The following is a 72,089-nucleotide window of genomic DNA, read 5'->3' on the forward strand; positions in this document are numbered from 1 at the left end:
AATTGGGTCTACCGTTCTCGAGGGAGAGCGATTTAAGAAACCCCTCACCTGCTCTTCACTAACAGCTCTCTGTGTCAATTCTGATATTCCAAAACGGAACCGTTGGCTAGGATACTCGCAGACGCTGCAGGGCCAAAATCATGAGGAGACACTCCTCCGACACCGTTTAAGCTAGAAATGCCGTTCCAATATCAACAAATTCGCAACGGTCTCGATCAAGTTGTTTGTATAGAATTTTTGATATCTGTTATACTGTTTTTCAGTTTCTTGTCCTCTTTATGTCCTCCTTCCGCTTTCATTGGATCTCTCAAGAAACTCAAGTGCCCCATTGTGACATCATCACTTCCAAGTGACATTCTTTGTAAGTGAAATCAAGCAATTTTTGACACAAATCAGCTAATAAATCCACTTTGCAACCACTTAGACAAGACATGTCAAGTGTTCCAGCTTCGTCTACTTCTCTGCTACTCAAATCTGGAGTTTGGAGGCAAAAATGATATTCGCATCAAAAGTTACAGGAGTTTAAGTATCAGCACCATCATCAGTTTCTGTAACATTTTGGCAAGCAGTGTCTGTTTTGACCAATACTGCAACAAGTTAGACAAGAAGTTAGTGAATGGGATATTCGTCTACTTCTCTGCTATTCATAGCTGTGTGCAGAATCAAAATATTCCATACGGAACTTACGGTACAGCTGTTTTTGTAACTGCATTACCACGTGTTTTTCAACCTTCCCAAACAACGGTCGTTTTGACCACTTTAGGAGCATTTTTGAGGAAAAAAGTTCCACAAGCTAAAATCTTCCCCTGCTTCTCTGCTCTTCATAGAAAAGGGCGGATTTCAAATCGGGGCTACCAATCTGTAACTCTAGCCGTTTTCGTAACCCATCGCCTCACTTTCAAGTGTCTGTAAATTATGCCAGCAGCAAGGCAATTTATTACTTTCCCAAACAACTATTGTTTTGACCACTAAACAAAGAGTTACACAAACATAGTTTGGCATAAAATCTTCCTCTACTTCTCTGCTTCTCAAGGGCGGAAACGCTTTTAAAATTGGGTCTACCGTTCTCGAGGGAGAGCGATTTAAGAAACCCCTCACCTGCTCTTCACTAACAGCTCTCTGTGTCAATTCTGATATTCCAAAACGGAACCGTTGGCTAGGATACTCGCAGACGCTGCAGGGCCAAAATCATGAGGAGACACTCCTCCGACACCGTTTAAGCTAGAAATGCCGTTCCAATATCAACAAATTCGCAACGGTCTCGGATCAAGTTGTTTGTATAGAATTTTTGATATCTGTTATACTGTTTTTCAGTTTCTTGTCCTCTTTATGTCCTCCTTCCGCTTTCATTGGATCTCTCAAGAAACTCAAGTGCCCCATTGTGACATCATCACTTCCAAGTGACATTCTTTGTAAGTGAAATCAAGCAATTTTTGACACAAATCAGCTAATAAATCCACTTTGCAACCACTTAGACAAGACATGTCAAGTGTTCCAGCTTCGTCTACTTCTCTGCTACTCAAATCTGGAGTTTGGAGGCAAAAATGATATTCGCATCAAAAGTTACAGGAGTTTAAGTATCAGCACCATCATCAGTTTCTGTAACATTTTGGCAAGCAGTGTCTGTTTTGACCAATACTGCAACAAGTTAGACAAGAAGTTAGAGTGAATGGGATATTCGTCTACTTCTCTGCTATTCATAGCTGTGTGCAGAATCAAAATATTCCATACGGAACTTACGGTACAGCTGTTTTTGTAACTGCATTACCACGTGTTTTTCAACCTTCCCAAACAACGGTCGTTTTGACCACTTTAGGAGCATTTTTGAGGAAAAAAGTTCCACAAGCTAAAATCTTCCCCTGCTTCTCTGCTCTTCATAGAAAAGGGCGGATTTCAAATCGGGGCTACCAATCTGTAACTCTAGCCGTTTTCGTAACCCATCACCTCACTTTCAAGTGTCTGTAAATTATGCCAGCAGCAAGGCAATTTATTACTTTCCCAAACAACTATTGTTTTGACCACTAAACAAAGAGTTACACAAACATAGTTTGGCATAAAATCTTCCTCTACTTCTCTGCTTCTCAAGGGCGGAAACGCTTTTAAAATTGGGTCTACCGTTCTCGAGGGAGAGCGATTTAAGAAACCCCTCACCTGCTCTTCACTAACAGCTCTCTGTGTCAATTCTGATATTCCAAAACGGAACCGTTGGCTAGGATACTCGCAGACGCTGCAGGGCCAAAATCATGAGGAGACACTCCTCCGACACCGTTTAAGCTAGAAATGCCGTTCCAATATCAACAAATTCGCAACGGTCTCGATCAAGTTGTTTGTATAGAATTTTTGATATCTGTTATACTGTTTTTCAGTTTCTTGTCCTCTTTATGTCCTCCTTCCGCTTTCATTGGATCTCTCAAGAAACTCAAGTGCCCCATTGTGACATCATCACTTCCAAGTGACATTCTTTGTAAGTGAAATCAAGCAATTTTTGACACAAATCAGCTAATAAATCCACTTTGCAACCACTTAGACAAGACATGTCAAGTGTTCCAGCTTCGTCTACTTCTCTGCTACTCAAATCTGGAGTTTGGAGGCAAAAATGATATTCGCATCAAAAGTTACAGGAGTTTAAGTATCAGCACCATCATCAGTTTCTGTAACATTTTGGCAAGCAGTGTCTGTTTTGACCAATACTGCAACAAGTTAGACAAGAAGTTAGAGTGAATGGGATATTCGTCTACTTCTCTGCTATTCATAGCTGTGTGCAGAATCAAAATATTCCATACGGAACTTACGGTACAGCTGTTTTTGTAACTGCATTACCACGTGTTTTTCAACCTTCCCAAACAACGGTCGTTTTGACCACTTTAGGAGCATTTTTGAGGAAAAAAGTTCCACAAGCTAAAATCTTCCCCTGCTTCTCTGCTCTTCATAGAAAAGGGCGGATTTCAAATCGGGGCTACCAATCTGTAACTCTAGCCGTTTTCGTAACCCATCGCCTCACTTTCAAGTGTCTGTAAATTATGCCAGCAGCAAGGCAATTTATTACTTTCCCAAACAACTATTGTTTTGACCACTAAACAAAGAGTTACACAAACATAGTTTGGCATAAAATCTTCCTCTACTTCTCTGCTTCTCAAGGGCGGAAACGCTTTTAAAATTGGGTCTACCGTTCTCGAGGGAGAGCGATTTAACCTGTTAGAGCTCTAGGGGCGCTATTTCATTTTTGGATAAAAAACGTTCCCGTTTTAAGCGCGATATTTTGTCACGAAAAGATGCTCGACTATGCATATTCTTGACAGTTTTGGAAAGAAAACACTCTGAAGTTTCAGAATCTGCAAAGATTTTGTCTGTAAGTGCCCCAGAACTCATTCTACAGGCGAAACCAAGATGATGCATCACCCAGGAATTAGCAGAATTTCTGAAGCTCTGTTTTCCATTCTCTCCTTATATGGCTGTGATTGCGCAACGAATGAGCCTACACTTTCTGTCGTTCGCCCAAGGTCTTAGCAGCATTGTGACGTATTTGTAGGCATATCATTGGAAGATTGACCATAAGAGACTACATTTTCCAAGTGTCCGCCTGGTGTCCTGCGTCGAATTCGGTGCGCAATTGCCAGCTGCTTGTACTTTACCATTTGATTCAGGGGAGAAAGCATGTGTCCAAGAACGATGTATCAATGAAGAGATATGTGAAAAACACCTTGATGATTGATTCTAAACAACGTTTGCCATGTTTTCAGTCGATATTATGGAGTTAATTTGGAAAAAAGTTTGCGTTTTGAGGACTGAATTTATGGATTTTTTTTGGTAGCCAAATGTGATGTATAAAACGGAGCTATTTCTAATACAAAAGGAATCTTTTTGGAAAAACTGAGCATCTGCTATCTAACTGAGAGTATCCTCATTGAAAACATCAGAAGTTCTTCAAAGGTAAATGATTTTATTTGAAGGCTTTTATGTTTTTGTTAATGTTGCGTGCTGGATGCTAACGCTAATGCTAACGCTAAATGCTAACGCGAAATGCTAACTCTAGCTAGCTACTTTTACACAAATTATTGTTTTCCTATGGTTGAGAAGCATATTTTGAAAATCTGAGATGACAGTGTTGTTTACAAAAGGCTAAGCTTGAGAGATGGCATATTTATTTCATTTCATTTGCGATTTTCATAAATAGTTAACGTTGTGTTATGCTAATGAGCTTGCTGATAGATTTACACAATCCTGGATACAAGGGTTTTTTCATAGCTAAACGTGACGCAGAAAACGGAGCGATTTGTCCTAAACAAATAATCTTTCAGGAAAAACTGAACATTTGCTATCTGAGAGTCTCCTCATTGAAAACATCTGAAGTTCTTCAAAGGTAAATTATTTTTTTGAATGCTTTTCTGTTTTTTTGTGTAAATGTTGCCAGCTGAATGCTAATGCTAAATGCTACGTTAGCCATCAATACTGTTACACAAATGCTTGTTTTGCAATGGTTGAGAAGCATATTTTGAAAATCTGAGATGACAGTGTTGTTAACAAAAGGCTAGGCTTGAGAGCTAGCATATTTATTTCATTTCATTTGCGATTTTCATGAATAGTTAACGTTGCGTTATGGTAATGAGCTTGAGTCTGTATTCACGAACCCGGATCCGGGATGGGGAGATCAGAAAGGTTAAGAAACCCCTCACCTGCTCTTCACTAACAGCTCTCTGTGTCAATTCTGATATTCCAAAACGGAACCGTTGGCTAGGATACTCGCAGACGCTGCAGGGCCAAAATCATGAGGAGACACTCCTCCGACACCGTTTAAGCTAGAAATGCCGTTCCAATATCAACAAATTCGCAACGGTCTCGATCAAGTTGTTTGTATAGAATTTTTGATATCTGTTATACTGTTTTTCAGTTTCTTGTCCTCTTTATGTCCTCCTTCCGCTTTCATTGGATCTCTCAAAAAACTCAAGTGCCCCATTGTGACATCATCACTTCCAAGTGACATTCTTTGTAAGTGAAATCAAGCAATTTTTGACACAAATCAGCTAATAAATCCACTTTGCAACCACTTAGACAAGACATGTCAAGTGTTCCAGCTTCGTCTACTTCTCTGCTACTCAAATCTGGAGTTTGGAGGCATAAATGATATTCGCATCAAAAGTTACAGGAGTTTAAGTATCAGCACCATCATCAGTTTCTGTAACATTTTGGCAAGCAGTGTCTGTTTTGACCAATACTGCAACAAGTTAGACAAGAAGTTAGAGTGAATGGGATATTCGTCTACTTCTCTGCTATTCATAGCTGTGTGCAGAATCAAAATATTCCATACGGAACTTACGGTACAGCTGTTTTTGTAACTGCATTACCACGTGTTTTTCAACCTTCCCAAACAACGGTCGTTTTGACCACTTTAGGAGCATTTTTGAGGAAAAAAGTTCCACAAGCTAAAATCTTCCCCTGCTTCTCTGCTCTTCATAGAAAAGGGCGGATTTCAAATCGGGGCTACCAATCTGTAACTCTAGCCGTTTTCGTAACCCATCGCCTCACTTTCAAGTGTCTGTAAATTATGCCAGCAGCAAGGCAATTTATTACTTTCCCAAACAACTATTGTTTTGACCACTAAACAAAGAGTTACACAAACATAGTTCGGCATAAAATCTTCCTCTACTTCTCTGCTTCTCAAGGGCGGAAACGCTTTTAAAATTGGGTCTACCGTTCTCGAGGGAGAGCGATTTAAGAAACCCCTCACCTGCTCTTCACTAACAGCTCTCTGTGTCAATTCTGATATTCCAAAACGGAACCGTTGGCTAGGATACTCGCAGACGCTGCAGGGCCAAAATCATGAGGAGACACTCCTCCGACACCGTTTAAGCTAGAAATGCTGTTCCAATATCAACAAATTCGCAACGGTCTCGATCAAGTTGTTTGTATAGAATTTTTGATATCTGTTATACTGTTTTTCAGTTTCTTGTCCTCTTTATGTCCTCCTTCCGCTTTCATTGGATCTCTCAAGAAACTCAAGTGCCCCATTGTGACATCATCACTTCCAAGTGACATTCTTTGTAAGTGAAATCAAGCAATTTTTGACACAAATCAGCTAATAAATCCACTTTGCAACCACTTAGACAAGACATGTCAAGTGTTCCAGCTTCGTCTACTTCTCTGCTACTCAAATCTGGAGTTTGGAGGCAAAAATGATATTCGCATCAAAAGTTACAGGAGTTTAAGTATCAGCACCATCATCAGTTTCTGTAACATTTTGGCAAGCAGTGTCTGTTTTGACCAATACTGCAACAAGTTAGACAAGAAGTTAGAGTGAATGGGATATTCGTCTACTTCTCTGCTATTCATAGCTGTGTGCAGAATCAAAATATTCCATACGGAACTTACGGTACAGCTGTTTTTGTAACTGCATTACCACGTGTTTTTCAACCTTCCCAAACAACGGTCGTTTTGACCACTTTAGGAGCATTTTTGAGGAAAAAAGTTCCACAAGCTAAAATCTTCCCCTGCTTCTCTGCTCTTCATAGAAAAGGGCGGATTTCAAATCGGGGCTACCAATCTGTAACTCTAGCCGTTTTCGTAACCCATCGCCTCACTTTCAAGTGTCTGTAAATTATGCCAGCAGCAAGGCAATTTATTACTTTCCCAAACAACTATTGTTTTGACCACTAAACAAAGAGTTACACAAACATAGTTTGGCATAAAATCTTCCTCTACTTCTCTGCTTCTCAAGGGCGGAAACGCTTTTAAAATTGGGTCTACCGTTCTCGAGGGAGAGCGATTTAAGAAACCCCTCACCTGCTCTTCACTAACAGCTCTCTGTGTCAATTCTGATATTCCAAAACGGAACCGTTGGCTAGGATACTCGCAGACGCTGCAGGGCCAAAATCATGAGGAGACACTCCTCCGACACCGTTTAAGCTAGAAATGCCGTTCCAATATCAACAAATTCGCAACGGTCTCGATCAAGTTGTTTGTATAGAATTTTTGATATCTGTTATACTGTTTTTCAGTTTCTTGTCCTCTTTATGTCCTCCTTCCGCTTTCATTGGATCTCTCAAGAAACTCAAGTGCCCCATTGTGACATCATCACTTCCAAGTGACATTCTTTGTAAGTGAAATCAAGCAATTTTTGACACAAATCAGCTAATAAATCCACTTTGCAACCACTTAGACAAGACATGTCAAGTGTTCCAGCTTCGTCTACTTCTCTGCTACTCAAATCTGGAGTTTGGAGGCAAAAATGATATTCGCATCAAAAGTTACAGGAGTTTAAGTATCAGCACCATCATCAGTTTCTGTAACATTTTGGCAAGCAGTGTCTGTTTTGACCAATACTGCAACAAGTTAGACAAGAAGTTAGAGTGAATGGGATATTCGTCTACTTCTCTGCTATTCATAGCTGTGTGCAGAATCAAAATATTCCATACGGAACTTACGGTACAGCTGTTTTTGTAACTGCATTACCACGTGTTTTTCAACCTTCCCAAACAACGGTCGTTTTGACCACTTTAGGAGCATTTTTGAGGAAAAAAGTTCCACAAGCTAAAATCTTCCCCTGCTTCTCTGCTCTTCATAGAAAAGGGCGGATTTCAAATCGGGGCTACCAATCTGTAACTCTAGCCGTTTTCGTAACCCATCGCCTCACTTTCAAGTGTCTGTAAATTATGCCAGCAGCAAGGCAATTTATTACTTTCCCAAACAACTATTGTTTTGACCACTAAACAAAGAGTTACACAAACATAGTTTGGCATAAAATCTTCCTCTACTTCTCTGCTTCTCAAGGGCGGAAACGCTTTTAAAATTGGGTCTACCGTTCTCGAGGGAGAGCGATTTAAGAAACCCCTCACCTGCTCTTCACTAACAGCTCTCTGTGTCAATTCTGATATTCCAAAACGGAACCGTTGGCTAGGATACTCGCAGACGCTGCAGGGCCAAAATCACGAGGAGACACTCCTCCGACACCGTTTAAGCTAGAAATGCCGTTCCAATATCAACAAATTCGCAACGGTCTCGATCAAGTTGTTTGTATAGAATTTTTGATATCTGTTATACTGTTTTTCAGTTTCTTGTCCTCTTTATGTCCTCCTTCCGCTTTCATTGGATCTCTCAAGAAACTCAAGTGCCCCATTGTGACATCATCACTTCCAAGTGACATTCTTTGTAAGTGAAATCAAGCAATTTTTGACACAAATCAGCTAATAAATCCACTTTGCAACCACTTAGACAAGACATGTCAAGTGTTCCAGCTTCGTCTACTTCTCTGCTACTCAAATCTGGAGTTTGGAGGCAAAAATGATATTCGCATCAAAAGTTACAGGAGTTTAAGTATCAGCACCATCATCAGTTTCTGTAACATTTTGGCAAGCAGTGTCTGTTTTGACCAATACTGCAACAAGTTAGACAAGAAGTTAGAGTGAATGGGATATTCGTCTACTTCTCTGCTATTCATAGCTGTGTGCAGAATCAAAATATTCCATACGGAACTTACGGTACAGCTGTTTTTGTAACTGCATTACCACGTGTTTTTCAACCTTCCCAAACAACGGTCGTTTTGACCACTTTAGGAGCATTTTTGAGGAAAAAAGTTCCACAAGCTAAAATCTTCCCCTGCTTCTCTGCTCTTCATAGAAAAGGGCGGATTTCAAATCGGGGCTACCAATCTGTAACTCTAGCCGTTTTCGTAACCCATCGCCTCACTTTCAAGTGTCTGTAAATTATGCCAGCAGCAAGGCAATTTATTACTTTCCCAAACAACTATTGTTTTGACCACTAAACAAAGAGTTACACAAACATAGTTTGGCATAAAATCTTCCTCTACTTCTCTGCTTCTCAAGGGCGGAAACGCTTTTAAAATTGGGTCTACCGTTCTCGAGGGAGAGCGATTTAAGAAACCCCTCACCTGCTCTTCACTAACAGCTCTCTGTGTCAATTCTGATATTCCAAAACGGAACCGTTGGCTAGGATACTCGCAGACGCTGCAGGGCCAAAATCATGAGGAGACACTCCTCCGACACCGTTTAAGCTAGAAATGCCGTTCCAATATCAACAAATTCGCAACGGTCTCGATCAAGTTGTTTGTATAGAATTTTTGATATCTGTTATACTGTTTTTCAGTTTCTTGTCCTCTTTATGTCCTCCTTCCGCTTTCATTGGATCTCTCAAGAAACTCAAGTGCCCCATTGTGACATCATCACTTCCAAGTGACATTCTTTGTAAGTGAAATCAAGCAATTTTTGACACAAATCAGCTAATAAATCCACTTTGCAACCACTTAGACAAGACATGTCAAGTGTTCCAGCTTCGTCTACTTCTCTGCTACTCAAATCTGGAGTTTGGAGGCAAAAATGATATTCGCATCAAAAGTTACAGGAGTTTAAGTATCAGCACCATCATCAGTTTCTGTAACATTTTGGCAAGCAGTGTCTGTTTTGACCAATACTGCAACAAGTTAGACAAGAAGTTAGAGTGAATGGGATATTCGTCTACTTCTCTGCTATTCATAGCTGTGTGCAGAATCAAAATATTCCATACGGAACTTACGGTACAGCTGTTTTTGTAACTGCATTACCACGTGTTTTTCAACCTTCCCAAACAACGGTCGTTTTGACCACTTTAGGAGCATTTTTGAGGAAAAAAGTTCCACAAGCTAAAATCTTCCCCTGCTTCTCTGCTCTTCATAGAAAAGGGCGGATTTCAAATCGGGGCTACCAATCTGTAACTCTAGCCGTTTTCGTAACCCATCGCCTCACTTTCAAGTGTCTGTAAATTATGCCAGCAGCAAGGCAATTTATTACTTTCCCAAACAACTATTGTTTTGACCACTAAACAAAGAGTTACACAAACATAGTTTGGCATAAAATCTTCCTCTACTTCTCTGCTTCTCAAGGGCGGAAACGCTTTTAAAATTGGGTCTACCGTTCTCGAGGGAGAGCGATTTAAGAAACCCCTCACCTGCTCTTCACTAACAGCTCTCTGTGTCAATTCTGATATTCCAAAACGGAACCGTTGGCTAGGATACTCGCAGACGCTGCAGGGCCAAAATCACGAGGAGACACTCCTCCGACACCGTTTAAGCTAGAAATGCCGTTCCAATATCAACAAATTCGCAACGGTCTCGATCAAGTTGTTTGTATAGAATTTTTGATATCTGTTATACTGTTTTTCAGTTTCTTGTCCTCTTTATGTCCTCCTTCCGCTTTCATTGGATCTCTCAAGAAACTCAAGTGCCCCATTGTGACATCATCACTTCCAAGTGACATTCTTTGTAAGTGAAATCAAGCAATTTTTGACACAAATCAGCTAATAAATCCACTTTGCAACCACTTAGACAAGACATGTCAAGTGTTCCAGCTTCGTCTACTTCTCTGCTACTCAAATCTGGAGTTTGGAGGCAAAAATGATATTCGCATCAAAAGTTACAGGAGTTTAAGTATCAGCACCATCATCAGTTTCTGTAACATTTTGGCAAGCAGTGTCTGTTTTGACCAATACTGCAACAAGTTAGACAAGAAGTTAGAGTGAATGGGATATTCGTCTACTTCTCTGCTATTCATAGCTGTGTGCAGAATCAAAATATTCCATACGGAACTTACGGTACAGCTGTTTTTGTAACTGCATTACCACGTGTTTTTCAACCTTCCCAAACAACGGTCGTTTTGACCACTTTAGGAGCATTTTTGAGGAAAAAAGTTCCACAAGCTAAAATCTTCCCCTGCTTCTCTGCTCTTCATAGAAAAGGGCGGATTTCAAATCGGGGCTACCAATCTGTAACTCTAGCCGTTTTCGTAACCCATCGCCTCACTTTCAAGTGTCTGTAAATTATGCCAGCAGCAAGGCAATTTATTACTTTCCCAAACAACTATTGTTTTGACCACTAAACAAAGAGTTACACAAACATAGTTTGGCATAAAATCTTCCTCTACTTCTCTGCTTCTCAAGGGCGGAAACGCTTTTAAAATTGGGTCTACCGTTCTCGAGGGAGAGCGATTTAAGAAACCCCTCACCTGCTCTTCACTAACAGCTCTCTGTGTCAATTCTGATATTCCAAAACGGAACCGTTGGCTAGGATACTCGCAGACGCTGCAGGGCCAAAATCACGAGGAGACACTCCTCCGACACCGTTTAAGCTAGAAATGCCGTTCCAATATCAACAAATTCGCAACGGTCTCGATCAAGTTGTTTGTATAGAATTTTTGATATCTGTTATACTGTTTTTCAGTTTCTTGTCCTCTTTATGTCCTCCTTCCGCTTTCATTGGATCTCTCAAGAAACTCAAGTGCCCCATTGTGACATCATCACTTCCAAGTGACATTCTTTGTAAGTGAAATCAAGCAATTTTTGACACAAATCAGCTAATAAATCCACTTTGCAACCACTTAGACAAGACATGTCAAGTGTTCCAGCTTCGTCTACTTCTCTGCTACTCAAATCTGGAGTTTGGAGGCAAAAATGATATTCGCATCAAAAGTTACAGGAGTTTAAGTATCAGCACCATCATTAGTTTCTGTAACATTTTGGCAAGCAGTGTCTATTTTGACCAATACTGCAACAAGTTAGACAAGAAGTTAGAGTGAATGGGATATTCGTCTACTTCTCTGCTATTCATAGCTGTGTGCAGAATCAAAATATTCCATACGGAACTTACGGTACAGCTGTTTTTGTAACTGCATTACCACGTGTTTTTCAACCTTCCCAAACAACGGTCGTTTTGACCACTTTAGGAGCATTTTTGAGGAAAAAAGTTCCACAAGCTAAAATCTTCCCCTGCTTCTCTGCTCTTCATAGAAAAGGGCGGATTTCAAATCGGGGCTACCAATCTGTAACTCTAGCCGTTTTCGTAACCCATCGCCTCACTTTCAAGTGTCTGTAAATTATGCCAGCAGCAAGGCAATTTATTACTTTCCCAAACAACTATTGTTTTGACCACTAAACAAAGAGTTACACAAACATAGTTTGGCATAAAATCTTCCTCTACTTCTCTGCTTCTCAAGGGCGGAAACGCTTTTAAAATTGGGTCTACCGTTCTCGAGGGAGAGCGATTTAAGAAACCCCTCACCTGCTCTTCACTAACAGCTCTCTGTGTCAATTCTGATATTCCAAAACGGAACCGTTGGCTAGGATACTCGCAGACGCTGCAGGGCCAAAATCACGAGGAGACACTCCTCCGACACCGTTTAAGCTAGAAATGCCGTTCCAATATCAACAAATTCGCAACGGTCTCGATCAAGTTGTTTGTATAGAATTTTTGATATCTGTTATACTGTTTTTCAGTTTCTTGTCCTCTTTATGTCCTCCTTCCGCTTTCATTGGATCTCTCAAGAAACTCAAGTGCCCCATTGTGACATCATCACTTCCAAGTGACATTCTTTGTAAGTGAAATCAAGCAATTTTTGACACAAATCAGCTAATAAATCCACTTTGCAACCACTTAGACAAGACATGTCAAGTGTTCCAGCTTCGTCTACTTCTCTGCTACTCAAATCTGGAGTTTGGAGGCAAAAATGATATTCGCATCAAAAGTTACAGGAGTTTAAGTATCAGCACCATCATCAGTTTCTGTAACATTTTGGCAAGCAGTGTCTGTTTTGACCAATACTGCAACAAGTTAGACAAGAAGTTAGAGTGAATGGGATATTCGTCTACTTCTCTGCTATTCATAGCTGTGTGCAGAATCAAAATATTCCATACGGAACTTACGGTACAGCTGTTTTTGTAACTGCATTACCACGTGTTTTTCAACCTTCCCAAACAACGGTCGTTTTGACCACTTTAGGAGCATTTTTGAGGAAAAAAGTTCCACAAGCTAAAATCTTCCCCTGCTTCTCTGCTCTTCATAGAAAAGGGCGGATTTCAAATCGGGGCTACCAATCTGTAACTCTAGCCGTTTTCGTAACCCATCGCCTCACTTTCAAGTGTCTGTAAATTATGCCAGCAGCAAGGCAATTTATTACTTTCCCAAACAACTATTGTTTTGACCACTAAACAAAGAGTTACACAAACATAGTTTGGCATAAAATCTTCCTCTACTTCTCTGCTTCTCAAGGGCGGAAACGCTTTTAAAATTGGGTCTACCGTTCTCGAGGGAGAGCGATTTAAGAAACCCCTCACCTGCTCTTCACTAACAGCTCTCTGTGTCAATTCTGATATTCCAAAACGGAACCGTTGGCTAGGATACTCGCAGACGCTGCAGGGCCAAAATCACGAGGAGACACTCCTCCGACACCGTTTAAGCTAGAAATGCCGTTCCAATATCAACAAATTCGCAACGGTCTCGATCAAGTTGTTTGTATAGAATTTTTGATATCTGTTATACTGTTTTTCAGTTTCTTGTCCTCTTTATGTCCTCCTTCCGCTTTCATTGGATCTCTCAAGAAACTCAAGTGCCCCATTGTGACATCATCACTTCCAAGTGACATTCTTTGTAAGTGAAATCAAGCAATTTTTGACACAAATCAGCTAATAAATCCACTTTGCAACCACTTAGACAAGACATGTCAAGTGTTCCAGCTTCGTCTACTTCTCTGCTACTCAAATCTGGAGTTTGGAGGCAAAAATGATATTCGCATCAAAAGTTACAGGAGTTTAAGTATCAGCACCATCATTAGTTTCTGTAACATTTTGGCAAGCAGTGTCTATTTTGACCAATACTGCAACAAGTTAGACAAGAAGTTAGAGTGAATGGGATATTCGTCTACTTCTCTGCTATTCATAGCTGTGTGCAGAATCAAAATATTCCATACGGAACTTACGGTACAGCTGTTTTTGTAACTGCATTACCACGTGTTTTTCAACCTTCCCAAACAACGGTCGTTTTGACCACTTTAGGAGCATTTTTGAGGAAAAAAGTTCCACAAGCTAAAATCTTCCCCTGCTTCTCTGCTCTTCATAGAAAAGGGCGGATTTCAAATCGGGGCTACCAATCTGTAACTCTAGCCGTTTTCGTAACCCATCGCCTCACTTTCAAGTGTCTGTAAATTATGCCAGCAGCAAGGCAATTTATTACTTTCCCAAACAACTATTGTTTTGACCACTAAACAAAGAGTTACACAAACATAGTTTGGCATAAAATCTTCCTCTACTTCTCTGCTTCTCAAGGGCGGAAACGCTTTTAAAATTGGGTCTACCGTTCTCGAGGGAGAGCGATTTAAGAAACCCCTCACCTGCTCTTCACTAACAGCTCTCTGTGTCAATTCTGATATTCCAAAACGGAACCGTTGGCTAGGATACTCGCAGACGCTGCAGGGCCAAAATCATGAGGAGACACTCCTCCGACACCGTTTAAGCTAGAAATGCCGTTCCAATATCAACAAATTCGCAACGGTCTCGATCAAGTTGTTTGTATAGAATTTTTGATATCTGTTATACTGTTTTTCAGTTTCTTGTCCTCTTTATGTCCTCCTTCCGCTTTCATTGGATCTCTCAAGAAACTCAAGTGCCCCATTGTGACATCATCACTTCCAAGTGACATTCTTTGTAAGTGAAATCAAGCAATTTTTGACACAAATCAGCTAATAAATCCACTTTGCAACCACTTAGACAAGACATGTCAAGTGTTCCAGCTTCGTCTACTTCTCTGCTACTCAAATCTGGAGTTTGGAGGCAAAAATGATATTCGCATCAAAAGTTACAGGAGTTTAAGTATCAGCACCATCATCAGTTTCTGTAACATTTTGGCAAGCAGTGTCTGTTTTGACCAATACTGCAACAAGTTAGACAAGAAGTTAGAGTGAATGGGATATTCGTCTACTTCTCTGCTATTCATAGCTGTGTGCAGAATCAAAATATTCCATACGGAACTTACGGTACAGCTGTTTTTGTAACTGCATTACCACGTGTTTTTCAACCTTCCCAAACAACGGTCGTTTTGACCACTTTAGGAGCATTTTTGAGGAAAAAAGTTCCACAAGCTAAAATCTTCCCCTGCTTCTCTGCTCTTCATAGAAAAGGGCGGATTTCAAATCGGGGCTACCAATCTGTAACTCTAGCCGTTTTCGTAACCCATCGCCTCACTTTCAAGTGTCTGTAAATTATGCCAGCAGCAAGGCAATTTATTACTTTCCCAAACAACTATTGTTTTGACCACTAAACAAAGAGTTACACAAACATAGTTTGGCATAAAATCTTCCTCTACTTCTCTGCTTCTCAAGGGCGGAAACGCTTTTAAAATTGGGTCTACCGTTCTCGAGGGAGAGCGATTTAAGAAACCCCTCACCTGCTCTTCACTAACAGCTCTCTGTGTCAATTCTGATATTCCAAAACGGAACCGTTGGCTAGGATACTCGCAGACGCTGCAGGGCCAAAATCATGAGGAGACACTCCTCCGACACTGTTTAAGCTAGAAATGCCGTTCCAATATCAACAAATTCGCAACGGTCTCGATCAAGTTGTTTGTATAGAATTTTTGATATCTGTTATACTGTTTTTCAGTTTCTTGTCCTCTTTATGTCCTCCTTCCGCTTTCATTGGATCTCTCAAGAAACTCAAGTGCCCCATTGTGACATCATCACTTCCAAGTGACATTCTTTGTAAGTGAAATCAAGCAATTTTTGACACAAATCAGCTAATAAATCCACTTTGCAACCACTTAGACAAGACATGTCAAGTGTTCCAGCTTCGTCTACTTCTCTGCTACTCAAATCTGGAGTTTGGAGGCAAAAATGATATTCGCATCAAAAGTTACAGGAGTTTAAGTATCAGCACCATCATCAGTTTCTGTAACATTTTGGCAAGCAGTGTCTGTTTTGACCAATACTGCAACAAGTTAGACAAGAAGTTAGAGTGAATGGGATATTCGTCTACTTCTCTGCTATTCATAGCTGTGTGCAGAATCAAAATATTCCATACGGAACTTACGGTACAGCTGTTTTTGTAACTGCATTACCACGTGTTTTTCAACCTTCCCAAACAACGGTCGTTTTGACCACTTTAGGAGCATTTTTGAGGAAAAAAGTTCCACAAGCTAAAATCTTCCCCTGCTTCTCTGCTCTTCATAGAAAAGGGCGGATTTCAAATCGGGGCTACCAATCTGTAACTCTAGCCGTTTTCGTAACCCATCGCCTCACTTTCAAGTGTCTGTAAATTATGCCAGCAGCAAGGCAATTTATTACTTTCCCAAACAACTATTGTTTTGACCACTAAACAAAGAGTTACACAAACATAGTTTGGCATAAAATCTTCCTCTACTTCTCTGCTTCTCAAGGGCGGAAACGCTTTTAAAATTGGGTCTACCGTTCTCGAGGGAGAGCGATTTAAGAAACCCCTCACCTGCTCTTCACTAACAGCTCTCTGTGTCAATTCTGATATTCCAAAACGGAACCGTTGGCTAGGATACTCGCAGACGCTGCAGGGCCAAAATCATGAGGAGACACTCCTCCGACACTGTTTAAGCTAGAAATGCCGTTCCAATATCAACAAATTCGCAACGGTCTCGATCAAGTTGTTTGTATAGAATTTTTGATATCTGTTATACTGTTTTTCAGTTTCTTGTCCTCTTTATGTCCTCCTTCCGCTTTCATTGGATCTCTCAAGAAACTCAAGTGCCCCATTGTGACATCATCACTTCCAAGTGACATTCTTTGTAAGTGAAATCAAGCAATTTTTGACACAAATCAGCTAATAAATCCACTTTGCAACCACTTAGACAAGACATGTCAAGTGTTCCAGCTTCGTCTACTTCTCTGCTACTCAAATCTGGAGTTTGGAGGCAAAAATGATATTCGCATCAAAAGTTACAGGAGTTTAAGTATCAGCACCATCATCAGTTTCTGTAACATTTTGGCAAGCAGTGTCTGTTTTGACCAATACTGCAACAAGTTAGACAAGAAGTTAGAGTGAATGGGATATTCGTCTACTTCTCTGCTATTCATAGCTGTGTGCAGAATCAAAATATTCCATACGGAACTTACGGTACAGCTGTTTTTGTAACTGCATTACCACGTGTTTTTCAACCTTCCCAAACAACGGTCGTTTTGACCACTTTAGGAGCATTTTTGAGGAAAAAAGTTCCACAAGCTAAAATCTTCCCCTGCTTCTCTGCTCTTCATAGAAAAGGGCGGATTTCAAATCGGGGCTACCAATCTGTAACTCTAGCCGTTTTCGTAACCCATCGCCTCACTTTCAAGTGTCTGTAAATTATGCCAGCAGCAAGGCAATTTATTACTTTCCCAAACAACTATTGTTTTGACCACTAAACAAAGAGTTACACAAACATAGTTTGGCATAAAATCTTCCTCTACTTCTCTGCTTCTCAAGGGCGGAAACGCTTTTAAAATTGGGTCTACCGTTCTCGAGGGAGAGCGATTTAAGAAACCCCTCACCTGCTCTTCACTAACAGCTCTCTGTGTCAATTCTGATATTCCAAAACGGAACCGTTGGCTAGGATACTCGCAGACGCTGCAGGGCCAAAATCATGAGGAGACACTCCTCCGACACTGTTTAAGCTAGAAATGCCGTTCCAATATCAACAAATTCGCAACGGTCTCGATCAAGTTGTTTGTATAGAATTTTTGATATCTGTTATACTGTTTTTCAGTTTCTTGTCCTCTTTATGTCCTCCTTCCGCTTTCATTGGATCTCTCAAGAAACTCAAGTGCCCCATTGTGACATCATCACTTCCAAGTGACATTCTTTGTAAGTGAAATCAAGCAATTTTTGACACAAATCAGCTAATAAATCCACTTTGCAACCACTTAGACAAGACATGTCAAGTGTTCCAGCTTCGTCTACTTCTCTGCTACTCAAATCTGGAGTTTGGAGGCAAAAATGATATTCGCATCAAAAGTTACAGGAGTTTAAGTATCAGCACCATCATCAGTTTCTGTAACATTTTGGCAAGCAGTGTCTGTTTTGACCAATACTGCAACAAGTTAGACAAGAAGTTAGAGTGAATGGGATATTCGTCTACTTCTCTGCTATTCATAGCTGTGTGCAGAATCAAAATATTCCATACGGAACTTACGGTACAGCTGTTTTTGTAACTGCATTACCACGTGTTTTTCAACCTTCCCAAACAACGGTCGTTTTGACCACTTTAGGAGCATTTTTGAGGAAAAAAGTTCCACAAGCTAAAATCTTCCCCTGCTTCTCTGCTCTTCATAGAAAAGGGCGGATTTCAAATCGGGGCTACCAATCTGTAACTCTAGCCGTTTTCGTAACCCATCGCCTCACTTTCAAGTGTCTGTAAATTATGCCAGCAGCAAGGCAATTTATTACTTTCCCAAACAACTATTGTTTTGACCACTAAACAAAGAGTTACACAAACATAGTTTGGCATAAAATCTTCCTCTACTTCTCTGCTTCTCAAGGGCGGAAACGCTTTTAAAATTGGGTCTACCGTTCTCGAGGGAGAGCGATTTAAGAAACCCCTCACCTGCTCTTCACTAACAGCTCTCTGTGTCAATTCTGATATTCCAAAACGGAACCGTTGGCTAGGATACTCGCAGACGCTGCAGGGCCAAAATCATGAGGAGACACTCCTCCGACACTGTTTAAGCTAGAAATGCCGTTCCAATATCAACAAATTCGCAACGGTCTCGATCAAGTTGTTTGTATAGAATTTTTGATATCTGTTATACTGTTTTTCAGTTTCTTGTCCTCTTTATGTCCTCCTTCCGCTTTCATTGGATCTCTCAAGAAACTCAAGTGCCCCATTGTGACATCATCACTTCCAAGTGACATTCTTTGTAAGTGAAATCAAGCAATTTTTGACACAAATCAGCTAATAAATCCACTTTGCAACCACTTAGACAAGACATGTCAAGTGTTCCAGCTTCGTCTACTTCTCTGCTACTCAAATCTGGAGTTTGGAGGCAAAAATGATATTCGCATCAAAAGTTACAGGAGTTTAAGTATCAGCACCATCATCAGTTTCTGTAACATTTTGGCAAGCAGTGTCTGTTTTGACCAATACTGCAACAAGTTAGACAAGAAGTTAGAGTGAATGGGATATTCGTCTACTTCTCTGCTATTCATAGCTGTGTGCAGAATCAAAATATTCCATACGGAACTTACGGTACAGCTGTTTTTGTAACTGCATTACCACGTGTTTTTCAACCTTCCCAAACAACGGTCGTTTTGACCACTTTAGGAGCATTTTTGAGGAAAAAAGTTCCACAAGCTAAAATCTTCCCCTGCTTCTCTGCTCTTCATAGAAAAGGGCGGATTTCAAATCGGGGCTACCAATCTGTAACTCTAGCCGTTTTCGTAACCCATCGCCTCACTTTCAAGTGTCTGTAAATTATGCCAGCAGCAAGGCAATTTATTACTTTCCCAAACAACTATTGTTTTGACCACTAAACAAAGAGTTACACAAACATAGTTTGGCATAAAATCTTCCTCTACTTCTCTGCTTCTCAAGGGCGGAAACGCTTTTAAAATTGGGTCTACCGTTCTCGAGGGAGAGCGATTTAAGAAACCCCTCACCTGCTCTTCACTAACAGCTCTCTGTGTCAATTCTGATATTCCAAAACGGAACCGTTGGCTAGGATACTCGCAGACGCTGCAGGGCCAAAATCATGAGGAGACACTCCTCCGACACTGTTTAAGCTAGAAATGCCGTTCCAATATCAACAAATTCGCAACGGTCTCGATCAAGTTGTTTGTATAGAATTTTTGATATCTGTTATACTGTTTTTCAGTTTCTTGTCCTCTTTATGTCCTCCTTCCGCTTTCATTGGATCTCTCAAGAAACTCAAGTGCCCCATTGTGACATCATCACTTCCAAGTGACATTCTTTGTAAGTGAAATCAAGCAATTTTTGACACAAATCAGCTAATAAATCCACTTTGCAACCACTTAGACAAGACATGTCAAGTGTTCCAGCTTCGTCTACTTCTCTGCTACTCAAATCTGGAGTTTGGAGGCAAAAATTATATTCGCATCAAAAGTTACAGGAGTTTAAGTATCAGCACCATCATCAGTTTCTGTAACATTTTGGCAAGCAGTGTCTGTTTTGACCAATACTGCAACAAGTTAGACAAGAAGTTAGAGTGAATGGGATATTCGTCTACTTCTCTGCTATTCATAGCTGTGTGCAGAATCAAAATATTCCATACGGAACTTACGGTACAGCTGTTTTTGTAACTGCATTACCACGTGTTTTTCAACCTTCCCAAACAACGGTCGTTTTGACCACTTTAGGAGCATTTTTGAGGAAAAAAGTTCCACAAGCTAAAATCTTCCCCTGCTTCTCTGCTCTTCATAGAAAAGGGCGGATTTCAAATCGGGGCTACCAATCTGTAACTCTAGCCGTTTTCGTAACCCATCGCCTCACTTTCAAGTGTCTGTAAATTATGCCAGCAGCAAGGCAATTTATTACTTTCCCAAACAACTATTGTTTTGACCACTAAACAAAGAGTTACACAAACATAGTTTGGCATAAAATCTTCCTCTACTTCTCTGCTTCTCAAGGGCGGAAACGCTTTTAAAATTGGGTCTACCGTTCTCGAGGGAGAGCGATTTAAGAAACCCCTCACCTGCTCTTCACTAACAGCTCTCTGTGTCAATTCTGATATTCCAAAACGGAACCGTTGGCTAGGATACTCGCAGACGCTGCAGGGCCAAAATCATGAGGAGACACTCCTCCGACACTGTTTAAGCTAGAAATGCCGTTCCAATATCAACAAATTCGCAACGGTCTCGATCAAGTTGTTTGTATAGAATTTTTGATATCTGTTATACTGTTTTTCAGTTTCTTGTCCTCTTTATGTCCTCCTTCCGCTTTCATTGGATCTCTCAAGAAACTCAAGTGCCCCATTGTGACATCATCACTTCCAAGTGACATTCTTTGTAAGTGAAATCAAGCAATTTTTGACACAAATCAGCTAATAAATCCACTTTGCAACCACTTAGACAAGACATGTCAAGTGTTCCAGCTTCGTCTACTTCTCTGCTACTCAAATCTGGAGTTTGGAGGCAAAAATGATATTCGCATCAAAAGTTACAGGAGTTTAAGTATCAGCACCATCATCAGTTTCTGTAACATTTTGGCAAGCAGTGTCTGTTTTGACCAATACTGCAACAAGTTAGACAAGAAGTTAGAGTGAATGGGATATTCGTCTACTTCTCTGCTATTCATAGCTGTGTGCAGAATCAAAATATTCCATACGGAACTTACGGTACAGCTGTTTTTGTAACTGCATTACCACGTGTTTTTCAACCTTCCCAAACAACGGTCGTTTTGACCACTTTAGGAGCATTTTTGAGGAAAAAAGTTCCACAAGCTAAAATCTTCCCCTGCTTCTCTGCTCTTCATAGAAAAGGGCGGATTTCAAATCGGGGCTACCAATCTGTAACTCTAGCCGTTTTCGTAACCCATCGCCTCACTTTCAAGTGTCTGTAAATTATGCCAGCAGCAAGGCAATTTATTACTTTCCCAAACAACTATTTTTTTGCCCATTAAACAAAGAGTTACACAAACATAGTTTGGCATAAAATCTTCCTCTACTTCTCTGCTTCTCAAGGGCGGAAACGCTTTTAAAATTGGGTCTACCGTTCTCGAGGGAGAGCGATTTAAGAAACCCCTCACCTGCTCTTCACTAACAGCTCTCTGTGTCAATTCTGATATTCCAAAACGGAACCGTTGGCTAGGATACTCGCAGACGCTGCAGGGCCAAAATCACGAGGAGACACTCCTCCGACACCGTTTAAGCTAGAAATGCCGTTCCAATATCAACAAATTCGCAACGGTCTCGATCAAGTTGTTTGTATAGAATTTTTGATATCTGTTATACTGTTTTTCAGTTTCTTGTCCTCTTTATGTCCTCCTTCCGCTTTCATTGGATCTCTCAAGAAACTCAAGTGCCCCATTGTGACATCATCACTTCCAAGTGACATTCTTTGTAAGTGAAATCAAGCAATTTTTGACACAAATCAGCTAATAAATCCACTTTGCAACCACTTAGACAAGACATGTCAAGTGTTCCAGCTTCGTCTACTTCTCTGCTACTCAAATCTGGAGTTTGGAGGCAAAAATTATATTCGCATCAAAAGTTACAGGAGTTTAAGTATCAGCACCATCATCAGTTTCTGTAACATTTTGGCAAGCAGTGTCTGTTTTGACCAATACTGCAACAAGTTAGACAAGAAGTTAGAGTGAATGGGATATTCGTCTACTTCTCTGCTATTCATAGCTGTGTGCAGAATCAAAATATTCCATACGGAACTTACGGTACAGCTGTTTTTGTAACTGCATTACCACGTGTTTTTCAACCTTCCCAAACAACGGTCGTTTTGACCACTTTAGGAGCATTTTTGAGGAAAAAAGTTCCACAAGCTAAAATCTTCCCCTGCTTCTCTGCTCTTCATAGAAAAGGGCGGATTTCAAATCGGGGCTACCAATCTGTAACTCTAGCCGTTTTCGTAACCCATCGCCTCACTTTCAAGTGTCTGTAAATTATGCCAGCAGCAAGGCAATTTATTACTTTCCCAAACAACTATTGTTTTGACCACTAAACAAAGAGTTACACAAACATAGTTTGGCATAAAATCTTCCTCTACTTCTCTGCTTCTCAAGGGCGGAAACGCTTTTAAAATTGGGTCTACCGTTCTCGAGGGAGAGCGATTTAAGAAACCCCTCACCTGCTCTTCACTAACAGCTCTCTGTGTCAATTCTGATATTCCAAAACGGAACCGTTGGCTAGGATACTCGCAGACGCTGCAGGGCCAAAATCATGAGGAGACACTCCTCCGACACCGTTTAAGCTAGAAATGCCGTTCCAATATCAACAAATTCGCAACGGTCTCGATCAAGTTGTTTGTATAGAATTTTTGATATCTGTTATACTGTTTTTCAGTTTCTTGTCCTCTTTATGTCCTCCTTCCGCTTTCATTGGATCTCTCAAGAAACTCAAGTGCCCCATTGTGACATCATCACTTCCAAGTGACATTCTTTGTAAGTGAAATCAAGCTATTTTTGACACAAATCAGCTAATAAAACCACTTTGCAACCACTTAGACAAGACATGTCAAGTGTTCCAGCTTCGTCTACTTCTCTGCTACTCAAATCTGGAGTTTGGAGGCAAAAATTATATTCGCATCAAAAGTTACAGGAGTTTAAGTATCAGCACCATCATTAGTTTCTGTAACATTTTGGCAAGCAGTGTCTATTTTGACCAATACTGCAACAAGTTAGACAAGAAGTTAGAGTTAATGGGATATTCGTCTACTTCTCTGCTGTTCATAGCCGTGTGCAGAATCAAAATATTCCATACGGAACTTACGGTACAGCTGTTTTTGTAACTGCATTACCACGTGTTTTTCAACCTTCCCAAACAACGGTCGTTTTGACCACTTTAGGAGCATTTTTGAGGAAAAAAGTTCCACAAGCTAAAATCTTCCCCTGCTTCTCTGCTCTTCATAGAAAAGGGCGGATTTCAAATCGGGGCTACCAATCTGTAACTCTAGCCGTTTTCGTAACCCATCGCCTCACTTTCAAGTGTCTGTAAATTATGCCAGCAGCAAGGCAATTTATTACTTTCCCAAACAACTATTGTTTTGACCACTAAACAAAGAGTTACACAAACATAGTTTGGCATAAAATCTTCCTCTACTTCTCTGCTTCTCAAGGGCGGAAACGCTTTTAAAATTGGGTCTACCGTTCTCGAGGGAGAGCGATTTAAGAAACCCCTCACCTGCTCTTCACTAACAGCTCTCTGTGTCAATTCTGATATTCCAAAACGGAACCGTTGGCTAGGATACTCGCAGACGCTGCAGGGCCAAAATCATGAGGAGACACTCCTCCGACACCGTTTAAGCTAGAAATGCCGTTCCAATATCAACAAATTCGCAACGGTCTCGATCAAGTTGTTTGTATAGAATTTTTGATATCTGTTATACTGTTTTTCAGTTTCTTGTCCTCTTTATGTCCTCCTTCCGCTTTCATTGGATCTCTCAAGAAACTCAAGTGCCCCATTGTGACATCATCACTTCCAAGTGACATTCTTTGTAAGTGAAATCAAGCTATTTTTGACACAAATCAGCTAATAAAACCACTTTGCAACCACTTAGACAAGACATGTCAAGTGTTCCAGCTTCGTCTACTTCTCTGCTACTCAAATCTGGAGTTTGGAGGCAAAAATTATATTCGCATCAAAAGTTACAGGAGTTTAAGTATCAGCACCATCATTAGTTTCTGTAACATTTTGGCAAGCAGTGTCTATTTTGACCAATACTGCAACAAGTTAGACAAGAAGTTAGAGTGAATGGGATATTCGTCTACTTCTCTGCTATTCATAGCCGTGTGCAGAATCAAAATATTCCATACGGAACTTACGGTACAGCTGTTTTTGTAACTGCATTACCACGTGTTTTTCAACCTTCCCAAACAACGGTCGTTTTGACCACTTTAGGAGCATTTTTGAGGAAAAAAGTTCCACAAGCTAAAATCTTCCCCTGCTTCTCTGCTCTTCATAGAAAAGGGCGGATTTCAAATCGGGGCTACCAATCTGTAACTCTAGCCGTTTTCGTAACCCATCGCCTCACTTTCAAGTGTCTGTAAATTATGCCAGCAGCAAGGCAATTTATTACTTTCCCAAACAACTATTGTTTTGACCACTAAACAAAGAGTTACACAAACATAGTTTGGCATAAAATCTTCCTCTACTTCTCTGCTTCTCAAGGGCGGAAACGCTTTTAAAATTGGGTCTACCGTTCTCGAGGGAGAGCGATTTAAGAAACCCCTCACCTGCTCTTCACTAACAGCTCTCTGTGTCAATTCTGATATTCCAAAACGGAACCGTTGGCTAGGATACTCGCAGACGCTGCAGGGCCAAAATCATGAGGAGACACTCCTCCGACACCGTTTAAGCTAGAAATGCCGTTCCAATATCAACAAATTCGCAACGGTCTCGATCAAGTTGTTTGTATAGAATTTTTGATATCTGTTATACTGTTTTTCAGTTTCTTGTCCTCTTTATGTCCTCCTTCCGCTTTCATTGGATCTCTCAAGAAACTCAAGTGCCCCATTGTGACATCATCACTTCCAAGTGACATTCTTTGTAAGTGAAATCAAGCAATTTTTGACACAAATCAGCTAATAAATCCACTTTGCAACCACTTAGACAAGACATGTCAAGTGTTCCAGCTTCGTCTACTTCTCTGCTACTCAAATCTGGAGTTTGGAGGCAAAAATGATATTCGCATCAAAAGTTACAGGAGTTTAAGTATCAGCACCATCATCAGTTTCTGTAACATTTTGGCAAGCAGTGTCTGTTTTGACCAATACTGCAACAAGTTAGACAAGAAGTTAGAGTGAATGGGATATTCGTCTACTTCTCTGCTATTCATAGCTGTGTGCAGAATCAAAATATTCCATACGGAACTTACGGTACAGCTGTTTTTGTAACTGCATTACCACGTGTTTTTCAACCTTCCCAAACAACGGTCGTTTTGACCACTTTAGGAGCATTTTTGAGGAAAAAAGTTCCACAAGCTAAAATCTTCCCCTGCTTCTCTGCTCTTCATAGAAAAGGGCGGATTTCAAATCGGGGCTACCAATCTGTAACTCTAGCCGTTTTCGTAACCCATCGCCTCACTTTCAAGTGTCTGTAAATTATGCCAGCAGCAAGGCAATTTATTACTTTCCCAAACAACTATTTTTTTGCCCATTAAACAAAGAGTTACACAAACATAGTTTGGCATAAAATCTTCCTCTACTTCTCTGCTTCTCAAGGGCGGAAACGCTTTTAAAATTGGGTCTACCGTTCTCGAGGGAGAGCGATTTAAGAAACCCCTCACCTGCTCTTCACTAACAGCTCTCTGTGTCAATTCTGATATTCCAAAACGGAACCGTTGGCTAGGATACTCGCAGACGCTGCAGGGCCAAAATCACGAGGAGACACTCCTCCGACACCGTTTAAGCTAGAAATGCCGTTCCAATATCAACAAATTCGCAACGGTCTCGATCAAGTTGTTTGTATAGAATTTTTGATATCTGTTATACTGTTTTTCAGTTTCTTGTCCTCTTTATGTCCTCCTTCCGCTTTCATTGGATCTCTCAAGAAACTCAAGTGCCCCATTGTGACATCATCACTTCCAAGTGACATTCTTTGTAAGTGAAATCAAGCAATTTTTGACACAAATCAGCTAATAAATCCACTTTGCAACCACTTAGACAAGACATGTCAAGTGTTCCAGCTTCGTCTACTTCTCTGCTACTCAAATCTGGAGTTTGGAGGCAAAAATGATATTCGCATCAAAAGTTACAGGAGTTTAAGTATCAGCACCATCATCAGTTTCTGTAACATTTTGGCAAGCAGTGTCTGTTTTGACCAATACTGCAACAAGTTAGACAAGAAGTTAGAGTGAATGGGATATTCGTCTACTTCTCTGCTATTCATAGCTGTGTGCAGAATCAAAATATTCCATACGGAACTTACGGTACAGCTGTTTTTGTAACTGCATTACCACGTGTTTTTCAACCTTCCCAAACAACGGTCGTTTTGACCACTTTAGGAGCATTTTTGAGGAAAAAAGTTCCACAAGCTAAAATCTTCCCCTGCTTCTCTGCTCTTCATAGAAAAGGGCGGATTTCAAATCGGGGCTACCAATCTGTAACTCTAGCCGTTTTCGTAACCCATCGCCTCACTTTCAAGTGTCTGTAAATTATGCCAGCAGCAAGGCAATTTATTACTTTCCCAAACAACTATTTTTTTGCCCATTAAACAAAGAGTTACACAAACATAGTTTGGCATAAAATCTTCCTCTACTTCTCTGCTTCTCAAGGGCGGAAACGCTTTTAAAATTGGGTCTACCGTTCTCGAGGGAGAGCGATTTAAGAAACCCCTCACCTGCTCTTCACTAACAGCTCTCTGTGTCAATTCTGATATTCCAAAACGGAACCGTTGGCTAGGATACTCGCAGACGCTGCAGGGCCAAAATCACGAGGAGACACTCCTCCGACACCGTTTAAGCTAGAAATGCCGTTCCAATATCAACAAATTCGCAACGGTCTCGATCAAGTTGTTTGTATAGAATTTTTGATATCTGTTATACTGTTTTTCAGTTTCTTGTCCTCTTTATGTCCTCCTTCCGCTTTCATTGGATCTCTCAAGAAACTCAAGTGCCCCATTGTGACATCATCACTTCCAAGTGACATTCTTTGTAAGTGAAATCAAGCAATTTTTGACACAAATCAGCTAATAAATCCACTTTGCAACCACTTAGACAAGACATGTCAAGTGTTCCAGCTTCGTCTACTTCTCTGCTACTCAAATCTGGAGTTTGGAGGCAAAAATTATATTCGCATCAAAAGTTACAGGAGTTTAAGTATCAGCACCATCATCAGTTTCTGTAACATTTTGGCAAGCAGTGTCTGTTTTGACCAATACTGCAACAAGTTAGACAAGAAGTTAGAGTGAATGGGATATTCGTCTACTTCTCTGCTATTCATAGCTGTGTGCAGAATCAAAATATTCCATACGGAACTTACGGTACAGCTGTTTTTGTAACTGCATTACCACGTGTTTTTCAACCTTCCCAAACAACGGTCGTTTTGACCACTTTAGGAGCATTTTTGAGGAAAAAAGTTCCACAAGCTAAAATCTTCCCCTGCTTCTCTGCTCTTCATAGAAAAGGGCGGATTTCAAATCGGGGCTACCAATCTGTAACTCTAGCCGTTTTCGTAACCCATCGCCTCACTTTCAAGTGTCTGTAAATTATGCCAGCAGCAAGGCAATTTATTACTTTCCCAAACAACTATTGTTTTGACCACTAAACAAAGAGTTACACAAACATAGTTTGGCATAAAATCTTCCTCTACTTCTCTGCTTCTCAAGGGCGGAAACGCTTTTAAAATTGGGTCTACCGTTCTCGAGGGAGAGCGATTTAAGAAACCCCTCACCTGCTCTTCACTAACAGCTCTCTGTGTCAATTCTGATATTCCAAAACGGAACCGTTGGCTAGGATACTCGCAGACGCTGCAGGGCCAAAATCATGAGGAGACACTCCTCCGACACCGTTTAAGCTAGAAATGCCGTTCCAATATCAACAAATTCGCAACGGTCTCGATCAAGTTGTTTGTATAGAATTTTTGATATCTGTTATACTGTTTTTCAGTTTCTTGTCCTCTTTATGTCCTCCTTCCGCTTTCATTGGATCTCTCAAGAAACTCAAGTGCCCCATTGTGACATCATCACTTCCAAGTGACATTCTTTGTAAGTGAAATCAAGCAATTTTTGACACAAATCAGCTAATAAATCCACTTTGCAACCACTTAGACAAGACATGTCAAGTGTTCCAGCTTCGTCTACTTCTCTGCTACTCAAATCTGGAGTTTGGAGGCAAAAATGATATTCGCATCAAAAGTTACAGGAGTTTAAGTATCAGCACCATCATCAGTTTCTGTAACATTTTGGCAAGCAGTGTCTGTTTTGACCAATACTGCAACAAGTTAGACAAGAAGTTAGAGTGAATGGGATATTCGTCTACTTCTCTGCTATTCATAGCTGTGTGCAGAATCAAAATATTCCATACGGAACTTACGGTACAGCTGTTTTTGTAACTGCATTACCACGTGTTTTTCAACCTTCCCAAACAACGGTCGTTTTGACCACTTTAGGAGCATTTTTGAGGAAAAAAGTTCCACAAGCTAAAATCTTCCCCTGCTTCTCTGCTCTTCATAGAAAAGGGCGGATTTCAAATCGGGGCTACCAATCTGTAACTCTAGCCGTTTTCGTAACCCATCGCCTCACTTTCAAGTGTCTGTAAATTATGCCAGCAGCAAGGCAATTTATTACTTTCCCAAACAACTATTTTTTTGCCCATTAAACAAAGAGTTACACAAACATAGTTTGGCATAAAATCTTCCTCTACTTCTCTGCTTCTCAAGGGCGGAAACGCTTTTAAAATTGGGTCTACCGTTCTCGAGGGAGAGCGATTTAAGAAACCCCTCACCTGCTCTTCACTAACAGCTCTCTGTGTCAATTCTGATATTCCAAAACGGAACCGTTGGCTAGGATACTCGCAGACGCTGCAGGGCCAAAATCACGAGGAGACACTCCTCCGACACCGTTTAAGCTAGAAATGCCGTTCCAATATCAACAAATTCGCAACGGTCTCGATCAAGTTGTTTGTATAGAATTTTTGATATCTGTTATACTGTTTTTCAGTTTCTTGTCCTCTTTATGTCCTCCTTCCGCTTTCATTGGATCTCTCAAGAAACTCAAGTGCCCCATTGTGACATCATCACTTCCAAGTGACATTCTTTGTAAGTGAAATCAAGCAATTTTTGACACAAATCAGCTAATAAATCCACTTTGCAACCACTTAGACAAGACATGTCAAGTGTTCCAGCTTCGTCTACTTCTCTGCTACTCAAATCTGGAGTTTGGAGGCAAAAATTATATTCGCATCAAAAGTTACAGGAGTTTAAGTATCAGCACCATCATCAGTTTCTGTAACATTTTGGCAAGCAGTGTCTGTTTTGACCAATACTGCAACAAGTTAGACAAGAAGTTAGAGTGAATGGGATATTCGTCTACTTCTCTGCTATTCATAGCTGTGTGCAGAATCAAAATATTCCATACGGAACTTACGGTACAGCTGTTTTTGTAACTGCATTACCACGTGTTTTTCAACCTTCCCAAACAACGGTCGTTTTGACCACTTTAGGAGCATTTTTGAGGAAAAAAGTTCCACAAGCTAAAATCTTCCCCTGCTTCTCTGCTCTTCATAGAAAAGGGCGGATTTCAAATCGGGGCTACCAATCTGTAACTCTAGCCGTTTTCGTAACCCATCGCCTCACTTTCAAGTGTCTGTAAATTATGCCAGCAGCAAGGCAATTTATTACTTTCCCAAACAACTATTGTTTTGACCACTAAACAAAGAGTTACACAAACATAGTTTGGCATAAAATCTTCCTCTACTTCTCTGCTTCTCAAGGGCGGAAACGCTTTTAAAATTGGGTCTACCGTTCTCGAGGGAGAGCGATTTAAGAAACCCCTCACCTGCTCTTCACTAACAGCTCTCTGTGTCAATTCTGATATTCCAAAACGGAACCGTTGGCTAGGATACTCGCAGACGCTGCAGGGCCAAAATCATGAGGAGACACTCCTCCGACACCGTTTAAGCTAGAAATGCCGTTCCAATATCAACAAATTCGCAACGGTCTCGATCAAGTTGTTTGTATAGAATTTTTGATATCTGTTATACTGTTTTTCAGTTTCTTGTCCTCTTTATGTCCTCCTTCCGCTTTCATTGGATCTCTCAAGAAACTCAAGTGCCCCATTGTGACATCATCACTTCCAAGTGACATTCTTTGTAAGTGAAATCAAGCTATTTTTGACACAAATCAGCTAATAAAACCACTTTGCAACCACTTAGACAAGACATGTCAAGTGTTCCAGCTTCGTCTACTTCTCTGCTACTCAAATCTGGAGTTTGGAGGCAAAAATTATATTCGCATCAAAAGTTACAGGAGTTTAAGTATCAGCACCATCATTAGTTTCTGTAACATTTTGGCAAGCAGTGTCTATTTTGACCAATACTGCAACAAGTTAGACAAGAAGTTAGAGTTAATGGGATATTCGTCTACTTCTCTGCTGTTCATAGCCGTGTGCAGAATCAAAATATTCCATACGGAACTTACGGTACAGCTGTTTTTGTAACTGCATTACCACGTGTTTTTCAACCTTCCCAAACAACGGTCGTTTTGACCACTTTAGGAGCATTTTTGAGGAAAAAAGTTCCACAAGCTAAAATCTTCCCCTGCTTCTCTGCTCTTCATAGAAAAGGGCGGATTTCAAATCGGGGCTACCAATCTGTAACTCTAGCCGTTTTCGTAACCCATCGCCTCACTTTCAAGTGTCTGTAAATTATGCCAGCAGCAAGGCAATTTATTACTTTCCCAAACAACTATTGTTTTGACCACTAAACAAAGAGTTACACAAACATAGTTTGGCATAAAATCTTCCTCTACTTCTCTGCTTCTCAAGGGCGGAAACGCTTTTAAAATTGGGTCTACCGTTCTCGAGGGAGAGCGATTTAAGAAACCCCTCACCTGCTCTTCACTAACAGCTCTCTGTGTCAATTCTGATATTCCAAAACGGAACCGTTGGCTAGGATACTCGCAGACGCTGCAGGGCCAAAATCATGAGGAGACACTCCTCCGACACCGTTTAAGCTAGAAATGCCGTTCCAATATCAACAAATTCGCAACGGTCTCGATCAAGTTGTTTGTATAGAATTTTTGATATCTGTTATACTGTTTTTCAGTTTCTTGTCCTCTTTATGTCCTCCTTCCGCTTTCATTGGATCTCTCAAGAAACTCAAGTGCCCCATTGTGACATCATCACTTCCAAGTGACATTCTTTGTAAGTGAAATCAAGCTATTTTTGACACAAATCAGCTAATAAAACCACTTTGCAACCACTTAGACAAGACATGTCAAGTGTTCCAGCTTCGTCTACTTCTCTGCTACTCAAATCTGGAGTTTGGAGGCAAAAATTATATTCGCATCAAAAGTTACAGGAGTTTAAGTATCAGCACCATCATTAGTTTCTGTAACATTTTGGCAAGCAGTGTCTATTTTGACCAATACTGCAACAAGTTAGACAAGAAGTTAGAGTGAATGGGATATTCGTCTACTTCTCTGCTATTCATAGCCGTGTGCAGAATCAAAATATTCCATACGGAACTTACGGTACAGCTGTTTTTGTAACTGCATTACCACGTGTTTTTCAACCTTCCCAAACAACGGTCGTTTTGACCACTTTAGGAGCATTTTTGAGGAAAAAAGTTCCACAAGCTAAAATCTTCCCCTGCTTCTCTGCTCTTCATAGAAAAGGGCGGATTTCAAATCGGGGCTACCAATCTGTAACTCTAGCCGTTTTCGTAACCCATCGCCTCACTTTCAAGTGTCTGTAAATTATGCCAGCAGCAAGGCAATTTATTACTTTCCCAAACAACTATTGTTTTGACCACTAAACAAAGAGTTACACAAACATAGTTTGGCATAAAATCTTCCTCTACTTCTCTGCTTCTCAAGGGCGGAAACGCTTTTAAAATTGGGTCTACCGTTCTCGAGGGAGAGCGATTTAAGAAACCCCTCACCTGCTCTTCACTAACAGCTCTCTGTGTCAATTCTGATATTCCAAAACGGAACCGTTGGCTAGGATACTCGCAGACGCTGCAGGGCCAAAATCATGAGGAGACACTCCTCCGACACCGTTTAAGCTAGAAATGCCGTTCCAATATCAACAAATTCGCAACGGTCTCGATCAAGTTGTTTGTATAGAATTTTTGATATCTGTTATACTGTTTTTCAGTTTCTTGTCCTCTTTATGTCCTCCTTCCGCTTTCATTGGATCTCTCAAGAAACTCAAGTGCCCCATTGTGACATCATCACTTCCAAGTGACATTCTTTGTAAGTGAAATCAAGCAATTTTTGACACAAATCAGCTAATAAATCCACTTTGCAACCACTTAGACAAGACATGTCAAGTGTTCCAGCTTCGTCTACTTCTCTGCTACTCAAATCTGGAGTTTGGAGGCAAAAATTATATTCGCATCAAAAGTTACAGGAGTTTAAGTATCAGCACCATCATCAGTTTCTGTAACATTTTGGCAAGCAGTGTCTGTTTTGACCAATACTGCAACAAGTTAGACAAGAAGTTAGAGTGAATGGGATATTCGTCTACTTCTCTGCTATTCATAGCTGTGTGCAGAATCAAAATATTCCATACGGAACTTACGGTACAGCTGTTTTTGTAACTGCATTACCACGTGTTTTTCAACCTTCCCAAACAACGGTCGTTTTGACCACTTTAGGAGCATTTTTGAGGAAAAAAGTTCCACAAGCTAAAATCTTCCCCTGCTTCTCTGCTCTTCATAGAAAAGGGCGGATTTCAAATCGGGGCTACCAATCTGTAACTCTAGCCGTTTTCGTAACCCATCGCCTCACTTTCAAGTGTCCACAAATTATGCCAGCAGCAAGGCAATTTATTACTTTCCCAAACAACTATTGTTTTGACCACTAAACAAAGAGTTACACAAACATAGTTTGGCATAAAATCTTCCTCTACTTCTCTGCTTCTCAAGGGCGGAAACGCTTTTAAAATTGGGTCTACCGTTCTCGAGGGAGAGCGATTTAACCTGTTAGAGCTCTAGGGGCGCTATTTCATTTTTGGATAAAAAACGTTCCCGTTTTAAGCGCGATATTTTGTCACGAAAAGATGCTCGACTATGCATATTCTTGACAGTTTTGGAAAGAAAACACTCTGAAGTTTCAGAATCTGCAAAGATTTTGTCTGTAAGTGCCCCAGAACTCATTCTACAGGCGAAACCAAGATGATGCATCACCCAGGAATTAGCAGAATTTCTGAAGCTCTGTTTTCCATTCTCTCCTTATATGGCTGTGATTGCGCAACGAATGAGCCTACACTTTCTGTCGTTCGCCCAAGGTCTTAGCAGCATTGTGACGTATTTGTAGGCATATCATTGGAAGATTGACCATAAGAGACTACATTTTCCAAGTGTCCGCCTGGTGTCCTGCGTCGAATTCGGTGCGCAATTGCCAGCTGCTTGTACTTTACCATTTGATTCAGGGGAGAAAGCATGTGTCCAAGAACGATGTATCAATGAAGAGATATGTGAAAAACACCTTGATGATTGATTCTAAACAACGTTTGCCATGTTTTCAGTCGATATTATGGAGTTAATTTGGAAAAAAGTTTGCGTTTTGAGGACTGAATTTATGGATTTTTTTTGGTAGCCAAATGTGATGTATAAAACGGAGCTATTTCTAATACACAAGGAATCTTTTTGGAAAAACTGAGCATCTGCTATCTAACTGAGAGTATCCTCATTGAAAACATCAGAAGTTCTTCAAAGGTAAATGATTTTATTTGAAGGCTTTTATGTTTTTGTTAATGTTGCGTGCTGGATGCTAACGCTAATGCTAACGCTAAATGCTAACGCGAAATGCTAACTCTAGCTAGCTACTTTTACACAAATTATTGTTTTCCTATGGTTGAGAAGCATATTTTGAAAATCTGAGATGACAGTGTTGTTTACAAAAGGCTAAGCTTGAGAGATGGCATATTTATTTCATTTCATTTGCGATTTTCATAAATAGTTAACGTTGTGTTATGCTAATGAGCTTGCTGATAGATTTACACAATCCTGGATACAAGGGTTTTTTCATAGCTAAACGTGACGCAGAAAACGGAGCGATTTGTCCTAAACAAATAATCTTTCAGGAAAAACTGAACATTTGCTATCTGAGAGTCTCCTCATTGAAAACATCTGAAGTTCTTCAAAGGTAAATTATTTTTTTGAATGCTTTTCTGTTTTTTTGTGTAAATGTTGCCAGCTGAATGCTAATGCTAAATGCTACGTTAGCCATCAATACTGTTACACAAATGCTTGTTTTGCAATGGTTGAGAAGCATATTTTGAAAATCTGAGATGACAGTGTTGTTAACAAAAGGCTAGGCTTGAGAGCTAGCATATTTATTTCATTTCATTTGCGATTTTCATGAATAGTTAACGTTGCGTTATGGTAATGAGCTTGAGTCTGTATTCACGAACCCGGATCCGGGATGGGGAGATCAGAAAGGTTAAGAAACCCCTCACCTGCTCTTCACTAACAGCTCTCTGTGTCAATTCTGATATTCCAAAACGGAACCGTTGGCTAGGATACTCGCAGACGCTGCAGGGCCAAAATCATGAGGAGACACTCCTCCGACACCGTTTAAGCTAGAAATGCCGTTCCAATATCAACAAATTCGCAACGGTCTCGATCAAGTTGTTTGTATAGAATTTTTGATATCTGTTATACTGTTTTTCAGTTTCTTGTCCTCTTTATGTCCTCCTTCCGCTTTCATTGGATCTCTCAAGAAACTCAAGTGCCCCATTGTGACATCATCACTTCCAAGTGACATTCTTTGTAAGTGAAATCAAGCAATTTTTGACACAAATCAGCTAATAAATCCACTTTGCAACCACTTAGACAAGACATGTCAAGTGTTCCAGCTTCGTCTACTTCTCTGCTACTCAAATCTGGAGTTTGGAGGCAAAAATGATATTCGCATCAAAAGTTACAGGAGTTTAAGTATCAACACCATCATCAGTTTCTGTAACATTTTGGCAAGCAGTGTCTGTTTTGACCAATACTGCAACAAGTTAGACAAGAAGTTAGAGTGAATGGGATATTCGTCTACTTCTCTGCTATTCATAGCTGTGTGCAGAATCAAAATATTCCATACGGAACTTACGGTACAGCTGTTTTTGTAACTGCATTACCACGTGTTTTTCAACCTTCCCAAACAACGGTCGTTTTGACCACTTTAGGAGCATTTTTGAGGAAAAAAGTTCCACAAGCTAAAATCTTCCCCTGCTTCTCTGCTCTTCATAGAAAAGGGCGGATTTCAAATCGGGGCTACCAATCTGTAACTCTAGCCGTTTTCGTAACCCATCGCCTCACTTTCAAGTGTCTGTAAATTATGCCAGCAGCAAGGCAATTTATTACTTTCCCAAACAACTATTGTTTTGACCACTAAACAAAGAGTTACACAAACATAGTTTGGCATAAAATCTTCCTCTACTTCTCTGCTTCTCAAGGGCGGAAACGCTTTTAAAATTGGGTCTACCGTTCTCGAGGGAGAGCGATTTAAGAAACCCCTCACCTGCTCTTCACTAACAGCTCTCTGTGTCAATTCTGATATTCCAAAACGGAACCGTTGGCTAGGATACTCGCAGACGCTGCAGGGCCAAAATCATGAGGAGACACTCCTCCGACACTGTTTAAGCTAGAAATGCCGTTCCAATATCAACAAATTCGCAACGGTCTCGATCAAGTTGTTTGTATAGAATTTTTGATATCTGTTATACTGTTTTTCAGTTTCTTGTCCTCTTTATGTCCTCCTTCCGCTTTCATTGGATCTCTCAAGAAACTCAAGTGCCCCATTGTGACATCATCACTTCCAAGTGACATTCTTTGTAAGTGAAATCAAGCAATTTTTGACACAAATCAGCTAATAAATCCACTTTGCAACCACTTAGACAAGACATGTCAAGTGTTCCAGCTTCGTCTACTTCTCTGCTACTCAAATCTGGAGTTTGGAGGCAAAAATGATATTCGCATCAAAAGTTACAGGAGTTTAAGTATCAACACCATCATCAGTTTCTGTAACATTTTGGCAAGCAGTGTCTGTTTTGACCAATACTGCAACAAGTTAGACAAGAAGTTAGAGTGAATGGGATATTCGTCTACTTCTCTGCTATTCATAGCTGTGTGCAGAATCAAAATATTCCATACGGAACTTACGGTACAGCTGTTTTTGTAACTGCATTACCACGTGTTTTTCAACCTTCCCAAACAACGGTCGTTTTGACCACTTTAGGAGCATTTTTGAGGAAAAAAGTTCCACAAGCTAAAATCTTCCACTGCTTCTCTGCTCTTCATAGAAAAGGGCGGATTTCAAATCGGGGCTACCAATCTGTAACTCTAGCCGTTTTCGTAACCCATCGCCTCACTTTCAAGTGTCTGTAAATTATGCCAGCAGCAAGGCAATTTATTACTTTCCCAAACAACTATTGTTTTGACCACTAAACAAAGAGTTACACAAACATAGTTTGGCATAAAATCTTCCTCTACTTCTCTGCTTCTCAAGGGCGGAAACGCTTTTAAAATTGGGTCTACCGTTCTCGAGGGAGAGCGATTTAAGAAACCCCTCACCTGCTCTTCACTAACAGCTCTCTGTGTCAATTCTGATATTCCAAAACGGAACCGTTGGCTAGGATACTCGCAGACGCTGCAGGGCCAAAATCATGAGGAGACACTCCTCCGACACTGTTTAAGCTAGAAATGCCGTTCCAATATCAACAAATTCGCAACGGTCTCGATCAAGTTGTTTGTATAGAATTTTTGATATCTGTTATACTGTTTCCGTTTTTCAGTTTCTTGTCCTCTTTATGTCCTCCTTCCGCTTTCATTGGATCTCTCAAAAAACTCAAGTGCCCCATTGTGACATCATCACTTCCAAGTGACATTCTTTGTAAGTGAAATCAAGCTATTTTTGACACAAATCAGCTAATAAAACCACTTTGCAACCACTTAGACAAGACATGTCAAGTGTTCCAGCTTCGTCTACTTCTCTGCTACTCAAATCTGGAGTTTGGAGGCAAAAATTATATTCGCATCAAAAGTTACAGGAGTTTAAGTATCAGCACCATCATTAGTTTCTGTAACATTTTGGCAAGCAGTGTCTATTTTGACCAATACTGCAACAAGTTAGACAAGAAGTTAGAGTGAATGGGATATTCGTCTACTTCTCTGCTATTCATAGCTGTGTGCAGAATCAAAATATTCCATACGGAACTTACGGTACAGCTGTTTTTGTAACTGCATTACCACGTGTTTTTCAACCTTCCCAAACAACGGTCGTTTTGACCACTTTAGGAGCATTTTTGAGGAAAAAAGTTCCACAAGCTAAAATCTTCCCCTGCTTCTCTGCTCTTCATAGAAAAGGGCGGATTTCAAATCGGGGCTACCAATCTGTAACTCTAGCCGTTTTCGTAACCCATCGCCTCACTTTCAAGTGTCTACAAATTATGCCAGCAGCAAGGCAATTTATTACTTTCCCAAACAACTATTGTTTTGACCACTAAACAAAGAGTTACACAAACATAGTTTGGCATAAAATCTTCCTCTACTTCTCTGCTTCTCAAGGGCGGAAACGCTTTTAAAATTGGGTCTACCGTTCTCGAGGGAGAGCGATTTAAGAAACCCCTCACCTGCTCTTCACTAACAGCTCTCTGTGTCAATTCTGATATTCCAAAACGGAACCGTTGGCTAGGATACTCGCAGACGCTGCAGGGCCAAAATCATGAGGAGACACTCCTCCGACACTGTTTAAGCTAGAAATGCCGTTCCAATATCAACAAATTCGCAACGGTCTCGATCAAGTTGTTTGTATAGAATTTTTGATATCTGTTATACTGTTTTTCAGTTTCTTGTCCTCTTTATGTCCTCCTTCCGCTTTCATTGGATCTCTCAAGAAACTCAAGTGCCCCATTGTGACATCATCACTTCCAAGTGACATTCTTTGTAAGTGAAATCAAGCAATTTTTGACACAAATCAGCTAATAAATCCACTTTGCAACCACTTAGACAAGACATGTCAAGTGTTCCAGCTTCGTCTACTTCTCTGCTACTCAAATCTGGAGTTTGGAGGCAAAAATGATATTCGCATCAAAAGTTACAGGAGTTTAAGTATCAGCACCATCATCAGTTTCTGTAACATTTTGGCAAGCAGTGTCTGTTTTGACCAATACTGCAACAAGTTAGACAAGAAGTTAGAGTGAATGGGATATTCGTCTACTTCTCTGCTATTCATAGCTGTGTGCAGAATCAAAATATTCCATACGGAACTTACGGTACAGCTGTTTTTGTAACTGCATTACCACGTGTTTTTCAACCTTCCCAAACAACGGTCGTTTTGACCACTTTAGGAGCATTTTTGAGGAAAAAAGTTCCACAAGCTAAAATCTTCCCCTGCTTCTCTGCTCTTCATAGAAAAGGGCGGATTTCAAATCGGGGCTACCAATCTGTAACTCTAGCCGTTTTCGTAACCCATCGCCTCACTTTCAAGTGTCTACAAATTATGCCAGCAGCAAGGCAATTTATTACTTTCCCAAACAACTATTGTTTTGACCACTAAACAAAGAGTTACACAAACATAGTTTGGCATAAAATCTTCCTCTACTTCTCTGCTTCTCAAGGGCGGAAACGCTTTTAAAATTGGGTCTACCGTTCTCGAGGGACAGCGATTTAAGAAACCCCTCACCTGCTCTTCACTAACAGCTCTCTGTGTCAATTCTGATATTCCAAAACGGAACCGTTGGCTAGGATACTCGCAGACGCTGCAGGGCCAAAATCATGAGGAGACACTCCTCCGACACCGTTTAAGCTAGAAATGCCGTTCCAATATCAACAAATTCGCAACGGTCTCGATCAAGTTGTTTGTATAGAATTTTTGATATCTGTTATACTGTTTTTCAGTTTCTTGTCCTCTTTATGTCCTCCTTCCGCTTTCATTGGATCTCTCAAGAAACTCAAGTGCCCCATTGTGACATCATCACTTCCAAGTGACATTCTTTGTAAGTGAAATCAAGCAATTTTTGACACACATCAGCTAATAAATCCACTTTGCAACCACTTAGACAAGACATGTCAAGTGTTCCAGCTTCGTCTACTTCTCTGCTACTCAAATCTGGAGTTTGGAGGCAAAAATGATATTCGCATCAAAAGTTACAGGAGTTTAAGTATCAACACCATCATCAGTTTCTGTAACATTTTGGCAAGCAGTGTCTGTTTTGACCAATACTGCAACAAGTTAGACAAGAAGTTAGAGTGAATGGGATATTCGTCTACTTCTCTGCTATTCATAGCTGTGTGCAGAATCAAAATATTCCATACGGAACTTACGGTACAGCTGTTTTTGTAACTGCATTACCATGTGTTTTTCAACCTTCCCAAACAACGGTCGTTTTGACCACTTTAGGAGCATTTTTGAGGAAAAAAGTTCCACAAGCTAAAATCTTCCCCTGCTTCTCTGCTCTTCATAGAAAAGGGCGGATTTCAAATCGGGGCTACCAATCTGTAACTCTAGCCGTTTTCGTAACCCATCGCCTCACTTTCAAGTGTCTGTAAATTATGCCAGCAGCAAGGCAATTTATTACTTTCCCAAACAACTATTGTTTTGACCACTAAACAAAGAGTTACACAAACATAGTTTGGCATAAAATCTTCCTCTACTTCTCTGCTTCTCAAGGGCGGAAACGCTTTTAAAATTGGGTCTACCGTTCTCGAGGGACAGCGATTTAAGAAACCCCTCACCTGCTCTTCACTAACAGCTCTCTGTGTCAATTCTGATATTCCAAAACGGAACCGTTGGCTAGGATACTCGCAGACGCTGCAGGGCCAAAATCATGAGGAGACACTCCTCCGACACCGTTTAAGCTAGAAATGCCGTTCCAATATCAACAAATTCGCAACGGTCTCGATCAAGTTGTTTGTATAGAATTTTTGATATCTGTTATACTGTTTTTCAGTTTCTTGTCCTCTTTATGTCCTCCTTCCGCTTTCATTGGATCTCTCAAGAAACTCAAGTGCCCCATTGTGACATCATCACTTCCAAGTGACATTCTTTGTAAGTGAAATCAAGCAATTTTTGACACACATCAGCTAATAAATCCACTTTGCAACCACTTAGACAAGACATGTCAAGTGTTCCAGCTTCGTCTACTTCTCTGCTACTCAAATCTGGAGTTTGGAGGCAAAAATGATATTCGCATCAAAAGTTACAGGAGTTTAAGTATCAACACCATCATCAGTTTCTGTAACATTTTGGCAAGCAGTGTCTGTTTTGACCAATACTGCAACAAGTTAGACAAGAAGTTAGAGTGAATGGGATATTCGTCTACTTCTCTGCTATTCATAGCTGTGTGCAGAATCAAAATATTCCATACGGAACTTACGGTACAGCTGTTTTTGTAACTGCATTACCATGTGTTTTTCAACCTTCCCAAACAACGGTCGTTTTGACCACTTTAGGAGCATTTTTGAGGAAAAAAGTTCCACAAGCTAAAATCTTCCCCTGCTTCTCTGCTCTTCATAGAAAAGGGCGGATTTCAAATCGGGGCTACCAATCTGTAACTCTAGCCGTTTTCGTAACCCATCGCCTCACTTTCAAGTGTCTGTAAATTATGCCAGCAGCAAGGCAATTTATTACTTTCCCAAACAACTATTGTTTTGACCACTAAACAAAGAGTTACACAAACATAGTTTGGCATAAAATCTTCCTCTACTTCTCTGCTTCTCAAGGGCGGAAACGCTTTTAAAATTGGGTCTACCGTTCTCGAGGGAGAGCGATTTAAGAAACCCCTCACCTGCTCTTCACTAACAGCTCTCTGTGTCAATTCTGATATTCCAAAACGGAACCGTTGGCTAGGATACTCGCAGACGCTGCAGGGCCAAAATCATGAGGAGACACTCCTCCGACACTGTTTAAGCTAGAAATGCCGTTCCAATATCAACAAATTCGCAACGGTCTCGATCAAGTTGTTTGTATAGAATTTTTGATATCTGTTATACTGTTTCCGTTTTTCAGTTTCTTGTCCTCTTTATGTCCTCCTTCCGCTTTCATTGGATCTCTCAAGAAACTCAAGTGCCCCATTGTGACATCATCACTTCCAAGTGACATTCTTTGTAAGTGAAATCAAGCAATTTTTGACACAAATCAGCTAATAAATCCACTTTGCAACCACTTAGACAAGACATGTCAAGTGTTCCAGCTTCGTCTACTTCTCTGCTACTCAAATCTGGAGTTTGGAGGCAAAAATGATATTCGCATCAAAAGTTACAGGAGTTTAAGTATCAGCACCATCATCAGTTTCTGTAACATTTTGGCAAGCAGTGTCTGTTTTGACCAATACTGCAACAAGTTAGACAAGAAGTTAGAGTGAATGGGATATTCGTCTACTTCTCTGCTATTCATAGCTGTGTGCAGAATCAAAATATTCCATACGGAACTTACGGTACAGCTGTTTTTGTAACTGCATTACCACGTGTTTTTCAACCTTCCCAAACAACGGTCGTTTTGACCACTTTAGGAGCATTTTTGAGGAAAAAAGTTCCACAAGCTAAAATCTTCCCCTGCTTCTCTGCTCTTCATAGAAAAGGGCGGATTTCAAATCGGGGCTACCAATCTGTAACTCTAGCCGTTTTCGTAACCCATCGCCTCACTTTCAAGTGTCTACAAATTATGCCAGCAGCAAGGCAATTTATTACTTTCCCAAACAACTATTGTTTTGACCACTAAACAAAGAGTTACACAAACATAGTTTGGCATAAAATCTTCCTCTGCTTCTCAAGGGCGGAAACGCTTTTAAAATTGGGTCTACCGTTCTCGAGGGACAGCGATTTAAGAAACCCCTCACCTGCTCTTCACTAACAGCTCTCTGTGTCAATTCTGATATTCCAAAACGGAACCGTTGGCTAGGATACTCGCAGACGCTGCAGGGCCAAAGTCATGAGGAGACACTCCTCCGACACCGTTTAAGCTAGAAATGCCGTTCCAATATCAACAAATTCGCAACGGTCTCGATCAAGTTGTTTGTATAGAATTTTTGATATCTGTTATACTGTTTCCGTTTTTCACTTTCTTGTCCTCTTTATGTCCTCCTTCCGCTTTCATTGGATGTCTCAAAAAATTCAAGTGCCCCATTGTGACATCATCACTTCCAAGTGACATTCTTTGTAAGTCAAATCAAGCAATTTTTTACACAAATCAACTAATAAAACCACTTTGCAACCACTTAGACAAGACATGTCAAGTGTTCCAGCTTCGTCTACTTCTCTGCTACTCAAATCTGGAGTTTGGAGGCAAAAATGATATTTGCATCAAAAGTTACAGGAGTTTAAATCATGTTTGATGAACTCTGGATGTTAAAAAAAAAATTATGCTTATTCGAGATGATATGAACACTGTGGTCAATTTTCAGCAAGTTGCAACATACAGAAATTAGCAAGTTTACATAAACAAGCTCTAAATCCTGTTTGATGCACTCTGGATGTCCAATCTTTGCTGTGCTGTCTATTTGAGATGAAATGAACACTGTGGACAGTTTTCAGCAAGTTACAACATTGAAATACAGAAATAACCACTTTTCCATAAACAAGCTCTAAATCATGTTTGATGCACTCTGGATGTCCAATTTTTGCTGTGCTGTCTATTCGAGATGTAAGGGGCCTAAACAAGTAACACTTTATTGCAGGGGCTGTCAAGCCATAACACATGTTTTTTCCAGCAGCAGACTATGATTGATAATGTCAAAAGCCACACAGAAGTCTAACTAAACAGCCCCCTAATATTTTTATCATCAATTTCTCTCAGCGTCGTTTGTGTTAGTGCTGTGCTTGTTGAATGTCCTTCCCTATAAGCATGCTGAAATTATTTTGTCAATTTGTTTACTGTTGGTTGGTAACAGGCTGATTGGTTGGCTATTTGAGCCAGTAAAGGGGGCTTTGCTATTCTTGGGTAGCAGAATGACTTTTGATTCCCTCCAGGCGTGAGGGCACACACTTTCTAATAGGCTTAAATTGAAGATATGGCAAATAGGAGTGGCAATATCGGTCACTGTTATCCTCAGTATTTTTCCATCCAGGTTTTCAGACACCTGTGGCTTGTCAATGTTTATAGACAACAGTAATTGTTTCACCTCATCCACACTCACTTCATGGAATTCAAAAGTACAATGCTATCAGGATTCACGGTAAGACCCAGATGCAGGCCGTGTTGAAGTAACAATGTTTATTACAGCAACAGGGGCAAAGGAACAGGGCAGCAGGCGGGCTCAGCGTCAGGTCAGGCAGAGGTCAGTAATCCAGAGGTGGGGCAAAGGTACTGGACGGCAGGTAGGTAGGCTCAGGGTCAGGCAGAGTGGTCAGGCGGGTGGGTACAGGGTCAGGATAGGTAAGGGTCAAAAACCAGAAGGACGAGGAAAGAGAGACTGGGGAAAAGCAGGAGCTTACACAAAAATGCTGGTTGGCTTGACAAACAGAGAACACAGGTATAAATACACAGGGGATAATGGGGGAGATGGGCAACACCTGGAGGGGGGTGGATACAATCACAAAGACAGGTGAAACAGATTAGGGTGTAACAAATGCTTGTCTTTCATAATTTGGTCAGATATACTTGGATGTGTATTGTCAGCGTCTGTTGCTGGCATGTCATGCCTAAATTTGCTAATCTTGCTAAATAATTAAAGTAATTGGCTATATTAGTGGGTTTTGTTATGAGTCATCTGATTCAATGAATGATGGAGCTGAGTTTGCCTTTTTTTCCAAAATGTCATTTAAGGTGCTTCAAAGCTTTTTGCTATCATTCTTTATAATTTATTTTTGTTTCATAGTATAGTTTATTTTTTATTTAGTTTAGTCACATGATTTCTCAATTTGCAGTACGTTTGCTAATCGGTTGGGCTGAAATACTTATTTGCCATACCTTTTGCCTCATCCCTCTCAACCATAACATTCTTCAATTCCTTATCAATCCAAGGAGATTTAACAGTTTGTACAGTCATTTTCTTAATGGGTGCATGCTTATTAGTAACTGGAATAAGTAATTTCATAAATGTGTCAAGTGCGGGCTCTGGTGGCTCCTCATTACACACCACAGACCAGAAAAACATCAACATATGAATCATTACAAAACTTTTGTATGACCTCTTAAAGCCTTTGGCACTTTGGTTTTCCTAGACATTTGAATGTCATCTGTTACAAGTAAGTTGTTGACTTCATGGACGTTATTTCTTAAAGGTATTTACAGTGGGGAGAACAAGTATTTGATACACTGCCGATTTTGCAGGTTTTCCTGCTTACAAAGCATGTAGAGGTCTGTAATTTTTATCATTGGTACACTTCAACTGTGAGAGACGGAATCTAAAACAAAAATCCAGAAAATCACATTATCATTTTTAAGTAATTACTTAGCATTTTATTGTATGACATAAGTATTTGAATTCCGGCTCTCACAGACCTGTAAGTTTTTCTTTAAGATGCTCTCCTGTTCTCCACTCATTACCTGTATTAACTGCACCTGTTTGAACTAGTTACCTGTATAAAAGACACCTGTCCACACACTCAATCAAACAGACTCCAACCTCTCCACAATGGCCAAGACCAGAGAGCTGTGTAAGGACATCAGGGATACAATTGTAGACCTGCACAAGGCTGGGATGGGCTACAGGACAATAGGCAAGCAGCTTGGTGAGAAGGCAACAACTGTTGGCGCAATTATTAGAAAATGTAAGAAGTTCAAGATGACGGTCAATCACCCTCGGTCTGGGGCTCCATGCAAGATCTCACCTCGTGGGGCATCAATGATCATGAGGAAGGTGAGGGATCAGCCCAGAACTACACGGCAGGACCTGGTCAATGACCTGAAGAGAGCTGGGACCACAGTCTCAAAGAAAACCATTAGTAACACACTACGCTGTCATGGATTAAAATCCTGCAGCCCACACAGGGTCCCCCTGCTCAAACCAGCGCATGTCCAGGCCTGTCTGAAGTTTGCCAATGACCATCTGGATGACCCAGAGGAGGAATGGGAGAAGGTCGTGTGGTTTGATGAGACAAAAATAGAGCTTTTTGGTCTAAACTCCACTCGCCGTGTTTGGAGGAAGAAGAAGGATGAGTACAACCACATCGCTCCAGCCAAACTGACAATTGTTCTCCACAGACCTTTGGAAAGTATTCAGACCCCCTAACCTTTTCCACATTTTGTTAAGTTATATCCTTATTCTAAAATGTATTAACTAAATACAAATACTCAGCAATCTACACACAATACCCCACAATGACAGAGCAAAAACAGGTTTTTAGACATTTTTGCAAATAAAAAACAGAAATACCTTATTTACATAAGTAAAATCAAATGTAATTTGTCACATGCGCTTAATACAACCTTACCGTGAAATGCTCACTTACAAGCCCCTAATCAACAATGCAGTTCAATAAATAGAGTTAAGAAAATATTGACTTAATTAAGTAAAAAATGAAATAAAAAGTAGCACAAAATTACATAACAATAACTAGGCTACTTTCTGTCCAAAAATGATGCAGAAAAATTAATCCATGCTTTTGTCACTTCCAGGTTAGACTACTGCAATGCTCTACTTTCCGGCTACCCGGATAAAGCACTAAATAAACTTCAGTTAGTGCTAAATACGGCTGCTAGAATCCTGACTAGAACCAAAAAATTTGATCATATTACTCCAGTGCTAGCCTCTACACTGGCTTCCTGTCAAAGCAAGGGCTGATTTCAAGGTTTTACTGCTAACCTACAAAGCATTACATGGGCTTGCTCCTACCTATCTCTCTGATTTGGTCCTGCCGTACATACCTACACGTACGCTACGGTCACAAGACGCAGGCCTCCTAATTGTCCCTAGAATTTTTAAGCAAACAGCTGGAGGCAGGGCTTTCTCCTATAGAGCTCCATTTTTATGGAACGGTCTGCCTACCCATGTCAGAGACGCAAACTCGGTCTCAACCTTTAAGTCTCTACTGAAGACTCATCTCTTCAGTGGGTCATATGATTGAGTGTAGTCTGGCCCAGGAGTGGGAGGGTGAACGGAAAGGCTCTGGAGCAACGAACCGCCCTTGCTGTCTCTGCCTGGCCGGTTCCCCCTTTTCCACTGGGATTCTCTGCCTCTAACCCTATTACAGGGGCTGAGTCACTGGCTTTACTGGGGCTCTCTCATGCCGTCCCTGGAGGGGGTGCGTCACCTGAGTGGTTGAGTCACTGATGTGGTCATCCTGTCTGGGTTGCCCCCCCCTCCCCCTCCCCCCTTGGGTTGTGCCGTGGCGGAGGTCTTTGTGGGCTATACTCAGCCTTGTCTCAGGATGGTAGGTGGGTGGTTGAAGATATCCCTCTAGTGGTGTGGGGGCTGTGCTTTGGCAAAGTGGGTGGGGTTATATCCTTCCTGTTTGGCCCTGTCCGGGGGTGTCCTTGGAGTGGGCCACAGTGTCTCCTGACCCCTCCTGTCTCAGCCTCCAGTATTTATGCTGCAGTAGTTTGTGTCGGGGGGCTAGGGTCAGTTTGTTATATCTGGAGTACCTCTCCTGTCCTATTCGGTGTCCTGTGTGAATCTAAGTGTGCGTTCTCTCCTTCTCTCTTTCTCTCTCTCGGAGGACCTGAGCCCTAGGACCATGCCCCAGGACTACCTGACATGATGACTCCTTGCGGTCCCCAGTCCACCTGGCTGTGCTGCTGCTCCAGTTTCAACTGTTCTGCCTTATTATTATTCGACCATGCTGGTCATTTATGAACATTTGAACATCTTGGCCATGTTCTGTTATAATCTCCACCCGGCACAGCCAGAAGAGGACTGGCCATCCCACATATGCTCTCTCTAATTCTCTCTTTCTTTCTCTCTCTCGGAGGACCTGAGCCCTAGGACCATGCCCCAGGAATACCTGACATGATGACTCCTTGCTGTCCCCAGTCCACCTGACTGTGCTGCTGCTCCAGTTTCAACTATTCTGCCTTATTATTATTCGACCATGCTGGTCATTTATGAACATTTGAACATCTTGACCATGTTTTGTTATAATCTCCACCCGGCACAGCCAGAAGAGGACTGGCCACCCCACATAGCCTGGTTCCTCTCTAGGTTTCTTCCTAGGTTTTGGCCTTTCTAGGGAGTTTTTCCTAGCCACCGTGCTTCTACACCTGCATTGCTTGCTGTTTGGGGTTTTAGGCTGGGTTTCTGTACAGCACTTTGAGATATCAGCTGATGTACGAAGGGCTATATAAATAAATTTGATTTGATACAGGTGGTACTATTCAGACCCTTTTCTATGAGACTCGAAATTGACCTCAGGTGCATCCTGTTTCCATTGATCCTTCTTGAGATGTTTCTACAACTTGATTGGAGTCCACCTTTGGTAAATTCAATTGATTGGACATGATTTGGAAAGGCCAATTAATTAGGGCCGATTTAAAGTTTTCTTAACAATCGATAATCGGCATTTTTGGCCGACTACATTGCACTCCACGAGGAGACTGCGTGGCAGGCTGACTACCTGTTACGCGAGTGCAGCAAGAAGCCAAGGTAAGTTGCTAGCTAGCATTAAACTTATCTTATAAAAAACAATCAATCAATCTTAACATAATCACTAGTTAACTACACATGGTTGATGATATTACTTGTTTATCTAGCTTGTCCTGCGTTGCATATTATCGATGCAGTGCCTGTTAATTTCTCATCGAATCACAGCCTACTTTCGCCAAACGGGTGATAATTTAATAAGCGCATTTGCGAAAAAAGCACTGTCGTTGCACCAATGTGTACCTAACCATAAACATCAATGCCTTTCTTTAAAATCAATACACAAGTATGTATTTTTAAACCTGCATATTTAGTTAATATTGCCTGCTAACATGAATTTATTTTAACTAAGGAAATTGTGTCACTTCTCTTGCGTTCCGTGCAAGCAGAGTCAGGGTATATGCAGCAGTTTGGGCCGGCTGGCTCGTTGCGAATTATGTGAAGTCCATTTCTTCCTAACAAAGACCGTAATTAATGTGCCAGAATTGTACATAATTATGACATAACATTGAAGGTTGTGCAATGTAACAGCAATATTTAGACTTAGGGATGCCACTTGTTCTTTCAGTGAAATACGGAACGGTTGAGTATTTCACTGAAAGAATAAACGTTTTGTTTTCGAAATGATAGTTTCCGGATTTGACCATATTAGTGACCTAAGGCTCGTATTTCTGTGTGTTATAATTAAGTCTATGAATTGAAAGAGCAGTCTGACTGAGCGGTGGTAGGCAGCAGCAGGCTCGTAAGCATTCATTCAAACAGCACGTTCGTGCATTTGCCAGCAGCTCTTCGCTGTGCTTCAAGCATTGAGCTGTTTATGACTTCAAGCCTATCAACTCCCGAGATTAGGCTGGTGTAATCAATGTGAAATGGCTAGCTAGTTAGTGGGGTGCGCGCTAATAGCGTTTCAATCGGTGACGTCACTCGCTTTGAGGCCTTGAAGTAGTTGTTCCCCTTGCTCTGAAAGGGTTGTGGCTTTTGTGGAGCGATGGGTAACGATGCTTTGAGGGTGGCTGTTGTCAATGTGTCCCTGGTTTGAGCCCAGCTAGGGTCGAAGAGAGGGACGGAAGCTATACTGTTACACTGGCAATACTAGCGCCAATAAGAACATCCAATAGTCAAAGGTATATGAAATACAAATGGTATATAGAGAAATACTCCTATAATTCCTATAATCACTACAACCTAAAACTTCTTACCTGGGACTATTGAAGACTTATGTGAAAAGGAACCACCAGCTTTCATATATTCTCATGTTCTGAGCAAGGAACTTAAATGTTAGCTTTTTTACATGGCACATATTGAACTTTTACTTTCTTCTCCAACACTTTTGCATTATTTAAAAGAAATTGAACATGTTTCATTATTTATTTGAGGCTAAATTGATTTTATTGAAGTATTATATTAAGATAAAATAAGTGTTCATTCAGTATTGTTGTAATTGTCATTATTACAAATAAATAAATCGACCGATTAATCGGTATCGGACTCAAGTGCCCCATTGTGACATCATCACTTCCAAGTGACATTCTTTGTAAGTGAAATCAAGCAATTTTTGACACAAATCAGCTAATAAAACCACTTTGCAACCACTTAGACAAGACATGTCAAGTGTTCCAGCTTCGTCTACTTCTCTGCTACTCAAATCTGGAGTTTGGAGGCAAAAATGATATTCGCATCAAAAGTTACAGGAGTTTAAGTATCAGCACCATCATCAGTTTCTGTAACATTTTGGCAAGCAGTGTCTGTTTTGACCAATACTGCAACAAGTTAGACAAGAAGTTAGAGTGAATGGGATATTCGTCTACTTCTCTGCTATTCATAGCTGTGTGCAGAATCAAAATATTCCATACGGAACTTACGGTACAGCTGTTTTTGTAACTGCATTACCACGTGTTTTTCAACCTTCCCAAACAACGGTCGTTTTGACCACTTTAGGAGCATTTTTGAGGAAAAAAGTTCCACAAGCTAAAATCTTCCCCTGCTTCTCTGCTCTTCATAGAAAAGGGCGGATTTCAAATCGGGGCTACCAATCTGTAACTCTAGCCGTTTTCGTAACCCATCGCCTCACTTTCAAGTGTCTACAAATTATGCCAACAGCAAGGCAATTTATTACTTTCCCAAACAACTATTGTTTTGACCACTAAACAAAGAGTTACACAAACATAGTTTGGCATAAAATCTTCCTCTACTTCTCTGCTTCTCAAGGGCGGAAACGCTTTTAAAATTGGGTCTACCGTTCTCGAGGGACAGCGATTTAAGAAACCCCTCACCTGCTCTTCACTAACAGCTCTCTGTGTCAATTCTGATATTCCAAATTGGAACCGTTGGCTAGGATACTCGCAGACGCTGCAGGGCCAAAATCATGAGGAGACACTCTTCCGACACCGTTTAAGCTAGAAATGCCGTTCCAATATCAACAAATTCGCAACGGTCTCGATCAAGTTGTTTGTATAGAATTTTTGATATCTGTTATACTGTTTCCGTTTTTCACTTTCTTTTCCTCTTTATGTCCTCCTTCCGCTTTCATTGGATATCTCAAAAAACTCAAGTGTCCCATTGTGACATCATCACTTCCAAGTGACATTCTTTGTAAGTCAAATCAAGCAATTTTTTACACAAATCAGCTAATAAAACCACTTTGCAACCACTTAGACAAGACATGTCAAGTGTTCCAGCTTCGTCTACTTCTCTGCTATGCAAATGATATTTGCATCAAAAGTTACAGGAGTTTAAATCATGTTTGATGAACTCTGGATGTTAAAAAAAAAATTATGCTTATTCGAGATGATATGAACACTGTGGTCAATTTTCAGCAAGTTGCAACATACAGAAATTAGCAAGTTTACATAAACAAGCTCTAAATCCTGTTTGATGCACTCTGGATGTCCAATCTTTGCTGTGCTGTCTATTTGAGATGAAATGAACACTGTGGACAGTTTTCAGCAAGTTACAACATTGAAATACAGAAATAACCACTTTTCCATAAACAAGCTCTAAATCATGTTTGATGCACTCTGGATGTCCAATTTTTGCTGTGCTGTCTATTCGAGATGTAAGGGGCCTAAACAAGTAACACTTTATTGCAGGGGCTGTCAAGCCATAACACATGTTTTTTCCAGCAGCAGACTATGATTGATCATGTCAAAAGCCACACAGAAGTCTAACTAAACAGCCCCCTAATCTTTTTATCATCAATTTCTCTCAGCGTCGTTTGTGTTAGTGCTGTGCTTGTTGAATGTCCTTCCCTATAAGCATGCTGAAATTATTTTGTCAATTTGTTTACTGTTGGTTGGTAACAGGCTGATTGGTTGGCTATTTGAGCCAGTAAAGGGGGCTTTGCTATTCTTGGGTAGCAGAATGACTTTTGATTCCCTCCAGGCGTGAGGGCACACACTTTCTAATAGGCTTAAATTGAAGATATGGCAAATAGGAGTGGCAATATCGGTCACTGTTATCCTCAGTATTTTTCCATCCAGGTTTTCAGACACCTGTGGCTTGTCAATGTTTATAGACAACAGTAATTGTTTCACCTCATCCACACTCACTTCATGGAATTCAAAAGTACAATGCTATCAGGATTCACGGTAAGACCCAGATGCAGGCCGTGTTGAAGTAACAATGTTTATTACAGCAACAGGGGCAAAGGAACAGGGCAGCAGGCGGGCTCAGCGTCAGGTCAGGCAGAGGTCAGTAATCCAGAGGTGGGGCAAAGGTACTGGACGGCAGGTAGGTAGGCTCAGGGTCAGGCAGAGTGGTCAGGCGGGTGGGTACAGGGTCAGGATAGGTAAGGGTCAAAAACCAGAAGGACGAGGAAAGAGAGACTGGGGAAAAGCAGGAGCTTACACAAAAATGCTGGTTGGCTTGACAAACAGAGAACACAGGTATAAATACACAGGGGATAATGGGGGAGATGGGCAACACCTGGAGGGGGGTGGATACAATCACAAAGACAGGTGAAACAGATTAGGGTGTAACAAATGCTTGTCTTTCATAATTTGGTCAGATATACTTGGATGTGTATTGTCAGCGTCTGTTGCTGGCATGTCATGCCTAAATTTGCTAATCTTGCTAAATAATTAAAGTAATTGGCTATATTAGTGGGTTTTGTTATGAGTCATCTGATTCAATGAATGATGGAGCTGAGTTTGCCTTTTTTTCCAAAATGTCATTTAAGGTGCTTCAAAGCTTTTTGCTATCATTCTTTATAATTTATTTTTGTTTCATAGTATAGTTTATTTTTTATTTAGTTTAGTCACATGATTTCTCAATTTGCAGTACGTTTGCCAATCGGTTGGGCTGAAATACTTATTTGCCATACCTTTTGCCTCATCCCTCTCAACCATAACATTCTTCAATTCCTTATCAATCCAAGGAGATTTAACAGTTTGTACAGTCATTTTCTTAATGGGTGCATGCTTATTAGTAACTGGAATAAGTAATTTCATAAATGTGTCAAGTGCGGGCTCTGGTGGCTCCTCATTACACACCACAGACCAGAAAAACATCAACATATGAATCATTACAAAACTTTTGTATGACCTCTTAAAGCCTTTGGCACTTTGGTTTTCCTAGACATTTGAATGTCATCTGTTACAAGTAAGTTGTTGACTTCATGGACGTTATTTCTTAAAGGTATTTACAGTGGGGAGAACAAGTATTTGATACACTGCCGATTTTGCAGGTTTTCCTGCTTACAAAGCATGTAGAGGTCTGTAATTTTTATCATTGGTACACTTCAACTGTGAGAGACGGAATCTAAAACAAAAATCCAGAAAATCACATTATCATTTTTAAGTAATTACTTAGCATTTTATTGTATGACATAAGTATTTGAATTCCGGCTCTCACAGACCTGTTAGTTTTTCTTTAAGATGCTCTCCTGTTCTCCACTCATTACCTGTATTAACTGCACCTGTTTGAACTAGTTACCTGTATAAAAGACACCTGTCCACACACTCAATCAAACAGACTCCAACCTCTCCACAATGGCCAAGACCAGAGAGCTGTGTAAGGACATCAGGGATACAATTGTAGACCTGCACAAGGCTGGGATGGGCTACAGGACAATAGGCAAGCAGCTTGGTGAGAAGGCAACAACTGTTGGCGCAATTATTAGAAAATGTAAGAAGTTCAAGATGACGGTCAATCACCCTCGGTCTGGGGCTCCATGCAAGATCTCACCTCGTGGGGCATCAATGATCATGAGGAAGGTGAGGGATCAGCCCAGAACTACACGGCAGGACCTGGTCAATGACCTGAAGAGAGCTGGGACCACAGTCTCAAAGAAAACCATTAGTAACACACTACGCTGTCATGGATTAAAATCCTGCAGCCCACACAGGGTCCCCCTGCTCAAACCAGCGCATGTCCAGGCCTGTCTGAAGTTTGCCAATGACCATCTGGATGACCCAGAGGAGGAATGGGAGAAGGTCGTGTGGTTTGATGAGACAAAAATAGAGCTTTTTGGTCTAAACTCCACTCGCCGTGTTTGGAGGAAGAAGAAGGATGAGTACAACCACATCGCTCCAGCCAAACTGACAATTGTTCTCCACAGACCTTTGGAAAGTATTCAGACCTCCTAACCTTTTCCACATTTTGTTAAGTTATATCCTTATTCTAAAATGTATTAACTAAATACAAATACTCAGCAATCTACACACAATACCCCACAATGACAGAGCAAAAACAGGTTTTTAGACATTTTTGCAAATAAAAAACAGAAATACCTTATTTACATAAGTAAAATCAAATGTAATTTGTCACATGCGCTTAATACAACCTTACCGTGAAATGCTCACTTACAAGCCCCTAATCAACAATGCAGTTCAATAAATAGAGGTAAGAAAATATTGACTTAATTAAGTAAAAAATGAAATAAAAAGTAGCACAAAATTACATAACAATAACTAGGCTACTTTCTGTCCAAAAATGATGCAGAAAAATTAATCCATGCTTTTGTCACTTCCAGGTTAGACTACTGCAATGCTCTACTTTCCGGCTACCCGGATAAAGCACTAAATAAACTTCAGTTAGTGCTAAATACGGCTGCTAGAATCCTGACTAGAACCAAAAAATTTGATCATATTACTCCAGTGCTAGCCTCTCTACACTGGCTTCCTGTCAAAGCAAGGGCTGATTTCAAGGTTTTACTGCTAACCTACAAAGCATTACATGGGCTTGCTCCTACCTATCTCTCTGATTTGGTCCTGCCGTACATACCTACACGTACGCTACGGTCACAAGACGCAGGCCTCCTAATTGTCCCTAGAATTTTTAAGCAAACAGCTGGAGGCAGGGCTTTCTCCTATAGAGCTCCATTTTTATGGAACGGTCTGCCTACCCATGTCAGAGACGCAAACTCGGTCTCAACCTTTAAGTCTCTACTGAAGACTCATCTCTTCAGTGGGTCATATGATTGAGTGTAGTCTGGCCCAGGAGTGGGAGGGTGAACGGAAAGGCTCTGGAGCAACGAACCGCCCTTGCTGTCTCTGCCTGGCCGGTTCCCCCTTTTCCACTGGGATTCTCTGCCTCTAACCCTATTACAGGGGCTGAGTCACTGGCTTTACTGGGGCTCTCTCATGCTGTCCCTGGAGGGGGTGCGTCACCTGAGTGGGTTGAGTCACTGATGTGGTCATCCTGTCTGGGTTGCCCCCTCCCCCTCCCCCCTTGGGTTGTGCCGTGGCGGAGGTCTTTGTGGGCTATACTCAGCCTTGTCTCAGGATGGTAGGTGGGTGGTTGAAGATATCCCTCTAGTGGTGTGGGGGCTGTTCTTTGGCAAAGTGGGTGGGGTTATATCCTTCCTGTTTGGCCCTGTCCGGGGGTGTCCTTGGAGTGGGCCACAGTGTCTCTTGACCCCTCCTGTCTCAGCCTCCAGTATTTATGCTGCAGTAGTTTGTGTCGGGGGGCTAGGGTCAGTTTGTTATATCTGGAGTACCTCTCCTGTCCTATTCGGTGTCCTGTGTGAATCTAAGTGTGCGTTCTCTCCTTCTCTCTTTCTCTCTCTCGGAGGACCTGAGCCCTAGGACCATGCCCCAGGACTACCTGACATGATGACTCCTTGCGGTCCCCAGTCCACCTGGCTGTGCTGCTGCTCCAGTTTCAACTGTTCTGCCTTATTATTATTCGACCATGCTGGTCATTTATGAACATTTGAACATCTTGGCCATGTTCTGTTATAATCTCCACCCGGCACAGCCAGAAGAGGACTGGCCATCCCACATATGCTCTCTCTAATTCTCTCTTTCTTTCTCTCTCTCGGAGGACCTGAGCCCTAGGACCATGCCCCAGGAATACCTGACATGATGACTCCTTGCTGTCCCCAGTCCACCTGACTGTGCTGCTGCTCCAGTTTCAACTATTCTGCCTTATTATTATTCGACCATGCTGGTCATTTATGAACATTTGAACATCTTGACCATGTTTTGTTATAATCTCCACCCGGCACAGCCAGAAGAGGACTGGCCACCCCACATAGCCTGGTTCCTCTCTAGGTTTCTTCCTAGGTTTTGGCCTTTCTAGGGAGTTTTTCCTAGCCACCGTGCTTCTACACCTGCATTGCTTGCTGTTTGGGGTTTTAGGCTGGGTTTCTGTACAGCACTTTGAGATATCAGCTGATGCACGAAGGGCTATATAAATAAATTTGATTTGATACAGGTGGTACTATTCAGACCCTTTTCTATGAGACTCGAAATTGACCTCAGGTGCATCCTGTTTCCATTGATCCTTCTTGAGATGTTTCTACAACTTGATTGGAGTCCACCTTTGGTAAATTCAATTGATTGGACATGATTTGGAAAGGCCAATTAATTAGGGCCGATTTAAAGTTTTCTTAACAATCGATAATCGGCATTTTTGGCCGACTACATTGCACTCCACGAGGAGACTGCGTGGCAGGCTGACTACCTGTTACGCGAGTGCAGCAAGAAGCCAAGGTAAGTTGCTAGCTAGCATTAAACTTATCTTATAAAAAACAATCAATCAATCTTAACATAATCACTAGTTAACTACACATGGTTGATGATATTACTTGTTTATCTAGCTTGTCCTGCGTTGCATATTATCGATGCAGTGCCTGTTAATTTCTCATCGAATCACAGCCTACTTTCGCCAAACGGGTGATAATTTAATAAGCGCATTTGCGAAAAAAGCACTGTCGTTGCACCAATGTGTACCTAACCATAAACATCAATGCCTTTCTTTAAAATCAATACACAAGTATGTATTTTTAAACCTGAATATTTAGTTAATATTGCCTGCTAACATGAATTTATTTTAACTAAGGAAATTGTGTCACTTCTCTTGCGTTCCGTGCAAGCAGAGTCAGGGTATATGCAGCAGTTTGGGCCGCCTGGCTCGTTGCGAATTATGTGAAGTCCATTTCTTCCTAACAAAGACCGTAATTAATGTGCCAGAATTGTACATAATTATGACATAACATTGAAGGTTGTGCAATGTAACAGCAATATTTAGACTTAGGGATGCTACTTGTTCTTTCAGTGAAATACGGAACGGTTGAGTATTTCACTGAAAGAATAAATGTTTTGTTTTCGAAATGATAGTTTCCGGATTTGACCATATTAGTGACCTAAGGCTCATATTTCTGTGTGTTATAATTAAGTCTATGAATTGAAAGAGCAGTCTGACTGAGCGGTGGTAGGCAGCAGCAGGCTCGTAAGCATTCATTCAAACAGCACGTTCGTGCATTTGCCAGCAGCTCTTCGCTGTGCTTCAAGCATTGAGCTGTTTATGACTTCAAGCCTATCAACTCCCGAGATTAGGCTGGTGTAATCAATGTGAAATGGCTAGCTAGTTAGTGGGGTGCGCGCTAATAGCGTTTCAATCGGTGACGTCACTCGCTTTGAGGCCTTGAAGTAGTTGTTCCCCTTGCTCTGAAAGGGTTGTGGCTTTTGTGGAGCGATGGGTAACGATGCTTTGAGGGTGGCTGTTGTCAATGTGTCCCTGGTTTGAGCCCAGCTAGGGTCGAAGAGAGGGACGGAAGCTATACTGTTACACTGGCAATACTAGCGCCAATAAGAACATCCAATAGTCAAAGGTATATGAAATACAAATGGTATATAGAGAAATACTCCTATAATTCCTATAATCACTACAACCTAAAACTTCTTACCTGGGACTATTGAAGACTTATGTGAAAAGGAACCACCAGCTTTCATATATTCTCATGTTCTGAGCAAGGAACTTAAATGTTAGCTTTTTTACATGGCACATATTGAACTTTTACTTTCTTCTCCAACACTTTTGCATTATTTAAAAGAAATTGAACATGTTTCATTATTTATTTGAGGCTAAATTGATTTTATTGAAGTATTATATTAAGTTAAAATAAGTGTTCATTCAGTATTGTTGTAATTGTCATTATTACAAATAAATAAATCGACCGATTAATCGGTATCGGACTCAAGTGCCCCATTGTGACATCATCACTTCCAAGTGACATTCTTTGTAAGTGAAATCAAGCAATTTTTGACACACATCAGCTAATAAATCCACTTTGCAACCACTTAGACAAGACATGTCAAGTGTTCCAGCTTCGTCTACTTCTCTGCTACTCAAATCTGGAGTTTGGAGGCAAAAATGATATTCGCATCAAAAGTTACAGGAGTTTAAGTATCAGCACCATCATCAGTTTCTGTAACATTTTGGCAAGCAGTGTCTGTTTTGACCAATACTGCAACAAGTTAGACAAGAAGTTAGAGTGAATGAGATATCCGTCTACTTCTCTGCTATTCATAGCTGTGTGCAGAATCAAAATATTCCATACGGAACTTACGGTACAGCTGTTTTTGTAACTGCATTACCACGTGTTTTTCAACCTTCCCAAACAACGGTCGTTTTGACCACTTTAGGAGCATTTTTGAGGAAAAAAGTTCCACAAGCTAAAATCTTCCCCTGCTTCTCTGCTCTTCATAGAAAAGGGCGGATTTCAAATCGGGGCTACCAATCTGTAACTCTAGCCGTTTTCGTAACCCATCGCCTCACTTTCAGGTGTCCACAAATTATGCCAGCAGCAAGGCAATTTATTACTTTCCCAAACAACTATTGTTTTGACCACTAAACAAAGAGTTACACAAACATAGTTTGGCATAAAATCTTCCTCTGCTTCTCAAGGGCGGAAACGCTTTTAAAATTGGGTCTACCGTTCTCGAGGGACAGCGATTTAAGAAACCCCTCACCTGCTCTTCACTAACAGCTCTCTGTGTCAATTCTGATATTCCAAAACGGAACCGTTGGCTAGGATACTCGCAGACGCTGCAGGGCCAAAGTCATGAGGAGACACTCCTCCGACACCGTTTAAGCTAGAAATGCCGTTCCAATATCAACAAATTCGCAACGGTCTCGATCAAGTTGTTTGTATAGAATTTTTGATATCTGTTATACTGTTTCCGTTTTTCACTTTCTTTTCCTCTTTATGTCCTCCTTCCGCTTTCATTGGATATCTCAAAAAACTCAAGTGTCCCATTGTGATATCATCACTTCCAAGTGACATTCTTTGTAAGTCAAATCAAGCAATTTTTTACACAAATCAGCTAATAAAACCACTTTGCAACCACTTAGACAAGACATGTCAAGTGTTCCAGCTTCGTCTACTTCTCTGCTACTCAAATCTGGAGTTTGGAGGCAAAAATGATATTTGCATCAAAAGTTACAGGAGTTTAAATCATGTTTGATGAACTCTGGATGTTAAAAAAAAATATATGCTTATTCGAGATGATATGAACACTGTGGTCAATTTTCAGCAAGTTGCAACATACAGAAATTAGCAAGTTTACATAAACAAGCTCTAAATCCTGTTTGATGCACTCTGGATGTCCAATCTTTGCTGTGCTGTCTATTTGAGATGAAATGAACACTGTGGACAGTTTTCAGCAAGTTACAACATTGAAATACAGAAATAACCACTTTTCCATAAACAAGCTCTAAATCATGTTTGATGCACTCTGGATGTCCAATTTTTGCTGTGCTGTCTATTCGAGATGTAAGGGGCCTAAACAAGTAACACTTTATTGCAGGGGCTGTCAAGCCATAACACATGTTTTTTCCAGCAGCAGACTATGATTGATCATGTCAAAAGCCACACAGAAGTCTAACTAAACAGCCCCCTAATCTTTTTATCATCAATTTCTCTCAGCGTCGTTTGTGTTAGTGCTGTGCTTGTTGAATGTCCTTCCCTATAAGCATGCTGAAATTATTTTGTCAATTTGTTTACTGTTGGTTGGTAACAGGCTGATTGGTTGGCTATTTGAGCCAGTAAAGGGGGCTTTGCTATTCTTGGGTAGCAGAATGACTTTTGATTCCCTCCAGGCGTGAGGGCACACACTTTCTAATAGGCTTAAATTGAAGATATGGCAAATAGGAGTGGCAATATCGGTCACTGTTATCCTCAGTATTTTTCCATCCAGGTTTTCAGACACCTGTGGCTTGTCAATGTTTATAGACAACAGTAATTGTTTCACCTCATCCACACTCACTTCATGGAATTCAAAAGTACAATGCTATCAGGATTCACGGTAAGACCCAGATGCAGGCCGTGTTGAAGTAACAATGTTTATTACAGCAACAGGGGCAAAGGAACAGGGCAGCAGGCGGGCTCAGCGTCAGGTCAGGCAGAGGTCAGTAATCCAGAGGTGGGGCAAAGGTACTGGACGGCAGGTAGGTAGGCTCAGGGTCAGGCAGAGTGGTCAGGCGGGTGGGTACAGGGTCAGGATAGGTAAGGGTCAAAAACCAGAAGGACGAGGAAAGAGAGACTGGGGAAAAGCAGGAGCTTACACAAAAATGCTGGTTGGCTTGACAAACAGAGAACACAGGTATAAATACACAGGGGATAATGGGGGAGATGGGCAACACCTGGAGGGGGGTGGATACAATCACAAAGACAGGTGAAACAGATTAGGGTGTAACAAATGCTTGTCTTTCATAATTTGGTCAGATATACTTGGATGTGTATTGTCAGCGTCTGTTGCTGGCATGTCATGCCTAAATTTGCTAATCTTGCTAAATAATTAAAGTAATTGGCTATATTAGTGGGTTTTGTTATGAGTCATCTGATTCAATGAATGATGGAGCTGAGTTTGCCTTTTTTTCCAAAATGTCATTTAAGGTGCTTCAAAGCTTTTTGCTATCATTCTTTATAATTTATTTTTGTTTCATAGTATAGTTTATTTTTTATTTAGTTTAGTCACATGATTTCTCAATTTGCAGTACGTTTGCCAATCGGTTGGGCTGAAATACTTATTTGCCATACCTTTTGCCTCATCCCTCTCAACCATAACATTCTTCAATTCCTTATCAATCCAAGGAGATTTAACAGTTTGTACAGTCATTTTCTTAATGGGTGCATGCTTATTAGTAACTGGAATAAGTAATTTCATAAATGTGTCAAGTGCGGGCTCTGGTGGCTCCTCATTACACACCACAGACCAGAAAAACATCAACATATGAATCATTACAAAACTTTTGTATGACCTCTTAAAGCCTTTGGCACTTTGGTTTTCCTAGACATTTGAATGTCATCTGTTACAAGTAAGTTGTTGACTTCATGGACGTTATTTCTTAAAGGTATTTACAGTGGGGAGAACAAGTATTTGATACACTGCCGATTTTGCAGGTTTTCCTGCTTACAAAGCATGTAGAGGTCTGTAATTTTTATCATTGGTACACTTCAACTGTGAGAGACGGAATCTAAAACAAAAATCCAGAAAATCACATTATCATTTTTAAGTAATTACTTAGCATTTTATTGTATGACATAAGTATTTGAATTCCGGCTCTCACAGACCTGTTAGTTTTTCTTTAAGATGCTCTCCTGTTCTCCACTCATTACCTGTATTAACTGCACCTGTTTGAACTAGTTACCTGTATAAAAGACACCTGTCCACACACTCAATCAAACAGACTCCAACCTCTCCACAATGGCCAAGACCAGAGAGCTGTGTAAGGACATCAGGGATACAATTGTAGACCTGCACAAGGCTGGGATGGGCTACAGGACAATAGGCAAGCAGCTTGGTGAGAAGGCAACAACTGTTGGCGCAATTATTAGAAAATGTAAGAAGTTCAAGATGACGGTCAATCACCCTCGGTCTGGGGCTCCATGCAAGATCTCACCTCGTGGGGCATCAATGATCATGAGGAAGGTGAGGGATCAGCCCAGAACTACACGGCAGGACCTGGTCAATGACCTGAAGAGAGCTGGGACCACAGTCTCAAAGAAAACCATTAGTAACACACTACGCTGTCATGGATTAAAATCCTGCAGCCCACACAGGGTCCCCCTGCTCAAACCAGCGCATGTCCAGGCCTGTCTGAAGTTTGCCAATGACCATCTGGATGACCCAGAGGAGGAATGGGAGAAGGTCGTGTGGTTTGATGAGACAAAAATAGAGCTTTTTGGTCTAAACTCCACTCGCCGTGTTTGGAGGAAGAAGAAGGATGAGTACAACCACATCGCTCCAGCCAAACTGACAATTGTTCTCCACAGACCTTTGGAAAGTATTCAGACCCCCTAACCTTTTCCACATTTTGTTAAGTTATATCCTTATTCTAAAATGTATTAACTAAATACAAATACTCAGCAATCTACACACAATACCCCACAATGACAGAGCAAAAACAGGTTTTTAGACATTTTTGCAAATAAAAAACAGAAATACCTTATTTACATAAGTAAAATCAAATGTAATTTGTCACATGCGCTTAATACAACCTTACCGTGAAATGCTCACTTACAAGCCCCTAATCAACAATGCAGTTCAATAAATAGAGTTAAGAAAATATTGACTTAATTAAGTAAAAAATGAAATAAAAAGTAGCACAAAATTACATAACAATAACTAGGCTACTTTCTGTCCAAAAATGATGCAGAAAAATTAATCCATGCTTTTGTCACTTCCAGGTTAGACTACTGCAATGCTCTACTTTCCGGCTACCCGGATAAAGCACTAAATAAACTTCAGTTAGTGCTAAATACGGCTGCTAGAATCCTGACTAGAACCAAAAAATTTGATCATATTACTCCAGTGCTAGCCTCTACACTGGCTTCCTGTCAAAGCAAGGGCTGATTTCAAGGTTTTACTGCTAACCTACAAAGCATTACATGGGCTTGCTCCTACCTATCTCTCTGATTTGGTCCTGCCGTACATACCTACACGTACGCTACGGTCACAAGACGCAGGCCTCCTAATTGTCCCTAGAATTTTTAAGCAAACAGCTGGAGGCAGGGCTTTCTCCTATAGAGCTCCATTTTTATGGAACGGTCTGCCTACCCATGTCAGAGACGCAAACTCGGTCTCAACCTTTAAGTCTCTACTGAAGACTCATCTCTTCAGTGGGTCATATGATTGAGTGTAGTCTGGCCCAGGAGTGGGAGGGTGAACGGAAAGGCTCTGGAGCAACGAACCGCCCTTGCTGTCTCTGCCTGGCCGGTTCCCCCTTTTCCACTGGGATTCTCTGCCTCTAACCCTATTACAGGGGCTGAGTCACTGGCTTTACTGGGGCTCTCTCATGCCGTCCCTGGAGGGGGTGCGTCACCTGAGTGGGTTGAGTCACTGATGTGGTCATCCTGTCTGGGTTGCCCCCTCCCCCTCCCCCCTTGGGTTGTGCCGTGGCGGAGGTCTTTGTGGGCTATACTCAGCCTTGTCTCAGGATGGTAGGTGGGTGGTTGAAGATATCCCTCTAGTGGTGTGGGGGCTGTGCTTTGGCAAAGTGGGTGGGGTTATATCCTTCCTGTTTGGCCCTGTCCGGGGGTGTCCTTGGAGTGGGCCACAGTGTCTCCTGACCCCTCCTGTCTCAGCCTCCAGTATTTATGCTGCAGTAGTTTGTGTCGGGGGGCTAGGGTCAGTTTGTTATATCTGGAGTACCTCTCCTGTCCTATTCGGTGTCCTGTGTGAATCTAAGTGTGCGTTCTCTCCTTCTCTCTTTCTCTCTCTCGGAGGACCTGAGCCCTAGGACCATGCCCCAGGACTACCTGACATGATGACTCCTTGCGGTCCCCAGTCCACCTGGCTGTGCTGCTGCTCCAGTTTCAACTGTTCTGCCTTATTATTATTCGACCATGCTGGTCATTTATGAACATTTGAACATCTTGGCCATGTTCTGTTATAATCTCCACCCGGCACAGCCAGAAGAGGACTGGCCATCCCACATATGCTCTCTCTAATTCTCTCTTTCTTTCTCTCTCTCGGAGGACCTGAGCCCTAGGACCATGCCCCAGGAATACCTGACATGATGACTCCTTGCTGTCCCCAGTCCACCTGACTGTGCTGCTGCTCCAGTTTCAACTATTCTGCCTTATTATTATTCGACCATGCTGGTCATTTATGAACATTTGAACATCTTGACCATGTTTTGTTATAATCTCCACCCGGCACAGCCAGAAGAGGACTGGCCACCCCACATAGCCTGGTTCCTCTCTAGGTTTCTTCCTAGGTTTTGGCCTTTCTAGGGAGTTTTTCCTAGCCACCGTGCTTCTACACCTGCATTGCTTGCTGTTTGGGGTTTTAGGCTGGGTTTCTGTACAGCACTTTGAGATATCAGCTGATGTACGAAGGGCTATATAAATAAATTTGATTTGATACAGGTGGTACTATTCAGACCCTTTTCTATGAGACTCGAAATTGACCTCAGGTGCATCCTGTTTCCATTGATCCTTCTTGAGATGTTTCTACAACTTGATTGGAGTCCACCTTTGGTAAATTCAATTGATTGGACATGATTTGGAAAGGCCAATTAATTAGGGCCGATTTAAAGTTTTCTTAACAATCGATAATCGGCATTTTTGGCCGACTACATTGCACTCCACGAGGAGACTGCGTGGCAGGCTGACTACCTGTTACGCGAGTGCAGCAAGAAGCCAAGGTAAGTTGCTAGCTAGCATTAAACTTATCTTATAAAAAACAATCAATCAATCTTAACATAATCACTAGTTAACTACACATGGTTGATGATATTACTTGTTTATCTAGCTTGTCCTGCGTTGCATATTATCGATGCAGTGCCTGTTAATTTCTCATCGAATCACAGCCTACTTTCGCCAAACGGGTGATAATTTAATAAGCGCATTTGCGAAAAAAGCACTGTCGTTGCACCAATGTGTACCTAACCATAAACATCAATGCCTTTCTTTAAAATCAATACACAAGTATCTATTTTTAAACCTGCATATTTAGTTAATATTGCCTGCTAACATGAATTTATTTTAACTAAGGAAATTGTGTCACTTCTCTTGCGTTCCGTGCAAGCAGAGTCAGGGTATATGCAACAGTTTGGGCCGCCTGGCTCGTTGCGAATTATGTGAAGTCCATTTCTTCCTAACAAAGACCGTAATTAATGTGCCAGAATTGTACATAATTATGACATAACATTGAAGGTTGTGCAATGTAACAGCAATATTTAGACTTAGGGATGCTACTTGTTCTTTCAGTGAAATACGGAACGGTTGAGTATTTCACTGAAAGAATAAATGTTTTGTTTTCGAAATGATAGTTTCCGGATTTGACCATATTAGTGACCTAAGGCTCATATTTCTGTGTGTTATAATTAAGTCTATGAATTGAAAGAGCAGTCTGACTGAGCGGTGGTAGGCAGCAGCAGGCTCGTAAGCATTCATTCAAACAGCATGTTCGTGCATTTGCCAGCAGCTCTTCGCTGTGCTTCAAGCATTGAGCTGTTTATGACTTCAAGCCTATCAACTCCCGAGATTAGGCTGGTGTAATCAATGTGAAATGGCTAGCTAGTTAGTGGGGTGCGCGCTAATAGCGTTTCAATCGGTGACGTCACTCGCTTTGAGGCCTTGAAGTAGTTGTTCCCCTTGCTCTGAAAGGGTTGTGGCTTTTGTGGAGCGATGGGTAACGATGCTTTGAGGGTGGCTGTTGTCAATGTGTCCCTGGTTTGAGCCCAGCTAGGGTCGAAGAGAGGGACGGAAGCTATACTGTTACACTGGCAATACTAGCGCCAATAAGAACATCCAATAGTCAAAGGTATATGAAATACAAATGGTATATAGAGAAATACTCCTATAATTCCTATAATCACTACAACCTAAAACTTCTTACCTGGGACTATTGAAGACTTATGTGAAAAGGAACCACCAGCTTTCATATATTCTCATGTTCTGAGCAAGGAACTTAAATGTTAACTTTTTTACATGGCACATATTGAACTTTTACTTTCTTCTCCAACACTTTTGCATTATTTAAAAGAAATTGAACATGTTTCATTATTTATTTGAGGCTAAATTGATTTTATTGAAGTATTATATTAAGTTAAAATAAGTGTTCATTCAGTATTGTTGTAATTGTCATTATTACAAATAAATAAATCGACCGATTAATCGGTATCGGACTCAAGTGCCCCATTGTGACATCATCACTTCCAAGTGACATTCTTTGTAAGTGAAATCAAGCAATTTTTGACACAAATCAGCTAATAAAACCACTTTGCAACCACTTAGACAAGACATGTCAAGTGTTCCAGCTTCGTCTACTTCTCTGCTACTCAAATCTGGAGTTTGGAGGCAAAAATGATATTCGCATCAAAAGTTACAGGAGTTTAAGTATCAGCACCATCATCAGTTTCTGTAACATTTTGGCAAGCAGTGTCTGTTTTGACCAATACTGCAACAAGTTAGACAAGAAGTTAGAGTGAATGGGATATTCGTCTACTTCTCTGCTATGCATAGCTGTGTGCAGAATCAAAATATTCCATACGGAACTTACGGTACAGCTGTTTTTGTAACTGCATTACCACGTGTTTTTCAACCTTCCCAAACAACGGTCGTTTTGACCACTTTAGGAGCATTTTTGAGGAAAAAAGTTCCACAAGCTAAAATCTTCCCCTGCTTCTCTGCTCTTCATAGAAAAGGGCAGATTTCAAATCGGGGCTACCAATCTGTAACTCTAGCCGTTTTCGTAACCCATCGCCTCACTTTCAAGTGTCTACAAATTATGCCAACAGCAAGGCAATTTATTACTTTCCCAAACAACTATTGTTTTGACCACTAAACAAAGAGTTACACAAACATAGTTTGGCATAAAATCTTCCTCTACTTCTCTGCTTCTCAAGGGCGGAAACGCTTTTAAAATTGGGTCTACCGTTCTCGAGGGACAGCGATTTAAGAAACCCCTCACCTGCTCTTCACTAACAGCTCTCTGTGTCAATTCTGATATTCCAAAACGGAACCGTTGGCTAGGATACTCGCAGACGCTGCAGGGCCAAAGTCATGAGGAGACACTCCTCCGACACCGTTTAAGCTAGAAATGCCGTTCCAATATCAACAAATTCGCAACGGTCTCGATCAAGTTGTTTGTATAGAATTTTTGATATCTGTTATACTGTTTCCGTTTTTCAGTTTCTTGTCCTCTTTATGTCCTCCTTCCGCTTTCATTGGATCTCTCAAGAAACTCAAGTGCCCCATTGTGACATCATCACTTCCAAGTGACATTCTTTGTAAGTGAAATCAAGCAATTTTTGACACACATCAGCTAATAAATCCACTTTGCAACCACTTAGACAAGACATGTCAAGTGTTCCAGCTTCGTCTACTTCTCTGCTACTCAAATCTGGAGTTTGGAGGCAAAAATGATATTCGCATCAAAAGTTACAGGAGTTTAAGTATCAGCACCATCATCAGTTTCTGTAACATTTTGGCAAGCAGTGTCTGTTTTGACCAATACTGCAACAAGTTAGACAAGAAGTTAGAGTGAATGAGATATTCGTCTACTTCTCTGCTATTCATAGCTGTGTGCAGAATCAAAATATTCCATACGGAACTTACGGTACAGCTGTTTTTGTAACTGCATTACCACGTGTTTTTCAACCTTCCCAAACAACGGTCGTTTTGACCACTTTAGGAGCATTTTTGAGGAAAAAAGTTCCACAAGCTAAAATCTTCCCCTGCTTCTCTGCTCTTCATAGAAAAGGGCGGATTTCAAATCGGGGCTACCAATCTGTAACTCTAGCCGTTTTCGTAACCCATCGCCTCACTTTCAAGTGTCCACAAATTATGCCAGCAGCAAGGCAATTTATTACTTTCCCAAACAACTATTGTTTTGACCACTAAACAAAGAGTTACACAAACATAGTTTGGCATAAAATCTTCCTCTGCTTCTCAAGGGCGGAAACGCTTTTAAAATTGGGTCTACCGTTCTCGAGGGACAGCGATTTAAGAAACCCCTCACCTGCTCTTCACTAACAGCTCTCTGTGTCAATTCTGATATTCCAAAACGGAACCGTTGGCTAGGATACTCGCAGACGCTGCAGGGCCAAAGTCATGAGGAGACACTCCTCCGACACCGTTTAAGCTAGAAATGCCGTTCCAATATCAACAAATTCGCAACGGTCTCGATCAAGTTGTTTGTATAGAATTTTTGATATCTGTTATACTGTTTCCGTTTTTCACTTTCTTTTCCTCTTTATGTCCTCCTTCCGCTTTCATTGGATATCTCAAAAAACTCAAGTGTCCCATTGTGACATCATCACTTCCAAGTGACATTCTTTGTAAGTCAAATCAAGCAATTTTTTACACAAATCAGCTAATAAAACCACTTTGCAACCACTTAGACAAGACATGTCAAGTGTTCCAGCTTCGTCTACTTCTCTGCTACTCAAATCTGGAGTTTGGAGGCAAAAATGATATTTGCATCAAAAGTTACAGGAGTTTAAATCATGTTTGATGAACTCTGGATGTTAAAAAAAAAATTATGCTTATTCGAGATGATATGAACACTGTGGTCAATTTTCAGCAAGTTGCAACATACAGAAATTAGCAAGTTTACATAAACAAGCTCTAAATCCTGTTTGATGCACTCTGGATGTCCAATCTTTGCTGTGCTGTCTATTTGAGATGAAATGAACACTGTGGACAGTTTTCAGCAAGTTACAACATTGAAATACAGAAATAACCACTTTTCCATAAACAAGCTCTAAATCATGTTTGATGCACTCTGGATGTCCAATTTTTGCTGTGCTGTCTATTCGAGATGTTAGTGCTGTGCTTGTTGAATGTCCTTCCCTATAAGCATGCTGAAATTATTTTGTCAATTTGTTTACTGTTGGTTGGTAACAGGCTGATTGGTTGGCTATTTGAGCCAGTAAAGGGGGCTTTGCTATTCTTGGGTAGCAGAATGACTTTTGATTCCCTCCAGGCGTGAGGGCACACACTTTCTAATAGGCTTAAATTGAAGATATGGCAAATAGGAGTGGCAATATCGGTCACTGTTATCCTCAGTATTTTTCCATCCAGGTTTTCAGACACCTGTGGCTTGTCAATTTTTATAGACAACAGTAATTGTTTCACCTCATCCACACTCACTTCATGGAATTCAAAAGTACAATGCTATCAGGATTCACGGTAAGACCCAGATGCAGGCCGTGTTGAAGTAACAATGTTTATTACAGCAACAGGGGCAAAGGAACAGGGCAGCAGGCGGGCTCAGCGTCAGGTCAGGCAGAGGTCAGTAATCCAGAGGTGGGGCAAAGGTACTGGACGGCAGGTAGGTAGGCTCAGGGTCAGGCAGAGTGGTCAGGCGGGTGGGTACAGGGTCAGGATAGGTAAGGGTCAAAAACCAGAAGGACGAGGAAAGAGAGACTGGGGAAAAGCAGGAGCTTACACAAAAATGCTGGTTGGCTTGACAAATAGAGAACACAGGTATAAATACACAGGGGATAATGGGGGAGATGGGCAACACCTGGAGGGGGGTGGATACAATCACAAAGACAGGTGAAACAGATTAGGGTGTAACAAATGCTTGTCTTTCATAATTTGGTCAGATATACTTGGATGTGTATTGTCAGCGTCTGTTGCTGGCATGTCATGCCTAAATTTGCTAATCTTGCTAAATAATTAAAGTAATTGGCTATATTAGTGGGTTTTGTTATGAGTCATCTGATTCAATGAATGATGGAGCTGAGTTTGCCTTTTTTTCCAAAATGTCATTTAAGGTGCTTCAAAGCTTTTTGCTATCATTCTTTATAATTTATTTTTGTTTCATAGTATAGTTTATTTTTTATTTAGTTTAGTCACATGATTTCTCAATTTGCAGTACGTTTGCCAATCGGTTGGGCTGAAATACTTATTTGCCATACCTTTTGCCTCATCCCTCTCAACCATAACATTCTTCAATTCCTTATCAATCCAAGGAGATTTAACAGTTTGTACAGTCATTTTCTTAATGGGTGCATGCTTATTAGTAACTGGAATAAGTAATTTCATAAATGTGTCAAGTGCGGGCTCTGGTGGCTCCTCATTACACACCACAGACCAGAAAAACATCAACATATGAATCATTACAAAACTTTTGTATGACCTCTTAAAGCCTTTGGCACTTTGGTTTTCCTAGACATTTGAATGTCATCTGTTACAAGTAAGTTGTTGACTTCATGGACGTTATTTCTTAAAGGTATTTACAGTGGGGAGAACAAGTATTTGATACACTGCCGATTTTGCAGGTTTTCCTGCTTACAAAGCATGTAGAGGTCTGTAATTTTTATCATTGGTACACTTCAACTGTGAGAGACGGAATCTAAAACAAAAATCCAGAAAATCACATTATCATTTTTAAGTAATTACTTAGCATTTTATTGTATGACATAAGTATTTGAATTCCGGCTCTCACAGACCTGTTAGTTTTTCTTTAAGATGCTCTCCTGTTCTCCACTCATTACCTGTATTAACTGCACCTGTTTGAACTAGTTACCTGTATAAAAGACACCTGTCCACACACTCAATCAAACAGACTCCAACCTCTCCACAATGGCCAAGACCAGAGAGCTGTGTAAGGACATCAGGGATACAATTGTAGACCTGCACAAGGCTGGGATGGGCTACAGGACAATAGGCAAGCAGCTTGGTGAGAAGGCAACAACTGTTGGCGCAATTATTAGAAAATGTAAGAAGTTCAAGATGACGGTCAATCACCCTCGGTCTGGGGCTCCATGCAAGATCTCACCTCGTGGGGCATCAATGATCATGAGGAAGGTGAGGGATCAGCCCAGAACTACACGGCAGGACCTGGTCAATGACCTGAAGAGAGCTGGGACCACAGTCTCAAAGAAAACCATTAGTAACACACTACGCTGTCATGGATTAAAATCCTGCAGCCCACACAGGGTCCCCCTGCTCAAACCAGCGCATGTCCAGGCCTGTCTGAAGTTTGCCAATGACCATCTGGATGACCCAGAGGAGTAATGGGAGAAGGTCGTGTGGTTTGATGAGACAAAAATAGAGCTTTTTGGTCTAAACTCCACTCGCCGTGTTTGGAGGAAGAAAAAGGATGAGTACAACCACATCGCTCCAGCCAAACTGACAATTGTTCTCCACAGACCTTTGGAAAGTATTCAGACCCCCTAACCTTTTCCACATTTTGTTAAGTTATATCCTTATTCTAAAATGTATTAACTAAATACAAATACTCAGCAATCTACACACAATACCCCACAATGACAGAGCAAAAACAGGTTTTTAGACATTTTTGCAAATAAAAAACAGAAATACCTTATTTACATAAGTAAAATCAAATGTAATTTGTCACATGCGCTTAATACAACCTTACCGTGAAATGCTCACTTACAAGCCCCTAATCAACAATGCAGTTCAATAAATAGAGTTAAGAAAATATTGACTTAATTAAGTAAAAAATGAAATAAAAAGTAGCACAAAATTACATAACAATAACTAGGCTACTTTCTGTCCAAAAATGATGCAGAAAAATTAATCCATGCTTTTGTCACTTCCAGGTTAGACTACTGCAATGCTCTACTTTCCGGCTACCCGGATAAAGCACTAAATAAACTTCAGTTAGTGCTAAATACGGCTGCTAGAATCCTGACTAGAACCAAAAAATTTGATCATATTACTCCAGTGCTAGCCTCTACACTGGCTTCCTGTCAAAGCAAGGGCTGATTTCAAGGTTTTACTGCTAACCTACAAAGCATTACATGGGCTTGCTCCTACCTATCTCTCTGATTTGGTCCTGCCGTACATACCTACACGTACGCTACGGTCACAAGACGCAGGCCTCCTAATTGTCCCTAGAATTTTTAAGCAAACAGCTGGAGGCAGGGCTTTCTCCTATAGAGCTCCATTTTTATGGAACGGTCTGCCTACCCATGTCAGAGACGCAAACTCGGTCTCAACCTTTAAGTCTCTACTGAAGACTCATCTCTTCAGTGGGTCATATGATTGAGTGTAGTCTGGCCCAGGAGTGGGAGGGTGAACGGAAAGGCTCTGGAGCAACGAACCGCCCTTGCTGTCTCTGCCTGGCCGGTTCCCCTTTTTCCACTGGGATTCTCTGCCTCTAACCCTATTACAGGGGCTGAGTCACTGGCTTTACTGGGGCTCTCTCATGCCGTCCCTGGAGGGGGTGCGTCACCTGAGTGGGTTGAGTCACTGATGTGGTCATCCTGTCTGGGTTGCCCCCCCCTCCCCCTCCCCCCTTGGGTTGTGCCGTGGCGGAGGTCTTTGTGGGCTATACTCAGCCTTGTCTCAGGATGGTAGGTGGGTGGTTGAAGATATCCCTCTAGTGGTGTGGGGGCTGTGCTTTGGCAAAGTGGGTGGGGTTATATCCTTCCTGTTTGGCCCTGTCCGGGGGTGTCCTTGGAGTGGGCCACAGTGTCTCCTGACCCCTCCTGTCTCAGCCTCCAGTATTTATGCTGCAGTAGTTTGTGTCGGGGGGCTAGGGTCAGTTTGTTATATCTGGAGTACCTCTCCTGTCCTATTCGGTGTCCTGTGTGAATCTAAGTGTGCGTTCTCTCCTTCTCTCTTTCTCTCTCTCGGAGGACCTGAGCCCTAGGACCATGCCCCAGGACTACCTGACATGATGACTCCTTGTGGTCCCCAGTCCACCTGGCTGTGCTGCTGCTCCAGTTTCAACTGTTCTGCCTTATTATTATTCGACCATGCTGGTCATTTATGAACATTTGAACATCTTGGCCATGTTCTGTTATAATCTCCACCCGGCACAGCCAGAAGAGGACTGGCCATCCCACATATGCTCTCTCTAATTCTCTCTTTCTTTCTCTCTCTCGGAGGACCTGAGCCCTAGGACCATGCCCCAGGAATACCTGACATGATGACTCCTTGCTGTCCCCAGTCCACCTGACTGTGCTGCTGCTCCAGTTTCAACTATTCTGCCTTATTATTATTCGACCATGCTGGTCATTTATGAACATTTGAACATCTTGACCATGTTTTGTTATAATCTCCACCCGGCACAGCCAGAAGAGGACTGGCCACCCCACATAGCCTGGTTCCTCTCTAGGTTTCTTCCTAGGTTTTGGCCTTTCTAGGGAGTTTTTCCTAGCCACCGTGCTTCTACACCTGCATTGCTTGCTGTTTGGGGTTTTAGGCTGGGTTTCTGTACAGCACTTTGAGATATCAGCTGATGTACGAAGGGCTATATAAATAAATTTGATTTGATACAGGTGGTACTATTCAGACCCTTTTCTATGAGACTCGAAATTGACCTCAGGTGCATCCTG

The 72,089-nt window shown here is 41.1% G+C and overlaps 1 long non-coding RNA gene across 1 annotated transcript; it reads left to right on the forward strand.

The window, feature by feature from the left end:
* The first annotated feature begins 3,496 nt into the window (after positions 1–3,496).
* LOC149977458 (uncharacterized) lies at positions 3,497–47,139 on the forward strand. Its single transcript, XR_016486506.1, has 5 exons — positions 3,497–3,930; positions 4,299–4,360; positions 33,728–33,804; positions 34,173–34,234; positions 46,675–47,139. It is a non-coding gene; the product is annotated as an uncharacterized LOC149977458 (long non-coding RNA).
* Positions 47,140–72,089: the final 24,950 nt, after the last annotated feature.

Source organism: Oncorhynchus mykiss, chromosome 15 (assembly GCF_057628025.1).
Source record: "Oncorhynchus mykiss isolate SJ-2025 chromosome 15, ASM5762802v1, whole genome shotgun sequence".
NCBI classification, from domain to species: domain Eukaryota; kingdom Metazoa; phylum Chordata; class Actinopteri; order Salmoniformes; family Salmonidae; genus Oncorhynchus; species Oncorhynchus mykiss.